At 39.0% G+C, this 72,089-nt stretch overlaps 4 protein-coding genes, 1 long non-coding RNA gene and 1 other non-coding gene across 7 annotated transcripts; 3 read left to right on the top strand and 3 right to left on the bottom strand.

The window, feature by feature from the left end:
* Positions 1–8,987: 8,987 nt before the first annotated feature.
* LOC110717863 (short-chain dehydrogenase/reductase 2b-like) lies at positions 8,988–27,202 on the bottom strand. The gene is made up of 4 exons (XM_021896646.1): positions 26,942–27,202; positions 26,098–26,362; positions 22,877–23,062; positions 8,988–10,273 (listed from the first exon to the last, which is right to left on the bottom strand). Exons 1-4 carry the CDS (start codon positions 26,974–26,976, stop codon positions 9,878–9,880), a joined length of 882 nt encoding a protein of 293 aa, XP_021752338.1. The 5' UTR covers positions 26,977–27,202; the 3' UTR covers positions 8,988–9,877.
* A 4,996-nt stretch (positions 27,203–32,198) lies between these two features.
* LOC110717600 lies at positions 32,199–33,147 on the top strand. The gene is made up of 3 exons (XM_021896342.1): positions 32,199–32,419; positions 32,499–32,915; positions 33,000–33,147. The coding sequence occupies exons 1-3, from the start codon at positions 32,405–32,407 to the stop codon at positions 33,138–33,140; spliced, it is 573 nt and encodes a 190-aa protein (XP_021752034.1). The 5' UTR covers positions 32,199–32,404; the 3' UTR covers positions 33,141–33,147.
* A 6,132-nt stretch (positions 33,148–39,279) lies between these two features.
* Positions 39,280–48,403, bottom strand: LOC110718240 (cysteine synthase, chloroplastic/chromoplastic). The gene is made up of 10 exons (XM_021897067.1): positions 47,619–48,403; positions 46,230–46,339; positions 45,822–45,879; positions 44,234–44,497; positions 43,444–43,581; positions 43,232–43,283; positions 43,069–43,148; positions 41,967–42,026; positions 40,973–41,053; positions 39,280–39,658 (listed from the first exon to the last, which is right to left on the bottom strand). Exons 1-10 carry the CDS (start codon positions 47,835–47,837, stop codon positions 39,569–39,571), a joined length of 1,152 nt encoding a protein of 383 aa, XP_021752759.1. The 5' UTR covers positions 47,838–48,403; the 3' UTR covers positions 39,280–39,568.
* Positions 48,404–51,546: 3,143 nt separating this feature from the next.
* LOC110718241 lies at positions 51,547–54,584 on the bottom strand. 2 transcript variants are annotated; one of them, XR_002510876.1, is made up of 3 exons: positions 54,345–54,584; positions 53,451–53,512; positions 51,547–52,025 (listed from the first exon to the last, which is right to left on the bottom strand). It is a non-coding gene; the product is annotated as an uncharacterized LOC110718241 (long non-coding RNA). The 2 variants fall into 2 exon arrangements; XR_002510877.1 differs by having other exon boundaries at positions 51,547–52,015.
* Positions 54,585–70,059: 15,475 nt separating this feature from the next.
* LOC110717909 lies at positions 70,060–71,288 on the top strand. Its single transcript, XM_021896695.1, has one exon. The coding sequence runs from the start codon at positions 70,564–70,566 to the stop codon at positions 71,098–71,100; it is 537 nt and encodes a 178-aa protein (XP_021752387.1). The 5' UTR covers positions 70,060–70,563; the 3' UTR covers positions 71,101–71,288.
* A 490-nt stretch (positions 71,289–71,778) lies between these two features.
* TRNAQ-CUG lies at positions 71,779–71,850 on the top strand. Its single transcript has one exon. It is a non-coding gene; the product is annotated as a tRNA-Gln (tRNA).
* Positions 71,851–72,089: the final 239 nt, after the last annotated feature.

Here is a 72,089-nt window from a genome sequence, read left to right as displayed (position 1 = left end):
GCTTTATATGAGGATGATTGGTATAAATGTGAAAGATATATGCAATTTTTACAATTATTATATAACATGACATTTTATTTTTCTTCTGTTCATCATCCTTGTGCTCAAAACTTTCTTTCAAATGCATGTTTACTCACCTAGCTTTTCGCTGATCATCGCAACCAAAGTGATTATGATCAATATCTTCCAGCAATGGAAACGAAGTGGCGTAAATATTATACTGAAATTCCTTTAATTTATATTTTTGCTTCCACATTAGATCCTAGGCAAAAGTATGAAAATACATTTATGTTAGTTGACATTGCATGCTTATTGACGATAATGTAGAAACCTATAAGAGTAATGTGAATGATCAATTTTTTGCTTTATATAGAGTTTATGAAACCAAATATGGCACCGTTCCTCGCTCTGGCCCTTCCCAACCATCCAAAAACGCAAGTAAAAAGGCCAAGCATTTATTTTCACAGCTACTAACTTGATTTCAAGGTTTTTAGGTGATTCATCAATAAGGAGAACGCAAAACGATGTCTCGGAGTTGCAAATGTACCTGAGTTACGACACCAAGGGCATGGACGACGAAGAGATAAACAGCCTCGACCTCCTTGCATGGTGGAAACAACAAAGCTCGAAGCATCCAACTTTGACGGTAATGGCACGAGACATTCTTGTTGATAATTTAGAGTTTCGGAGTGGAGCGCCCGCTCTAATGATTTATCGCGCTCGCGCTAGCTAGGCGCGACCCGCGATGTAACCGCGCCAAAACCGCGTTGAGTTTCTGGAAATCTGGTAAATCTTTGGAGGAGCGCCCGCGCCACTATTTGGCGCGGCCCGCGTCTAAGTCGCGACAAAATCACGCCAGGTTTCTGGAAAATCAGAAGTTTGGGAAGATCAGAGGTGGCGCGCCCGCGCTTCTTTCCGTTTTAGCGGTTTTTGTGTCGATTGAGTCTATGATTATAAGACTTGTTTTTTGAACAGAAAATATAAAGAATATTATTCTCTCTAACTCACCCCAAGAATTCTCCATAATTTCTCTCAAACTTCTTGCAAAATTTTGTGAGAAATACTCTTGATTTTTAGCCTTCTTTGTGAATTTATTCATCTTTATTTTGATTCTTTGTGCTAAGATCGAAAGGGCTGTCAATTGTATCTCAAAGAGAATTTCCGGAATAACCCAAGCACCGTGTGGGGGAAATTAATCTCTTTAGGAGAGTATTCATACGCCTTCGACAGTGTATCAAGGTCGTAGTCTCAAGGGACATCGCAATTCTCATGTTCATGCATGGTTGTTTCGGCTTGGAGTTAAGGCAAGTTAGATTATCTTCACATTAGTGTTATCTTTAGAAATTTTCTGTAATTTCTTAGATACATTAATACTTGATTGTAATACTTTTGAAGTATTTGTTGAATTACATAACTTTATTGTTTTGTAGTCATATTTCTTAGGTTTTGTTCCCACACAATTTTTAAGTGTTTTCTAGTTTGAAATCACTGTAAAACCTAACAATCTAAAGAGATTAAATCTTAGAATTTGTCAAGTATGTCTAGTGTGAAAGAATTAACAACAAACTTTGTCAAACTCAAGAAGTTTGACGGTGTTGAATTTAGGAGGTGGAAGTAGAAAATGTATTTTCTTCTTACATCTCTTAATGTTGCCTATGTTATAAGTACTCCAAGGCCGGGTGAACATGAGAATGAGACCTTGGAGAACGTTCAGGAAAGACTGAAATGGGACAACGACGATTTCATTTGTCGTGGTCATATTTTAAATGGGATGGAGGATGATCTCTTTGATGTGTACCAAAATGTGAAGTCGGCTAAGGAGATTTGGGAGTCGTTAGAAGGCAAGTACATGGCGGAAGACGCATCAAGTAAGAAATTCTTAGTTAGTAATTTTAATAATTTTAAGTTTGTTGATGGTCGGTCCATAATGGACCAATTTCATGAATTACAACGAATCTATGGGAACTTGAAACAACATGGAATATCTATGGATGAATTGTTTGTTGTTTCAAGTATAATTGACAAGTTACCTTCTAGTTGGAAAAGTGTTAAGCATGAGCCATCTTCAAGTTCCGATTTGGCCGATTTGGCCACCCATCTTCAAGTTGAAGAAGGGATAAGAGCCATGGAAAATGCTACGGATGGGAACCCTAGCTCATCTACCATTAATTTGGTAGAGGAAGGAAAATATGGTGCTTCCCCTAGTGGAAAAAGGAAGAATAATAATTCTTCCAAGGGAAAGTCCAAAAGGCAAGCAAACAATAACAAGTTTGCTTGTTGGGAATGCGGTAAGGTTGGACACCGCAAGAAGGACTGTTTTTCTTTTAAGAAAAGAATGGAGAAAGCCAAGGAGGGTCGTGCTAATGAAAACAAGGACCCACCCACCAAAGGTAATCCAATTCATGAGGTTGAATTTAATTCCAGTTTGGATTTAAATGCAACGGATCCTAACATTTTTATGGTGCAGGATGATGACTCATGGTGGATTGATTCGGGGGCTTCTAGGCATGTATGCAAGATGAGGCATTAGTTCAAAACCTTTCACAAGGTTGGTGATGGAGAAGATATCTTTATGGGGAACAATTCAACCATCAAGGTCCTTGGTAGAGGACAAGTAGAACTAATGTTTAATTCGGGGAATGCAATCATTCTTAGGGATGTTTTGTATGCTCCGGATATTAGTAGAAATCTTGTATCGGAGCCTTCCCTGAATAGTCTTGGCTATATACTAGTGTTTGAAGCTAATAGGTGTATTATTACTAGAGGAACAAATTTCATAGGTCGTTGTTATTTAAGTAATGGTTTGTTTAAACTCTCTTTGAGAGATAAGTATGTATTTGATGATGTTTGTTTGAATGTTGATGCAAGTGATAATTATGTTGATTTGAATTTATTTCACTTGTGGCATTCTAGATTAGGACATGTTAATTATAATAAAATGCTTTTTATGTCCAAACAAGAATTAATTCCTTCTTATGATATTTCTCCTAATAAGTGTTCTACTTGCATGTTGAACAAGATCACTAGAACTCCTTTTAAGAGAGTTAAGAGAAGTTCTAATATTTTAGAACTAATCCATAGTGACTTGTGTGATTTTCATTATACTCCTTCTTTGGGGAACAAAAGATACGTGGTTACTTTTATAGATGATTATTCTAGGTTTTGTTACGTGTATCTTTTGCATTCCAAAGATGAAGCTTTAACCAAGTTTGATGTTTATAAAAGAGAGGTAGAACTGCAAGTAGAATAATTTATTAAGAGAATTAGAACTGATAAGGGAGGGGAATATTATGATCCTGCTTATTTCCAATTTTTGGGTATAACTCATGAGACAACAGCGGGTTATGCACCACAATCAAATGGTGTAGCTGAAAGGAAAAACAGAACTCTTGAAGAAATGGTTAATTCCATGTTATCTTACTCTGGTTTGAGTGAAGGATTATGGGGTGAAGCAATGTTGACAGCATGTCACATTCTTAACCGGGTTCCCACTAAGGGAAAAGAATCTACTCCTTATGAACTTTGGTACAAAAGAAAACCAAACTTGAAGTATCTCAAGGTTTGGGGTTGTAGGACAATCGTAAGAGTGCCCGACAACAAGAAAAGAAAGCTCGGTGAAAGGGGCTTGGATTGCATTTTTATAGGTTATGCTGAGCATAGCAAAACCTATAGGCTTTATTTAATAGAACAAAATGACTATATATCGATTCATTCGGTTATTGAGTCAAGAGATGCAATTTTTGATGAAAATCGATTTTCATCAATGAGTAGACCAAAAGATCTACAGATCAGTGCCAATGATAGGGAGATAGTAGAGTTGAATGATCAACTTGAAACTCATGAAAGTACATTCAATAATGAGAATGTTGAAACTCCTCAAGTGAGGAGAAGTACTAGGGAAAGGAAAATTAGGAATCTTCTAGATGACTTCATAATTTATTTGGTTGAAGGATCTAGGGATGTCCTTAGTTCTACTACTCCATATTGTTTCAATGTGGATAATGACCCAAAGACATATAGTGAGGCAATATCTAGGCAAGATAGTGCATGTTGGAAAAAAGCTATAAATGATGAGATGGATTCCATCATGGGAAATAATACTTAGGTCATAGAGGATTTACCTCCCGGTTGCAAACCTCTTAGTTGCAAGTGGATTTTCACTAGGAAAAGGAGACCGGATGGCTCCATAGTGAAATTTAAAGCCAGATTGGTTATCCAAGGCTTTAGGCAAAAGCATGGTGTTGATTATTTCGATACCTATGCAGCGCTTGCAAGAATTACCTCCATAAGGTTATTGATTGCAATGGCTTCGGTATATAATCTAGTGATTCATCAAATGGATGTCAAAACGACATTCCTTTATGGAGATCTAGAGGAAGAAGTGTACATGAAACAACCTGAAGGGTTTGTTTTGGAAGGACAGGAAGATAAGGTGTGTAAATTGGTTAAGTCATTGTATGGACTTAAGCAAGCACCAAAGCAGTGACATCGAAAATTTGATGACACGATTTTGTCCTTTGGATTCAAAGTGAATCAAGCTATGATAAGTGTATTTATAGCAAATTTGATGACAAAGGTCATGGTGTCATCATTTGTCTATATGTTGATGATATGCTTATCTTTGGTACAAGTTTACAACAAGTAAAATTGACCAAGGAATTCTTATCCTCATCTTTTCAGATGAAGGATTTAGGGGAGGCGGATGTCATTTTGGGCATCAAGATTGTTAGGGACAATGGAAGACTTATCTTAAGTCAATCTCATTATATTGAGAAGATTATCAAACGGTTTAATATGTTTGATAAGTGTCCCGTGAACACCCCCATGGAACCTAATGTTAAATTGGTTAAGAATTCGGGGAAAACGGTTTCCCAATTGGAATATTCAAGGATAATTGGATCCTTGATGTATGCCATGACTAGTACAAGACCAGATATTGCATTGGCTGTGGGAAAACTAAGTAGATTTACTAGTAACCCGGGTGCACAACATTGGTTTGTAGTTCGGAGGGTCTTGAGATACCTTAAGGGTACGTTAGACTATGGTCTAACTTATAGTGGATTTCCTTCAGTTTTAGAAGGATATTCTGATGCAAGTTGGATCACTTACAAAGAGCATGACTCTTCTGTAAGTGGTTGGGTATTCATGTTTGGGGGAGGTGCCATTTCATGGTCTTCCAAGAAACAAACTTGCATTGCGGAGTCCACTATGGCAGCAGAGTGTATAGCTCTTGCTTCAGCTAGTAAGGAAGCTGAGTGGTTGAGGAATCTCATGATAGAGTTGCCTTTATTGCCAAAGCCAATGCCGCCGGTGGCAATTCATTGTGATTCCAATTCAGCGTTGATAAAGGCTTATAGTCAAGTGTACAATGGTAAGTCTCGACATATTTCACTTAGGCATAGCCTAGTGAAAGAGCTTATCAATGATGGGGTCATAAGTCTTGACTATATTCCAACAAAGTTAAATTTGGTGGATTGCTTTACAAAGGCTATGCCAAAGCATTCCATCATATTTGCCATGAATGGAATGGATTTATGTCCAAAAACACGAATTTGTGAAACCCAATCTAACGCTTGAAGAAACATCAAGTCTTAGATTCAATGTGGTTGAATTGCATTTTTGTTGTTTGATAGCAATGTATGATGACCCATATTGCTATGTTACTTGTGATGTGTTAGGTAGCGTCTATTTAAAGTTCTCAAAGATTTAGAGTTGAGAAGCTCTAAATGAAAGTGTCTTGTCACAAGGGCACGTTTACGTATATGAGAACCTACCTATATGAGTTCGGAGTTTAGCCGCTTCAAGAAGTCTAGATGGACATATAGACTTTGATGAACTTATGATAGATACGGACACATGGCTGTATAAAGGTGTCAAGTGATGATTTATTCGATTTGTCTTGTGTGTACTTCACCTTCGAATAGTTGGATATATCCGTGTGATTCAATCCATATGGAAATCATGGGATATGATCATCGTTAAGTGTGTTGTACTAGGTGTTAATTCAATCCGAAGGGATATTAACATTGATGCATGAGATGTGGCTAAATTGATAGAATTGGAGAATGTTTAAAGACACTCTAAATGGGGGAGGATTGTTGATAATTTAGAGTGTCGGAGTGGAGCGCCCGCTCTACTGATTTATCGCGCTCGCGCTAGCTAGGCGCGACACTCGATGTAACTGCGCCAAAACCACGTTGAGTTTCTGGAAATCTGGCAAATCTTTGAAGGAGCACCCGCTCCTCTTGGTGGCGCGCCCGCGCCACTATTTGGCGCGGCCTGCGTCTAAGTCGCGACAAAATCGCGCCAGGTTTTTGGAAAATCAGAAGTTTGGGAAGATCAGAGGTGGCGCGCCCGCGCCGCTTGGTGGAGCACCCGCGCCTCATGGTGGCGCGCCTGCGCTGCTGTGATGGCGCGCCCGCGCTTCTTTCTGTTTTAGCGGTTTTTGCGTCGATTGAGTCTATGATTATAAGACTTGTTTTTCGAACAAAAGATATACAGAATATTATTCTCTCTAACTCACCCCAAGAATTCTCCATAATTTCTCTCAAACTTCTTGCAAACTTTTGTGAGAAATACTCTTGATTTTTAGCCTTCTTTGTGAATTTATTCATCTTTATTTCGATTCTTTGTGCTAAGAACGAAAGGGCTGTCAATTGTATCTCAAAGAGAATTTCCGGAATAACCCAAGCACCGTGTGGGGGAAATTAATCTCTTTAGGAGAGTATTCATACGCCTTCGACAGTGTATCAAGGTCGTAGTCTCAAGGGACATCGCAATTCTCATGTTCATGCATGGTTGTTTCGGCTTGGAGTTAAGGCAAGTTAGATTATCTTCACATTAGTGTTATCTTTAGAAATTTTCTGTAAATTCTTAGATATATTAATACTTGATTGTAATACTTTTGAAGTATTTGTTGAATTACATAACTTTATTGTTTTGTAGTCATATTTCTTAGGTTTTGTTCCCACACAATTTTTAAGTGTTTTCTAGTTTGAAATCACTGTAAAACCTAACAATTCTTGGTATCCAAGTCTCCTTCGTTGCCTTCGAACGAGCTTTCAGCGCATCAGGAGGGGTTTAGACGATAGATGAACAAGTCTGAAACCCGAAACACTTGAAATGTGCGTGTGTTTCAAAGATTGGTTGGATGCTGGAAATCGCTCACAAGACTGTACTTACGACGACAACGACAACGATGAAGGAAGCTCCGCTTCCGACCGTTCGGGTTTAGCTAGTTCCCAATCTATGCAACTAGCCGATGACCTTGAACGGGAAGACGAAGAAGAAGAAGATGAAGAAGAATAGATGAAGAATGGACAATTTTTGTATATTGTACGATTTTTATCATTATCAATATTATCATTGTACGATTTTTATCATTGTCCAATTATTGTTTAATATCTTTGTACGATTTTTATCATTATTATTATAATTGTACAATTTATTCAAGTAATAATAATATGAAGTATGCATTATTCACATCCAAAGTCTAATTTGCCTTTTTTCCCGTGAAGTTATTATTTGTAAATTAATATAACAAAAAACAAATTATAATAATTAATAATACAAAAATAAATATAATAAATTATAAACATTAAACTATAAAGTAATAGTATAAACTAAATATAAATATTAAACTTAATTTATTTTAGAAAAATAATAGTATAAACTATAAACTATAAAGTATAAAGTATAAACATTAAAAAAAAAAAAGCATTCTTCTCAGCAGCACGGTGGCAACATGGCAGGCAGCCCGGCACGAGCCCGCTCGGCACGTGGGCCATGCCGTGGGCTAGCCTGCGATTTTGGGTGGCACGGCACGGCACGCCGGAGACCGTGGCCCGCCAGGCATGACCCTCGGCGGCCCCGGCACGGCACGTTTCCCACCTTTAACCAAATTAAAGGGAAATTGGGGCCGCTATCTCTTTCTCCCTCCTTGAGGCAAATCGTGACATTGAACAAGAACATACGCCGCAAATCATCGCATCCCAGCCGAACCCACCAACAACCGCATCCCAGCCGCAAATCACCAACCACCGCATCACCAGCCGAACCCACCAACCACCGCATCACCAGTCGCAAATCGCACCGTATCACCAACCACTGCACCGCAAAGACATCGTCATCGTCATCTTTGTTTAGAGAGGTTTTCGATTCAATCAGAAAAGGCATCAATTTCTTCAATTTGATTGGCTGATTTAAGTATAATGATGTTGTTCTATGAATTGTGAGCCCTAAAATCCCAATTTTCTTTAAGAATTAAAATGAATGGGTAGCTGTGTTTGAAGGGGAAAAGGCTGTCGCACAAACTATCGGGTGCGAACTGCCGCACCCAATAGTTTGTGATTAATTTTTGGGTGTGAATGAACCACAAGAACAATACTAATTACAAATAGGAAAAATTGCTATGAATAATCCCGACTTTGTCCGTTCGCTCAAAATAATCCCAACTTTCGATTATTTTTTAATAATCTCAACTTCATACTTCATCCGCCCAAAACAGTCTCAGGTGACCGGTCGCCTGTTAAACAGGTAATTTTTTTTTTAATAAATCAATTAATATTAATGCCTTAATGGTAGTATTATTATTGACTAATTAATTAAAAATAAAAAAACCACCACATCCCCCCTAGCACCGCCCCAGGCCCTCCCCTCCGGCCGGTGCCACCCCCTTCCCCTCCCCTTTCCGGAGCCGGACCCAGCTACCCACGGTCGGCGCCGCCCCTACCCCCCACCCACGAAACTAACGTCTAGAATTTAAACTTTATTGAATTTGTGCTATGAACTTTGCTGCTTGCTTTGCTTTTATGCTAAATTTTTTGAGTTGGGTTGCTTTCTTTTTGGTTTAATTTTTGTGGGTATTGTGCTGAATTCTGCTGATTTTACTCCAGTAGTCAATTTCAGTTAAAGGGTGTTCTTTGTTTTTGATTAATTAATTTGGGTTTGAAATTTAAATTTACCTAGAGTTTAGTAATTTTTAAGGTTGTTTCGTGGGGTTTTAGGGTGGAGGGATGGTGGTTTAAGGGGAAGGGGGAGGTGGTCGGGGCGGCGCCGGCGCCGTCGCTGAGGGAGGTTATCTAGGCGGCAAATATGAAAGAGAGGGAATAGACAACAAATTGCTCGCAAGCTTAGCATCTTCAATCTTTTTGCTTCTCCATAAAGAAAAATATAGCACAATATTGATTTTGAAACTATCTCTTCACTTGTTACACAATACCGTCTTTGGACTAGTACTACCAAATACCAATATACAAATAACGGAGCAAAGTTGGGCCGGAATTATTATTGGCAATTTGAAAATTTAAATATTTTACTTATATAAGCCCTCAACCTGTCAACCATAAGTCTATAACCACTAGGCCAATATCTCATTTGTATCAAAATCATTTGTAGTTCATAATAAAACAAATAAAATGTTTACTTGTCTCCCCAAATATGATGGGAAGATTACTATTTCATGAGATACTTCATTTGTTTTTATTTAGAAGAAACACTTCTAAATTTAGTCAAATATAGGTAGTGCATTTTTTTAAAAAAAATAAAGTAATGCAAAAGTCAAAACTATTGTGATTTAATCAAAGTTAATATATAGATGGTATAAAATTTATATTGTTGCGATTATTGTCAATTCAAATTATGTTTTCAACTGAGAGCAAGCTGCAAGTGAATAATGCTCATTCTAAATAATAGTCAATCAAAACAAAAAAGAACATACATTAAAAGAATATACAACATTACACATAACACATTATTTATAAAAAAAATCTACATCTAGCTCGAAATAAATATAACAAGGAATAAGGTTGCGCACACTTGCTAATTAACAATCGTAACATTAAACAATTGGACATTGTCATAACAAATTAAATCTGTTTCAAAACCTTGAATGTAAGAAGAAACTTTGGCCCATACTAAATTTGCCAGTTTGAAGAGATTGAGGAGGAAGAAGAGCAAGTTGAGCTCCAATATTAGCAGCAATATCAGCAGTACGACTGCCTTTACCACCAGTCATACCAGTTCGAGTAAAACCAGGGCAAAAACAATTTACACTAATATTTGAATCTCTTAATCTTCTTGCTAAAATCTTTGAGTACGCGTTTAATGCTAGCTTCGACACTGCATAATCAGTCCATTCTTTCGGCCATCCTTCGTTTTCCCATCTCCCTTCTTTTACTTGCTCTAAAAACAATTTTATTACTCCTTCGATTTTCTCCTCGCTTAGATTTTCCTCGTCTTCGAGTATTGCTCTTATGTTCTTGTTTTTAACATTCTGCATTTCAAGAAAACATAAATTGATTAAGGGAGATGAAATGATGTGTGATCATGGTATGTGTTTCGGGGTTTTCTGATGTCCTGCGGGAGAGTTACAATTCCGAGACTGGAACCGGACGCCTGTACCTGCAAAATAACGGAGACTCCTGAGAGCTCCGCCTCCAACGGTCAAGTTAGTACCCGATTAAGGAGTAATCAATACAGAAATTAAAGTAATGGGATCTCTCTAGGTGAGAGTGCTTAGTGTTGGTAATCTGCGTTGTTAGCGAGATTAGCCGGTTGTTAATAACTCTGTTCTTCTCTGCTTGATCTCTTAATTATTCGGTCCCCTGATTAATGAGGATTAATCGAGTATTTATAGCCTTGGGAAGCGTGCAACTCTCTAGGTTTAAGGTAAACCTAGGGCTGACCGGGCCTCTAGACTGGACTGGGCCTTGATGGCCGGTTTTCCCATTTGGCATGGGCGGACACGTGGCGTGTCTTAAGTGGTCCGTGGAGGACGTATATGTGATTGACACGTGGCAGGTTCCTGTTGGCCTTCGTGAAGAACACGTGGCGGAACCTGGTTGGTCCACTTGTCAGTCGGTGATTGGTGGATAAAAATCCCCTAATCATTTGCCCCTCACAGGTGGCACGCGACTGGTCACGTGTCGCCTGTGACAGGTGTCGCACGGTGATAGGCGACGGCCTGTTACAGGTGTCACCTTGCAGACGGCCGAGAGATTTCCCCGCCCAAATTTTGAATTTGGAAGCGACCCTTCGCCTTCTCACTTTGCCTATAAAAGGAAGTGCTGACTTCGGTCATTTTCACATTTGAGAACTTTTGCGAGAACATTCGGACCCCTGAACTTGCTCTGACATTTCGGACTTTTTCTGCCTACCGCCTGTTCTGACAAGCCGACTGACCCGAACTTTCAGGACTTCATCAACCGTCACTCGTTCAGGTAACTCAGTTCTCTTACTCTTAATTTTCTTTTTATTTTTTGAAATGGCACCATGGAAGCACACGACACGCCCTAAGTTAGTGATCAGCCGGTCACCGGGGACGGCTGAATCTAGGACTAGGAGTGCCGCCTGCCCTTTTCTGGACCCATCTTTGCCCTTTATACAAAGTCCGACTGTATCTGTGTCTATGCAGAACGTGATGGCCAGAACAAAAAAGACTGCTATGATATCAAACTCAGACGGCTCCTCCCAAAGGGTGCTCCTTAGTGAAACATCTGACCAGGCGCCAGATGTAGAACGAGGCGACTGTCAAGCTGACAGTTCTGAGAGAGGGACCAAGGTGTTTCCTTCCCATCTTACCGTGGACATGTCTAATTTCCCTTCTGCTCCTTCTAAGGGAGAGGAGGCGGGCCCCTCTAGGAAAGGGGAGGAGTCGTCCTCTTCGGACTCGTCAGGGGACGAGTCCGAATCCAGCTCTTCTGGCCACAGTTCTCCTGGCTCAGAAGAAAAACATAGCCGCCTACAAGAGGCGAGACGTTCTCATGCAGTTGAGAAGGGGGATAATTGGGCAGAGTCGTCCGCCTCTTACAGAGAGGAAAACGCCCCTTACTACTGCAGGGTACCCCGGGGCCGGATCGCAACTATGCAAGACAACGTGGCGAGCTTTATTGCTAACCACAAAATGGGCCCGGAATTTTTACTGTTTGTGCCGGATCCAGAAGATACTGTCGTCTGGCCGGCTGGTACCAGCTATGGTGACGGCTGCTTTGGCTGTTATGTGGCAGCCATCAAAGCTGGACTGCGCTTCCCATTACATCCGGCTGTTCAGCGGATTTTAGATGGGTATGATCTGGGGTTATGGCAGCTAGCCCCCAACTCTTGGGTAAACGTACTCGGCTATGTGGCCGGGTGCGAAATGTACGGGGTGGAGCCAAGCTTTGAGGCTTTCGCCCATATGAACTATCTCAGCCGGACCCCTAAGTCGGGAGGTACCGGCTGGTACCAACTAACAAGCCATAGGGGTTACCTTATGACAAAAGGTAAGGCGAACAAATGGAAAGATTGGCGGAACACCTTCCTTATTATCGAGGGTTCAGACACGGAGCTGAACAAACGCTTTAACAAGTGGAATAGGGATCCGCCTCTTCTCGCAGGCGGCCGCAGCATGCCGCCTGTTCCCCCAAAGGCTAAAAAAGAGATCCTAGACAAAGGACTCTTCAAAGTAGAGACTAGGGTGAACTCTACTTCAGGGGTACGAGAGCAAGTACCCCTAAACTGCGTCCCGAGCTTCAAGTGGCTCTATGACGAGTACTTCTTGGCCGCCTGTGGCCTCAGCAGTCGGTGCTCTAGAGGTAGCCGGCCTGACGAATACTCTGTTTTTTCACGCCTTGTTTACTTGGGATTTTTACTAACTTTGCTGTTTATTTCTTGCAGCTGACGCCATGAGTAAAATAACAGCATCCAAGACTGCAGCAGCCATATTGCGGGCCTCGCTCATGAAACAGACGTATGCCGACTCCCCTAACAAGGAGGCACCCTTGGTAAGCTTTGAAAACTCTTCCTCTTTTAGTTGTCTTATGCATATACTAACTCTTTTTGTTTTCAGTCTGGCACTCCAAGGGCTTCTTCCTCGCAACAGCCGGATCCCAAGGCCCGGAGGACGACTGTTGCAAGCTCTCCTGGGTCTTCCAGGAAAACAGTGGCGGCTGAGAAGCAGCCGGCCACTTCTTCAAAAACCCAGGCGGGGCCGCCTAGATGTATGGGCACTCACTTGTAAAAACTCACCCTTGCTTCCTTCTTGATTAGGTCTAACTTGTTTTTTTTTTTTTTTTTTTTTTTTTTTTTTGCTTAATGCAGCCGGCCCCCAGGGACTAGACTTGGTTGAGGTAGCCAAGTCTATGGTTAAAGTAGTTCCTCCATCTGACAGGGAGGCGGTCAAGGGTGCCGGCACCCTTGACCTCGATGGAATTTCAGGGGTCCTAGCTGAGGTATACTTAGCACCTTTTTGAGCTTTTGAGTTCCAGGACGCCTGTTAACTCTTTTGATTGGAAACTGACGCCTGTTTTTCTTTGTACTTAGGCCCTGCTCCGAGTCAACAGCCTTCGCAAGCCGATTGATCGGAAAAACAAAGAGGTAAAGGCCGCAAAGGCTATGGCCGCCTCCAGCTGTGATAAGGCAATGTTTCAAATTGCCCAAAATGAAGTACTGACCATTGATCTTCTTTATTATCAGGCGCAGGCGACCGCCGCTGTTCGGGCTCAGCTAGAGGCGGCCCAAAAGAAGGTTGACGAGCTGGAGGGGACCGTCACCAACCTTAAAGCCGAGCTGAAACCCCTTCGCCAAAAAATGCACTCTTACGAAGCCATGGAGAAATCTTTGGCTAACGTAAAAGAACGCCTGGTGAACCAGGAGAAGAGTCTTACCCAAGAGCTCTCGGATAAGGCCGAGCAAGAGAAACAAGAGCTCGTCCGGGAGATGGTGGAAGACTCCGCTCAAATCCAACGCATGACCTGGGAACGACTGTTCCCCAGTGCCGACTTTGCCTCATGGGAAAGAACGTACCGCCAGTGTTCGGAAATATATAATCAACAGATCCTGGCGGCTGCTGAAGAAGAGGCGTTGGACGGTGCGTTGGAGGAGGAAGAGCCGGTTGTGGCGCTTGTGCCACTTGGGGGTAAGGCATCAAAAGATGGTGCAGCTAAGGCCGAGTCCAGCAAGAAGAGTGCTGACCAGGCGGCTGCTGCTGATACTGAACTGCCCCCTTCTTAAGCTTTAAGTATTTTTTCTTTTCACGGCCTGCGTGCCGTTTGCTTTGTAATTACCCGGCCAGGGGGCCGGGGTTTTGAGTATTCTGCTGGTCTTTTATGGCCGGCTCATTTTTAATCAAATTTTTTGTTTTGGTTCAAATTTGTCTAAGTATTTGAAATTTGCTCACTAGACCGACTGTTGTGTATGGCCGAACGTTAAGACAGGTACAAATAGTAAGTATGCCGCCTATGCCCCTGGACGACTGGTTGTCTGTGTCCAGGATAGATGATCAGTCGGCCATTTAATCAATTGGTGTTCGAACTCTTTATTCAATTTGACCAAGTAAATAGAATTACCTAGTAGCCAGGGAATTAAGTAGGAAAACAAGCGGCGGGTACCGGTTGTTTCCCTTTATCGCCAATGTTGGCTTTTAACTCGTTATTTGTTAACCTAGCAAGAGTATTGGTTGAGAGCCTTTGTTTATTAAAAACAAGTGGACGACTCATACCTATTAGGCTCCATACTAAGTTTGAGTGACTATTAAGTTAACATAGGAGTTACTTAGTCTTTGTCACAATCTTGATTGAGTAGTAGAGATATCAGGCGGCGTAGGCCGGCTAGACCCCTTGATTCACCAATGTTTGTTGGCTATTAACTCAATAGGTTATCCAGTAGGAATAGGGGTTCGAGTGCCCTTGTTTGTTTAAAACAGGCGGACGACTCAAACTTTTTAGATTCCATACCAAATTTGAAGGAGTGACTATGAGTTAACTTTGGAGTTACTCAGTCGCCATCACTTTTGTTTGAGAAGTAGAGGTACCAGGCGGCGTAGGCCGGCTAGACCCCTTGATTCGCCAATGTTTGTTGGCTATTAACTCAATAGGTACCCCCTGCATTTATCCCAAGTAATACAGGCGGTCATCTGACTCAGATGTCAACTGCTACCACTGGTTTGGTTAGTGATAGAGTTATCCTTGTCTCAAAAACGGCTACGTGGTTGCCCTTGGGGACAGTCGTATAGGTGCCGTGTAATTAGTTTATAGAACAATGTTCCACCCAAAAGGGAGCTGCTCTCTGCGACGAATTTCATCCGGAGGGATGCCGTCGGACGCCTGCTATGATGTTGGGACAGGTCGAATTAGTTTTGTAGATTTGATCAGGTGGCTTGGCGCCTGGTCTGATCATTCGGCCGGTGGCCTTGATAAGTTCTTGGTGAACGTAGGTGCTAAGTAAAAGAAGGGTAGCCGCCTGTTAGTCACAGGATCGGCCAGGCCCTAATCTTTTTAGCTAAGTATTGTGAGTAAAATACTCGATGGAGAGTAGCCGACTGTAAAGGAACAGACGGCATGCCCCTCTGCAGATAAAGAGTGAAACTCAATGGAGAGTAGCCGACTGTAAAGGTACAGACGGCATGCCCCTCGTAATACAAAATTGAATAGTAAGTGCAAACTTTATTAAGTAGCTCTTTACTTTACATCATTCAGAAGAAATATTTTTTAAGGTTATCTACATTCCAGGTTCGAGGCAACGGTTGTCCGTCTGGTGTTTCCAGACGGTAGGTACCGTCCCTGACTTCCTCATAGATTCGGTAGGGTCCTTCCCAGTTGGGAGTTAGTTTGCCAGACTCATTAGCCCTACCGACTGCTTCCATCTTTCTAAGTACAAAGTCCCCTATTTTGAGTGGACGCCTGTGTACTTTTTTGTTGTATGATCTAGTCATTCTCAGGCGATAGATCTCATGGCGCAAAACAGCATTGCCCCTCTTTTCAGGAAGTGAGTCTAATGCCAGGCGCATGGCTTCCCAGTTTGCCTCTTCGTTATACAGCATTACTCGAAGAGTCGGCTCGTAGTGTTCTATTGGAAGAACAGCTTCTGCACCATAAGTTAGGAGGAATGGAGTTTCTCCAGTCGCCCCTTTTTCAGTCGTCCTAATGGCCCAAAGAACATGTGGTAGTTCATCTGCCCATAGGCCGCCTGCTCGTTCAATCTTTTTCTTGAGACCGTCTGAGATGATTTTATTAAAGGCTTCTACCTGGCCGTTTGCTTGTGGACGGCCGACAGATGCAAAGTAATGTGCAATTCCTTGGTCTCCCAACCAGCTTTTGAGAACAGGCGTCTCAAATTGGGGACCATTATCAAAAACCATAGACATGGGAACCCCGAACCGAGTGATGACGTTTTTCCAAATGAATGAAATTACATCTTTCGTCTTGATTCCCTTTACAGCCTCCGCCTCTACCCATTTAGTGAAGTAGTCAACGGCAACAAGTATATACCTTCTGCCGCCTGTAGCAGGCGTATATGGACCCAGAATGTCCATGCCCCACTTAGCAAACGGTAGTGGGCTGTGAATGGTAGTGAGGTCAGTAGCCGGACGGTGAATTAATTTGCCAAACCTTTGGCACTTGTCACATTTTTTCACCATCTCCATTGCATCTGCTTCCAAAGTAGGCCAAAAGTAGCCCTGCCGCCTTACCCTTTGAGCAAGCATCCTACCACCTATATGGGAAGCACAGAAACCAGAGTGAAGATCATCTAGTATCTCTCGTCCCTTTTCAGGAGTAACACACTTTAAGAAGGGTTGAAGGTGCCCCCTCTTGTGAAGTTCTCCCTGTATCATTTCAAAACAGGAGGCTCGTTTTTTCAGTGCTGCCGCCTGTTGAGGATCATCCGGCAGTGTACCGTTTGTCAGATATGCCCTGATTGAATCCATCCAGGTTGAGCTTCTGTCTAGGATTCCAATAGGATTTTCCTCGATGCTTCTCTTCTCCATTACTTCCCAAAACACAGTTCGAGGAGTATCGGAGGAGGCGGATGATGCTAATTTCGAAAGTGCATCTGCCTGGTTGTTTTCTGATCTCGGCACTTGGATCAGATGGAAATCCTCAAGGGAGCCGACTGCTTGTCGGACCGCCTGTAAATACTTGATCATGGCCGGATGTGTTGCTTCGTATTCGCCATTGTACTGACTCACTATCAGTTGTGAATCAGAACAGGCGTCTATTTTCCTTGCCCCTGCCGCCTTACACATGCGGATCCCGGCTAGTAAAGCTTCATATTCTGCCTCATTGTTTGAAGCCTGAAAACTGAAGCGTAGAGCATACTCGAACCTGTCGCCCTCTGGAGATTGACATACGACGCCTGCTCCACAACCGTTTGAAGTAGAGCTTCCGTCCACATATACCTTCCAGACTTGGTCTGGAACTTGAGAGTCAGGAGGACGAGTCATCTCTACAATAAAGTCAGCAAAGGCTTGCCCCTTCACTGCTTTTCTAGGCTCGAAAGTAACTTCGAGACTCTGCATTTCTATGGCCCATTTGATCATTCGTCCGGACGACTCCATGGTGGTAAGGGGCCGCTTGATCGGTTGGTCGGTATACACGACGACTGCATGTGCCAGAAAGTAGGGCTTCAATTTTTTAACAGCCATGAAGAGTGCAAGACCAAATTTCTCCACTAGGGGATACCTCAACTCGGCATTTTTCAGTACGTGACTGACAAAGTAGACCGGAAGTTGACAGCCGTCCCTTTCAGCAAGGAGCACCGCGCTTAACGCATGATCAGAAACGGCCAGGTACATGTAGAGATTTTCTTTGGGCAAAGGGCTGACCAGCCTCGGCAAGGAATGCAAGTGAACCTTTAATTTCTGGAAGGCGGCCTCAGCATCCGGCCCCCATTCAAACCTTGCCTTTTTCTTAATTGCCTGGAAAAAGTATAGGCATTTGTCGCCTGATCGGCTTAGAAATCTTCCCAAGGCCGCCAGACAACCTGTTAACTTCTGAACCTCTCGGACGGTACGAGGCGACTTCATGTCAATGACCGCCTGTACCTTCTCAGGGTTCGCCTCTATTCCTCTCTGGTTGATAAGGAATCCGAGAAATTTCCCAGACTCAACTCCAAATACACATTTCTTGGGATTGAGCATGACATGGTGCCGCCTGAGTGTGGCGAAAGTTTCTCGGAGGTCCGTCAGATGATCTTCCTGAAGTTTAGTCTTGACAATCATATCATCAATGTATGCCTCGACGTTTCTCCCAATCTGATCAAAGAACACTGTGTTTATCATTCGTTGGAAGGTAGCCGGGGCATTCTTAAGACCAAACGGCATGACCGTGTAACAGTATAATCCCTGATCAGTGACGAAGGCCGTCTTCTCCTGATCTTTCTTCCATAAAGGAATTTGATGAAAACCAGAATAGGCGTCCATAAAACTCAGCAAGGCATGGCCGCCTGTTGAGTCGACCAGGTTATCAATTTTAGGCAGAGGGTAACTGTCTTTGGGGCACGCCTTGTTCAAGTCTGTGTAATCTACACACATTCGCCAGGTGCCATTCGGCTTTTTAACAAGCACCACATTTGCAACCCAATCTGGGAAGTAACATTGCCGAATGAACCCTGCATCAAGTAATTTTTTGACTTCGGCGGCTGCCGCCTGACCTCTTTCTTCACCATGGTTCCGTTTCTTTTGTCGTACCGGCTTCTTTTTCGGATCCACAGCGAGTTTGTGTACTGCCAGATCAGGACTAATGCCTGGCATTTCATGGACTTCAAATGCAAAGATGTCCTTGTATTCTTTCAACAGATTGTGAAAGTCGTCACCAAGGTTTCTCAGAGCAGTCGTCCCTACTTTGACTGTTCGATCAGGATGGGAGTCGTCTAATATCAGGTCCGCATGCTCACCAGCCGGCTGAGGGCGGAACTTATCCGGCCGGTCCTCTGCCAATGATTGCTATTTTCTTGCTTTTCTTGCGGACTCTGTCTGGGACGCCTTTCTTTTTCTGTCGCCTGTTTCTTGAACAGGCGCACTCTCCTTGACATTGTCAAGGTCTGTTTTTTCTCCACTTGACCCAGTGGCCATAACAGTGGGCTTGACATCCGAGAGATAGCACTCTCGGGCCATCCTCTGATCTCCCCTTAGGGAGCCGACTGTTCCATTATCCCTTTCAAACTTAAGCAGCATAAGTGACGGGATTATAACAGCCTTGGAATTATTCAGGGTTGGTCGACCCAGAATCATGTTGTAGGCCGAGAGTTCCTCTACCACTAGGAACCGGACTACCATGTGTCGTCCTTCCCCTTTTTCGCCCAGGCGAATGGGTAGATCCACTCGTCCCAGTGGGTGGACGACTCCTCCTCCAAAACCTATTAAAGGGTGGGAGGCCGGATGTATGCAGTCCGTCTGATATTTCAGTTTTGACAGACATTTGCTGCTGATGAGATCTGAAGAGCTCCCGGTATCTATGAGGATTCGGCCAACTCTCTGGTTGGCCACTTTACATTCAATAACGAGAGGGTCGTCATGCGGTCCCCTTATTCCTCCTAGATCCTCTTCAGTGATGACAATCTCAGGAAATGTATATTTGGACGGCCGTTCTTGGTGAACGGAATTTACATCTAACCGCCTTATATTATCTTTGTTGCCCCTAATAGTGGGGCCGCCTCCTGAGAAGCCGCCTGCAATGGTGTAGACGACTGCATCATCTGTATCGGAACTGTCGGCCTGTTGATTCTTTTTGGCCGACTGCTGTTTTGAAGAAGTATTCCCCGTAGATTTCTTGACATAAGTGTCAAGATCACCTTGATCAGCCAAGCGGTCTAGGTACCGCATGAGACTGATGCAGTCATTGGTGTGATGACCAATGTCATCATGATAAGCACAGATTTTGTCTTGGTTCCGGTTGCTCGCAGAACCCTTCATGGGGAGCGGCTTCTCAATTGAGAGCCGTCCCTTTATTTCTTTTAGGATAAACTGGTTATCCTTGTTAAACACATACTTTGGGGAGTATGGTTTGAATTCTTTTTTCTTTTTCTAGGCCGGCTGTTTAGAGGAATCAGCCGCCCAGACCTCTTTTCTTTTTTCATCTTTGTTGGACGACTGTTTCTGTCGTCCCTCTCTGTTGTCGAACCTCTTCCCGTCCGACTGTTTCATCGTACACAGATCAGTCGCCTGTATATAGGCTTCTGCTTCAATCAAGGCCTCTTGAAGAGTCGCCACCCTTTTTCGAACTAAATCAAATTTGAAGGTAGACCCGTCTTTGAGACCTCTAAAAAAGTCAGTATAAGCTACCTCATCCGGTAACCCCTGAATCTGTATTCTCATCAGGTTGAACCGCCTGATGTAGGAACGAAGCCCCTCTTTCTCGCCCTGCTGAATTGTTCCCAAATCAAGGGTCGTTTTCTTCGCAGGGATGTTCATTGCGAAGTTGGAGGCAAATAAGTAAGCAAGCGTCCTGAAGCTGTTTACACAACCAGTCGGCAGGTTGCCGAACCATTGCTGTGCAATTCCCTTGAGAGTCGCTGGGAAACATTTGCACCAAGTGGGATCATCCAACCCTTGAAGGTACATCAGGTTGGTGAATGCCATCAGATGGTCTTCTAGGTTAGTAGTGCCGTCATAGGCGCCTACTAGAACATTTTTTACTTTGGCCGGCTGAGTGGCTTCAGTAATTTCCTTGGAGAAGGCCGACGGCTGTTCACCAAGTCTAAGCAGCCGTAGCTGCCAGTCCATAGGTTGGACGTTATTTGCTGCAGGTCCACCAAATGGAGGTGGCTGCATAAAATACTGTTGCGGCACAAATGGTAAGTTTGGTACCGCCTGGGCACTATGAAAGCCGGACTGACGGGAGGTGCCGCCTGACTGACTCTCATGGTACGACTGAGTATGCCTCATCGAGGCATTTCGCAAACTGTCCTGAAAATTTGAAGTAGAAGCCGACTCTGATAATCGGTCACTCTTCTTCTGCTCTAGCAGGAGCCGAGCATCTGTGAACGTTTGCTTTGACCCGTCCGCCTGAATATGACGAACCGGTTTCCTATTTCCCGTAGGATAACGGAGTTTTGTAAAATCAAGAGCAGGTGGCTCCCGCTTCTTGGATTTAGGATGGGGAGTCGCCTCTCGCCCTTGAACTGGCTTCCTCTTCAGTGAAGTGGAAGGTTTCTTGGCCGACTGCTCTTTGACTGAAGCAGGCGGTTTTTTGTTGATCAACTCTTGGATCTCTCCCTTGAAGTCCCTCATGAAGGTCATGAGTTCGTTCCTTGTGATGGGAGCAGACCCATCAGTCGGCTGTTGCCGAGCAAGCGATGCGCCTGCTGGCTCGCTTCCTGTTTTAAGATGCTCCCGTTCCCTCCTTTCGGTATGGCGGGTACGTCGGGCCCTTAGGGTCCCGTCTGGAGCTGTATGAGTTTCAACCTCAAATTCACTTTCCGTATCATGGTCCGACTGGACTTGAGGGTCGTCTAGGGGACGCCTCTCTTCTGGAGTCGGTACAGACTTGGATGCCATCTCTGAAGTACTCTCCCCACAGACGGCGCCAAATGTTTCGGGGTTTTCTGATGTCCTGCGGGAGAGTTACAATTCCGAGACTGGAACCGGACGCCTGTACCTGCAAAATAACGGAGACTCCTGAGAGCTCCGCCTCCAACGGTCAAGTTAGTACCCGATTAAGGAGTAATCAATACAGAAATTAAAGTAATGGGATCTCTCTAGGTGAGAGTGCTTAGTGTTGGTAATCTGCGTTGTTAGCGAGATTAGCCGGTTGTTAATAACTCTGTTCTTCTCTGCTTGATCTCTTAATTATTCGGTCCCCTGATTAATGAGGATTAATCGAGTATTTATAGCCTTGGGAAGCGTGCAACTCTCTAGGTTTAAGGTAAACCTAGGGCTGACCGGGCCTCTAGACTGGACTGGGCCTTGATGGCCGGTTTTCCCATTTGGCATGGGCGGACACGTGGCGTGTCTTAAGTGGTCCGTGGAGGACGTATCTGTGATTGACACGTGGCAGGTTCCTGTTGGCCTTCGTGAAGAACACGTGGCGGAACCTGGTTGGTCCACTTGTCAGTCGGTGATTGGTGGATAAAAATCCCCTAATCAGTATGAATTATGAATTCTAGTTCCTGAAAGTTCTTTACACTTACAATTTGCATTGACTTCAATATAAGAAAGAGCATTTGATTTTTGATATATTTTGTTTCCTAATTTGCTTGCCCTAAGCTATAATCAACTTTAGGACGTACTTATATCATTCTTTCTCCGTTAATTTTTTTTAGTTGCAATATTTCAACTTTTATATAACATATATATATATACACACATTAAGTTTTAGTTATCTGTATTGATTTATACTTAGTAAAAACATAATTATATAGGACCTTTTAAAATTCATTACAATTACAATGTATACTTTTAAAATATTAACTTTTACAATGTCATTTTATAATTAGCTTCAACCAGTAACTTTAACTAATTTGAAAATTCTAATACAGTCTTATGACTTTTGACTACCACAATTTTTTAAAATGGACGGTTGAGATTGTTTGTTTTTTTATTTACTTTTAATTAGTAATTTTAATTAAAAATATTTTTTTTAATTATTTTAAATACATTTTTATCTTCTAGAAATTATTTTTAATATTTTCGAAATCCTGAAAATAAAAAATATATATAAATAATTAATAAAATAATTTTAAATTAAAATTACAAATTAAAGATAAATTAAAAAACAAACAATCTCAGCCATCCATTTTAAAAAAATTGTGGTAGTCAAAAGTCATAAGACTACATTAGAATTTTCAAATTAGTTAAAGTTACTAGTTGAAGCTAATTATAAAATAGACAAGCTTAACATAGAAACGTTCCAATTAAAGATAAATGTTTCATTTTAAGCTTGAAGTTATACAATGACAACTATGAAAATAGAAATGTTCTAGTTATACAATGACAACTATAAGAATAGAAACGTTCCAATTAAAGATAAACGTCTCATTTAGACATGAAGATATTGAAAAAATGACAATTACGAAAATAGAAACGTTCCGATTTGATAAAAGGAGGTGGTTGGTCGTGCTTTGCAAAAAGTTAACACAATCTGGTAAATATCCAAAAACAGTAGATAAGTTAATGTTAACTTACATGAATTAGGCCAAGCCTTGAACTGAAGTTGAGAATGCGGCTTTTATGAGTTGATGAGCGTCGAAAGAAAGGCAATAAAGCCTCTATCAACAACTTTGGACCATAAAAGTTTGTCTTGATCACTATTTCCGCATGCTTTACTGAGTTTTCATATAGCCCATTAAATGATACCGCAGCATTGTTCACCTGAAATTAACAATTTTGTTTTTACTTTACTATTTGAGAAAGCTTTCGACTATATTAATTGATTGTTGGTGTAGTGGTGATTGGGGGTGCACTTGGTAGGGGAGATCGTGTGTTTGATCTCCCACAACAATAATTGGGAGGGGATTGAAACCTAACCACTCAAAATTGAGCCTAAAATTCGAATTAGTCTAAAAGGTGAATTGGGTGGAAACACCCAACAAAAAAAAAAAGCTTTCAACTATTTAAGCTTATACAAATTCGACTCTCATTCTCATATCATATCACACCAAGAGATTAACAACAAATATTATTATCCAATCGCTTAGATTAAGTGCCTTTTATTTTGTAAATAGCAACGAATTAGATTAAGTAATTTATGGTCGCAAATCCTTTCTCTTATAATTTGTGAACCATTATGTGTCACTTTGTTTTATTGGTTTTTTGATGCAAACTTTGTTTTATTGGAGGGGCATTCACTCAATCAGTTGATTTACAATTTTTTGTAAATCAATCTCCTTTTTTCGATTTTTCAAATTAATAAAATAGAAAAAAAAAAAAGATAAAATGACAAAGTAACCCTAATTTATCAGATGCAATGACTATACTACTCCTTGATTTACAAATTTATGTAAATTAGGCTTATTAACCTGATTTCTCTCGTTTTATTGGTTGATAGTTTGTAGCTTCAAAATAACACCAATTACACGAGTAATAAGATATATCTCGTACAATAGCATGAGTACGCAGCACTAACCTAACAAAAATGGAGCCCCCCAACTTTTCCAAAAGTTGTACGTACGAATGCACAATGCGCACTTGCGCTGCATAATGGGGGCGCACTAAGGCATTTAGGAAGCAAGTCATGTTAGGTTGTTGTCAGCAGGCAGCACCAACTTTCATTACTTAGGCATAAATGAATCACATTGCATTGTGTTGTATGGCAGGGAGCCGGGGCTTAACATTCTTTTTTTGCCATCAATATTTATTTAACTACTTAACCCGTATTGGCTTCATTATTCGAGTTGAATTTTAAAGAATCAACTAGGGTTAAAATTTTGTATGAGCGGGCTCATAATATACAACACACAATTATTGCCAGACTCGAAAGTAATCATTGGATTCAATCAGGGATGTCATTTCATTAATTCCGGGCCATGCGAAGGTGTTCAAGAATTAAAAGTAAAAACAAAATATTCCATATGGTTTAATTTTTGTTTGATCATATATATGGAGTATCCAATGCTGAAATACATATTATAAAAGTTTTCACCGCTTTCATAAAAACTATAACAATGTAATTTCTACAGCATTTGATTATATGCTAGGTTTAACATATAAAAAGTAAACATTGTTAAGCATACCATCCAAATATCAATTTTTTTAAAATGAAAATTAGTAATAAAAATTTAATAATGTATAAGCAAAATGACTCGCCTAAACTACTCCCATTTTCCAATTCTTTTTTTTTTTTTTTTTAATTTGTTTTTTTGAAAGATTCTTTCATGAAATATTTAGATAATCACATAGAGATAACATTAGTGGAGTCGTCATCAAAATATTCACCCACTGACCCACCAACTTTATGTGAGTAGCCGGCACACCAAAGTTATTAAAATTGGGATTTTATTTTGAATTAGAAGGGGCTCCTAAAATCGAATCGTAGAATTTTAAGATTCTACCGATATGCATAATCAATACGTCATATCTAAATTTAATTAAATATATTTAAGTTATGAGTTTGAAACCTAATTATTAATAAAAAGATAGTTGTTTATCCATTATGTAACCTATAATTGACCATATATATTTATAAATAACTATATAGGTATGTTTTAAACTTTTAAGGATTTCGCTATTTACAATAAATATGTAAAATCGGGTAGAATCGTAAATTAAATTGTGTGACATACATATATCGTAAAATCGTAAGATTCTAAGATTTAAACCGGGATTTTAATAACAATGGACGACACAATATTTGTTTTTTTCAGTTGACACTTTTTTTATATCAATCAATTTTATTTTATTTTCTTTTACATTTGGCAATGCGTAACACCCACCATTAACTTTAGTTATCAATATGTAAGAAATATAAATGTTACATTAAAGAATATAGTAAGAATTTGCATGAGCATATTTTTTTCTTCTTATGTGTACATGACAAAAGACGAGCAAATGAGAATGTGTTGATGGTGGCATAGTGTCAATAATCAAAACATGTTAGTAAATAAAACGAAATCGTGTATGATTTTGTTGAAAAGCTAGTCTAGCATTTTCTAAACATAATCAATATTTAGTCGTATCAACTAACTTATGGCCATAAAAAATCCAAAACTGGCTTTCAAGAATACAACTCTATGCAAGCAATTCATATTAACTACTACGTAAAAAAAATATAAATAAAAAAAAATAAATAAAAAACCTCCAGTGTAAAAGCAATTGTTATTGCATTAATTCGTGAATCATAAAATAGATTATACTAACTAGTGTTATATAGTACATTGTTAGTCAACCATAACATGAAACAAGTTTGTATGCATTTTTAGCGGACCATAACCTACATGAAATAAAGATTATTGTTCGTATGCATTTTTAGTGGACATAACATGAAACAAAGATTGTTGAATGATGATGTGGCGTTATGTTAGTGCGAGAATAGATACACTTAACACATTGACATTTTTAGAAACACTTTTTTAATATGTAGTAATATAAATTTTACAATAAAAATAAACTAAAATATAACATTATTTGATAAGAATGTTTGGTTACATATTTTTGTTGATCTGAATTAAAAATGGCATGCACCATTCATATACATTCACACAATCACACAAATTATCCTCTTCACACTCATTTTATTCACGCTCTATTATTATTATTATTATTATTATTATTATTATTATTATTATTATTATTATGGAGTATTATTAAAATTATCAATTATTATAGTTCAACAAAAATTGAATATAACCTCCTTAACAATCTTCTTAATTCAATAAGGTAAGATAAGATAAGATAATGCGCGAACTTACAAGAATGTCAAGAACGCCGAAGTTAAGCTTGAACCAAGTAGCAAAAGCAGAAACAGAATGAGGATCAGAGACATCAAGGACAGAGAAATGAATATAATCACCAAGTCCTTCATTCCTTAGCAATTCCAAAGCTTCTTTGCCTTTTTTTGCATCTCTTGCTGTTAATATTACTGTCACTCCTAATTCTGCTAATCTCTTTCCAATTGCTAATCCAATCCCTCTGTTTCCTCCTGTTACTATTGCTCTTGTCTCTTTTCCCCACCATCTGCATCGTCGTCGAATCAATCGGAGCAATTAGAGGTTTTTTTTTTTGTTTTTTTTTTTTTAATTTTAATTTTATTATTATCACGAACACATATCTGTTCTTTTTTTTTTTTTGGCGTACCATATTAACTTTCGATGTTATTTACAAACTTCGTATTTATTAACTGTATATGTAGTGTGTATCTTGCTAGATTCGTCTCAAGTACATACAGTTTCAAAATGCCAAGTTTGTATACTTTTACCTAGAGACAATCATCGACAACATAATAAAAAAATATAAAAAATAAAAAACCTTTGTACAATTAGTTAGCCAAAAGGTATTAATGATTAATATTTAAAGTAAAAAAGACTTACATTTTGCCTCAAATACTAGCCAATTAATGTCATATCATAAAACATACTAACATACATAAGATTGATAAATATGTTTATTATAATGCAAGGAATATATAAATGTTAACTAATTACCATTTGGGAAAAAAAAAACAATTGTGAATCTGGTCCACACAAGATGGTTATGGTTATGGTTTTATGATGGTCATTTTTCGCAAACTAATAAGCAATTTAGTTTAGAAGTTACCTGGTGGAAGAAGAGGGATCTTGTCTAAGCTCCATAGTTGTAATTAAGGAAGATAATTAGATATGATGATGGGGTTAGTTAAGAAAGTATTGGTCTAAGAAACTATGAAGAAATGTGGAAAAGCAATGAACAATAAGAAGCTAGATTAGCATTTATAGAACAATATATAAGCAGAGAAAGAAAGTATATAATAAGATAGGGTGCATACTGCATACACTAGCAATTTAAGATTATTGTTGATTGTACCAGACCAGGGCCAGCTTTTTTGGAGTGTATAAACATAAAGTATTGTGTTGTACAGTATATATGTGAGATTATGCACATGACTTTGAAAAATTCATCACCTTAATTACATTTTTAATTAAAATAATTCTCGCATTACATTCCTTTGTCGATCTAATTGTTTGTAGTAATCCATTATTATCACAATGATAGTGTAATTTGAATTGCACTAGAAAGCTAATTTTTCAACTCTTACACAGTCAATACTCCCCCTCACATGTAAGGCCCCTTTAATTCAAAAATCACTTAATTCAATTTAATTTGGACAATATACTCAAGCCATTAGAGGTCCTATACCGTGGGTCTGGCTTTCATAAGATCTGAGCCACACCCATAAACCAAGAGAGATAATCCACTTCACAAGATCAAAGGAGGTTCCATCCCAAAACCATATGACAATAAGAGAAGTAACCCCTTAGCCTTATAAAGTGTTTAACTCTCTCTTTTTTTTCTCAATGTGGGACACTTACATGTGTTATTTGGTAAAATATATTTCAACATAATGTTTATTGTTTAATGTAAACTAATATCAAGTCTAGGCAAGTAGACAATTTTTTTATCAAAATAATATGATCTCTATAATGTCTGATATTATAGAAATTACTTATAATCAACATTATCACTGCTGGATCAGTGGATCTTCTGTCGTTTGGTATATAGTTTTAGTCAACAAATTTTTCATATCATTTTAAAATTGCTTTCATACTAGCTAGCAAAGTAAGTAGGGATCTGTCTTAATTAGTACTGTGTATGTATAATTGCCAATTGGGCACCTCCCTTACAATAAAAATAATAGAGTAATTAAAAAAATTGCCAATTGATCACTCCAGGTACATAGTCTTATTTAATACGTAGGTGTCAGTGTGTCATATTAGAGTTGTTAAAATTTGACCCACCTTAAATCCGATATGAAACTGGCCTAAAAATCATGGAAATTAGACCAATTATGGACCGATTTTATCATCATTACACTTCTTTTACGTGCGTTTTTTCTAATTTAATCATTACACTTCTTTTACGTGCGTTTTTTCTAATTTAATCATTACACTTCTTTTTATTGTACGAATTAATGAATATTGTAAAATCTCATTTCATACTACCAGGTCTCACAATTTCCTTCATTCGATGAGAATATTCATTAACTATTGTCTACGACATCTACTTTTCTATTTAAATACTCATCCCCTTTTCGGATAAAATTGTAACACTTTGACATTTTCATAGTCCAAACTCCATATCACAAACTCCATATTACTACTCCTCTACTTAAGCCCCATTGTTTTGAAAAGAATACAAATCATTTTCAGACTAAGAAACGAAAAATATGGACCATTTTTTTAAGCTACTTTTATGTACGTTAGGTTAGAAATTAGGGGTCAAATACATAGTATCCCGGTAATTATGTTATAAAAATCAACTTGACGTTGACATTAACCAATTAATGATTCCTCGCTTTGACTTGGTAATTAAGATAAGACATGTACTAAATGATTTTATACTCAACTCTTAAAAAATTAATACGAAGTTCATATTCGTACGTCATTTATTTTGCTTGTCAAATTTATTTCAATTAAATTAGCTTATATGGTCACGTGTGATTGAATTAAAATGTTGGTCAAATGGATTAAATTAGATTGTTTTTAATTAGCTTGATGGCTTATTTCTTAGTCTACACTATGTGATCTATTAGCCAATGGTTGCATCTATTCTCGCTTCATTTTAATTGAATAAAGAATCACAAGCACGTCCCGTTAAAAAAAAAAAAAAAAAAAAAAAAGAATCACGTGTACATTTTCACTATAATGAAACAAACTTTATAGTGAAATATTAGATGAGGTAAGAACTAATGCTTTAGAATTTTTTCTTTTAATTAAATTGTTTTAATTTTTTTTATCGAGTTTTTATAATAACTAGTTAGCGTATGAGTCTACTTGAAGATAAATATGTTGATAGTTTTCATACTTACTTGCATGATACATGCGGGCTATGCAATACTTCGTGCATGTATCTAAAAAATTCATTCTACACATCTTTTAAAGAGAAATCATCAACGTTAACTCTTAGGGAAAAGTTCAACAACGTAACTCTTTCATTTGGATGATAAAGAAGTACGAATTGTTTAAAATTTAAACCTATAAAGAACGAAGGGGTATTAATCGAATGTATTTAGCCATAAAATCTATTCTAGATTTTAAAATCAAATAAACAAAAGATCAAAAGAGTTTATCTACAGTTAAAAAATCTTAATTCTGGGACAAAAAGAAAAATGAAGCTTGCCGTCCTATAACCCTACCTTTTATATATAAATACCATGCTTATATTAGCTAGTAGGAACTATTTAATTGGATAGCCTAATCAAATATGGCTTCCATGTGCATCTAACACACGAGTGGTTGTCGACTAGTTGTGCTTTTATATATATATATATATATATATATATATATATATATATATATATATATATATATATATATATATATATATATATATATATATATATATATATATATATATATACATTAAAATTAATTAAAACATGTATAGTTCTATACTTAAAAAATAAAGATATTGATTATATGTTACGAAGTAGTTGTTACTTGTTAGGAAATAATCAACTCTTTGTGTTGCTTTTTGGTGGGTTAGAGGTAGTGAACTGTTAAACATCGCCCGCAAATTCCTACATAAAGCCCACAAAATAAGAGTGAAATGACACTTTTGCCCTCATACTAAAAAACACAATTTCTCTCTCTACTCTCTACTTCCACTTTCTCTCTCTAAATTATTTCCAGAGCTATGTCGAGGCGGCCCGGCAAGGAAGTGGCGGCACCGGCGGTGGGCGGAAGGCGGTTTGCCGGCCAGAAGGTAATTTTTTAAATTTTTGTAATTTTTTTTTTAAAAAAAAAACCTCCGGCGACGGTGGGGCGCCAAGGCGAGACGCCACCACCACGGAGGACGCGCCTAGGCAAGACGCCCATACGGTGGTGGCGGCGCCTAGCCCAGACGCCACTACCACGGCGGCGGCGCAGAGGCTAGGCGCCACGGCCGTGGTAGTGGCGTCTGGGCTAGGCGCCGCCACCACCGTACGGGCGTCTTGCCTAGGCGCCTCCTTCTTTTTTTTTTTTTTAAATTTTTTTTTTGTTTTTTTTTTAATTTTAAATTTTATTTTCGAATTTTTTTTTTTTTTTTTAAAAAAAATTTGTTTTTCTTTTTTTTAAATTGTATGTTCCCTTTTTTTTTTATCTTTTTTTTTTAAATTTTGTTTTTTTATTTGTTTTAATTTTATGTTCTATTTTTTTTTTTAAAAAAAAATTGTATCTGGTTTTAATTTTTAATTTTATGTTCCTATGTATTTTTTTTTTTTTTTGAATTATATTTTTGTATGTAAAAAAATTATAAGTTCCCTTTTTTTTTTATAAATTTTCTTTAAAATTTTAATGTTCTTCTTTTTTTAAGTTTTTGCAATTTTAAATTTTTTAAGTTTTGTTAGTTTTTTGTTTTTGGTTTTTTCTTTGCATTGTTGATTTTTTGTTTTTGTTTATGTTTTTCATTTTTTAGTTTGTTGTTTATATTTTTTGTTTTTGGTTATATTTTTTGTTTTTGTTTTTGTTTATGTTTGTTTTTTTTTTGTTTGTAGTTTATATTTTTTGTTTTTGGTATATGTTTATGTTTATATTTCTTATGTTTATATGTATATTGTCTTGTATATATTTATATTTTTTATGTTTATAATTTTATTTCCGTGACTTGTTTATTTGCTTTTGTGTTTATTTTCGACTTTTTTTAATTTGTTTTCGTTATTATGTTTCGTTATTTACTTGGAGTTAGGCATCGCAATTTAGACCTGGTGCGGGGAAGAGTATTGACGTCGTGAGGAGTACGATCTACTCAATGGAGAGCTCGGGGCCCAGACACGTTAGATCCCGTGGTATTTCGGCCTCGGCCCGCAGAGAACGGGTGCACTGTTCTGCGGACGATCAAAATGATGATGATGATGAGGAGGAGGAGGAGGAGGAGGTCGAGGAGGAGGAGGTCGAGGACGAGGATGATGCAGATGAGGATGTCGACGATCAGAGTGGACCATATGATGATTACGGTCCATTCAGTCAGAGGCTTGATGATACGTATGAGACGCATAGGGTAGATGTGCGTAAGGGTCGAGATGGTAGGTTTGTTAGTAGATCTGGCACATCATCTGCGTCCACTGTGTCTGCGGGTAGCAGAAAACGGTCGAGGGCCGTTAATGATTCTTGGATGGTGAGGGGTGAGGTGGCCGGGGGACCTATAGACGGGAGTGTGATTCCTAGCTTTTTAGGACACATCGCTACCCGTATTTGGGAGGACCAGGAGAGGGCTTTGGATACAGGCATTTTGAAATGCCAAACCCGGGAAAAGACTTGTAGGTTTTTGTGTAGCTGGGCTGATGCTTGGCCGGAGGAGAGCGAGATGGTCAGGCGATTGAGGGGCACTAGAGTGAGTCACCTTCCTGCCACCATGCACGACAGGATTGACTGGACGCTGATCACGGCTTTCGTTGAGCGATGGCAGCCGGATACGAACTCGTTCCACCTTCCATTCGGTGAGATGACGATCATGTTGCATGACGTCGAGGCCATCCTTGGGATTCCCGTGGAGGGAAACCGAGCATCTGTCGTCACTGATGCGGATCAGGCAGATTTACTAGCGGAGCTGTTGGCGGTGGATAGGGCTGCGCTGTACACATCGGCACTTGGTGTGTGGGATCACGGCGGCGTTAAGATCGCAGCCGTCTTGCAGCGATGTTTGCACCCTACGGCACGTAGGACGCAGGACACACAGCTGGCTGCATATGTTTTTCTTCTTCTCGGGTGTACCTTGTTTTCGGATAAGAGCGGGAACAAGCTCAGGCCACGCGACATAGTTGACGCGTGTGAGCCCGACAGAGTAGGCCAGTTTTCTTGGGGGTCGGCTACGCTGGCGTATCTGTATCGCCAGTTAGGATTCTCGAGCCGGGCTGATGCAGCAGGTATCACTGGATGTCTGACGTTGTTACAGACCTGGATATACGAGTATTTTCCTGCGTTTCGACCACACCGCGACCCGGTTCCCATTGGTGATGGCCAGCCACGTGCCTGTGCGTGGAGTCCGCGTGTCGAGAAGAAGTCCGTTGACCGCCTGCGCTCCATACGGTTATCGCTTGACAGGATGTCCCCCTTAGAGGTACAATGATTAAATTATTTCTACTTTTACAATCTGATGCTTTATTTTATGACTGTTACTGATTTTAAATAATGTGCAGGTGAACTGGATGCCTTTCGGCCAGAACCCTAGTAATAGGGTACCCAGGACCCTCTACACCGGACTGATTCAGTATCGCGAGATCGTAGAGGCGTACATGCCGCAGCGCTGTCTTCGCCAGCTTGGATTTGTCCAAGTTGTCCCACCTCCACCGGCATGGCCCAGTAAGGCGGTACGATCTGCGTCGTCAAAGGAGTACGTCGTCCAATGGCCGTCAAACATGATATCCATGTGGGAGCAGTTTCCGATGGTTGCCCGCCTATGGACGGCGGAGCTGCAGCGGCCGCCAAGTGGGGTGACTGCCATGTGTGACCAGCACTACATGGAATGGTACATCCGGCACTCGCACCCGAGGTTGATCAAAGACATCGACGACGCAGATGATGACGATGTGCCACCTGCCACTGCCTCTTATGCGGTACGTCTCATCTTTTATTTGTTGTTCTCTTATTTTAATATATATATGTATAATACGTCGTTTCATGTTTTTTGTTTTGTGTAGTGGATGGGCAAGATTATGCAGTTGGGACACCGACTTTTTGAGGAAAGGGACTGCATGACGAGTGCATCAGGCAGAGCTGTTATTGACGATCTGGAACGGACCCTTGAGCAGTGGCAGTGGGCGTCACAGAGGGATTACTGATATTTGAAATTAGCCATTATCTTTTTAGTTTGTAATATTTGAAATTATTGTTCTTAGTTTTTAAAATTCAATATTATCTTTTTAGTTTGTAATATTTGAAATTATTGTTGTTAGTTTTTAAAATGAAACATTATCTTTTAAAAATGAACACATAGAAATGACATAGTATTGACAATACAAGGCCTCATAGTAAAAAGTAGGTGTACATCAACAAAAACTACATGGCAATTAAATTGTTCCACTGTTGCACGCGAGCATGGTACAAAGCATCCCAACCCTCCACGCTTGCTCTACGAATTTCATACCACTTCGGTATGATATGTGGGACCGGAAAATCGGGTGACATGTCTAATCGGATAAAATGTCTGTATGACGGCCCAAGAAATCCAATAGCAACGTCCCTTACCGGTCTGGTGACGGTCTCGCGCGAACACCAGGGCAGAACCGTTGTACATGGATAATAGGCTCGACTATGTAAACCAAGGCCGAAATGCATGACTGCACACTTGTAGATGTTTGCAACGGCAAAGAGATCAAGTGGCGCATCGAACCAATGATTTTGACCGCAAGGTCCCCCTCCCCACCGGATACGCTGCAGAGACCTATCCAAGTCCTCGCCGTACACATGGCCATACACATCTCGGTTTGATGCGATTTCACTGTACATCAACTGCCGCACTAAACCGTAGTTGTCTTCACCCATTTGAAACACATCCTCCACAACCCGAAATCCGCAGTTACCATCTGCAATGACATCATTCCACCCGTCCAAGAATGGCATCATGTTATTAGGGATCCTGTCCTTATATGGAAAATGTTCAATGTCCATTCTCCCTGTTACACACATCAATAAACACAATAAACAAGTCAACAGTAAACTAATCAAACAGTCAACAAAAGAAATTGAAGTCGAATGTCTTACCGGTGCCGGGCATATTCACCGACGACGATGATTGGCTGCCACTTGATGAGGATGTACGACCACGGCCACGGCCACGACCGCGAATGTACTCAAACGCACTCTTGTTCCGCCGTGGTTGTCGACCCCTAGGTCGCTCGACCCCTTCCGGTTCCTCGGTATCCAAACACGATGTATTGAACATGTCATGAAGTATGTGTGTAGCACTACGAATGATCGAAGGGTGACTGGAGGACACTTGGTCAAACATCAACTGAAACTGCTCCAACTCCTCCTGTTCACGGTGAACCGTATGCGGAACAGCATGCTCTCCGATAACGAGCGTCCGCCAGAATGGATGAACCTGATCGACATGTAACGACGCCCTGTCTTGCGTAATTACGCGGTGAATGGTGCATGCACAAGGTAATCCATGAGTCATTGATATAGCACATCCGCACCGAATAGCCACTTCATCGCCCAACTCCCTCATCCTGGTATACTCGCTCAGAATCAACCCCAAACAGTGGTGTGACACACGACCGTGGAGAATCTTAAATATGAAATGGCCATACAACATGCCATGTCGTCGTCTGGAGTCCTCGAGATAGTTCTTGATGCCGTTCCTCTGAGTATCAATAGCCTTGTTTATTCTCTCGAACAGTGTATCCAGAGCAGCCGTGGAAGAATCAATCCAGTCCTTCAAAGCTCTATGAGCGCTCTCGGCTCTGCATGTCGTAGTGTTCCCAAAATGAAGAACTTGGTTCGTCCAATATTTGACAAACTTTTCCCTCTGAGGTACCCACTGGTGCATCACATAGTCTACGATTGGCGGGCACCACTTGTACGCATCCTTGAAGTTTTCCAAGGCTCGATCGTACTCTGCCTCTGTGGTAGCTTGCATGATCTTCCGCCACTTACCATTTACCAATGTCTCTGCTGTTACTAAATTCTTGTTGAAAAGATTGTAGGCTTTGACTTTCACGCAGTTGTTGATGTGCCATGTGCACAGTAAATGGCTCGACTCCGGAAACAGCTCCGCTATAGGGGCAAAAAGACCTCCCTCACAATCACTTACGATGGCCGATGGCTGTACATTTGGGCCGATGTAGTTTCTCAACTTTTCCAACACCCAACGGTAACTCGCAGCCGTCTCATCCTTCATGACTGCATAACCAATCAGAAAGTTCTGGTTCGTTGGAGCCATCCCAACCATCTCAACCAGTGGGAACTTGTACTTGTTTGTCTTGTACGTTGAATCGATCAAAATCACAGATGGCCAAGACGAAATCATATCAGCACAATCAGGATGGACAAGGAACAAATGAGTTACCTCCGATGTGTCTTCGTCAGATTCAAACCAGTAAAGGTAACCACGTGCTTGTGCCTGGTGCAGAAGCTGCTGTATAGGGTTCCTTCCCTCTGACCGTTCAAACCTCAATTTCTGTCTGACGTTGTAGATGTGTCTTCGGTTTGGCTGGTCTTCGGGGAATTTCTCTAACACAGACGCTAATATTTTAGCGGGCTTCACTTGAGCATCACTCATTTCTTTTACAACTAGTTTCGCAGCTGGACTTAGGCCGCTTAACTGCCGATGCCCCACTTTGTATGCTATCAGCTCATGGTTGTGATATCCCCATTTGCCGTAACCCTTCACTTCCCAACCGTCACGCCTTTGATGTTGTCGAACCTTAACTCGGAACTGACACCCACAACCTTTCCGCTTTGAGTCAAACCGAATCGCTTTACTGAAATCTCGTTCTTCTCTTTTGCGATAACGGTCGCATCTCAAAATGCGATCCATTCTACCATCCCGTTGAGATTTATGAGTTGCTACTACTAAACAAAAGCCTGATCTAATTGCAACCTGTTTTGCCCAATCAATCGCTTGTTGAGCATCTTCGAACAGGCCATCATGTACAAAAATCCCACTGTAATCATTTCCGTCTCCACCATAATCCTGTAACAATAACATATAACGTATAAATATAATTACATTAAGATTAAATTAACAAAAACAAAAAAAAAGGGGATTAAATTAAAAAAAAAAAATATATATATATATATATATATATATATATATATATATATATTCCCCTAGTGGCCCCTGGCCAGGACGCCAGAGCCACGGCCTGAGCGCCTGGTCAGGACGCCGGAGCCACGGCCGGGGCGCCTGGTCAGGACGCCGCCGCCATGGTGTCGGCGTCCTGGCCAGGCGCCTTGGCCGTGGCTCCGGCGTCCTGGCCACGCGCCACTACTATGGTCGAGGCTTCTCCACCAGGCGCCGTTACCACGGTGGCGGCGTCCTGGCTAGGCGCCACAACCACGGCATGGCCTTTTGGCTAGGCGCCAGCCACCATTTCGTCCTTACGATGCGTTACGAACCTCGTTTTCCGATGACGACGGCGATTCTCCGGTGATCCTCGGCGATCCGGTGCTGCTCCACATTTTTTTAGTGCGAAAAATTTATCTTCGGTTAAAATTATAAAAAGGGCAAATTTGTCAAAAAATTATAAAATGTGGGCTTTATGTAGAGAATTGCGGGCGATGAATAACAAGTCCCTAGAGGTAGAGGTGTCAATTCGGGTAAACGGGTCGGGTTTGAGTCAGGTTAGTCTGGGTCGGGTTGATTCAGGTTAATACTGTAACTTATGCAGGTCGGGTTCAGATTAGGTCATGCTTGAGTCGGGTCACGTCGGGTCATTTATCTTATCGGGTTTGGGTCGGGTTTAAGTTGAGTCAATAACAGGTCGGGTTACATTCGGGTCGGGTGAATAATAGATTGGGTTTAATTCGGGTTTTAACGGGTTAAAACGAGTTAGGGCCATTCTCAAGTTCGAGTCGGGTTCGGTTCAAGTCAATAATTTGCGGGTTACAATCAGGTTGGGTTATTTCCAAGTCGGGTCATGTTCGGGTTCAGGTTTTCAAATATTGGGTTAATTTGGGTCTCGGGTTGATTTCAGGTCGGGTCATATCGGGTTCGGGTATATTTTTCGGGTTGGTTTGTTAATAGTTTTTACATTTAATCATTATCAATTTCTTCATTTATTACAATTTTTTCACTTATTTTAGGATAAACAATTTCATATAAGTTCAAATTCGAACTAATGAGATCATGTAAATTTAAGATAAGATATAAAAAGTTCATATTAATTTCGGTAATATAGGTTTAGTTAAGATTTTTGGAAGATATGTTCAGACCCTATTCTGATCTATTTTTCATTTGTTCCACTCATTTTAGGAAACAATTTCAGATTAGTTTATATTCGGAATGGGTCAGGAACAATTCCGGTTGAATTTGGGTCGGGTCAATAACAAGTCGTGTTGATTTCGGGTCGGGTTAGTAAAAGATCGAGTTGAATTTTGGGTCGGGTTAATAATAGGTCGGGTTACATTCGGGTCGGTTAGTAGCGGTCGGGTTAAATTCGGGTTTTGACGGATTAAAACAGATTTGGGTCAATCTCGGTTCAGGTCGGGTTCGGTTCAGGTCAATAATTTACGGGTTATATTCAGGTCGGTCATCTCTAGGTCGGTTCATGTTCAGGTTTGAATCTCGAATACTCGGGTTTACTCGGGTCTAGTATTGAATTTGGGTCACCATTTTTTCGGGTTCAAACATATCGGTTAATAATCGAATTCGGGTAAATTTTTCGCGTCGGGTCAGCTTTTGACCGCTCTAGTTAGAGGTCAAAGGTTAAAGACTTTCTAACAATATTTAAATTTTTGGATACAAAATATCAGAAGGGTGAGTAAAACGTGATGGATATAAAAAAGATGATTGAATATATAAATATAACAATTTTGGAGGGGGAGTGGGAATAGAGTAGATAATCCCGCATATAGTTATCCTGATTAATTAAAGGCTACGGAGTAGTATTTCGGTGTTTTATCAAGAAGAAAATCACAAAGTTAACAATCATAACTTCATTAACTTGTAAATTTGTAATCGAAATCTCTAAGCTTTTGGTTGATTAAAACTCTTAAGATTTAGCGCACACTTGGTACTCTTAACATTTGGCGCACACTTGGTACTAACACTCTAAGTTTCATTTTATATTATTGCGTGATTATTAAAATATATAGAAGGAGAACACGTGTTAGGTAGAGTTAGAGAGATTGGATAAAAAGATGAATATTTTTTATGTTATTGATTCACATGGGGGAGACTCTTGACCTCACGTACATTAATTGGAACCACACTTTTTAGATGATTGCTACTGGTTCATTTTCCTCCCATATATGCATGATAAAGTATTTTTAGTGATGATTGCTTACACACGGTGCATGGACCACTAAACCAGTTGTGTTTCCTCCCTCTTTTTTTTTTTAGAATTATACTTGGTAGTAGTTAGTAATTATTGACTAATTGTATTAATTATGTGACAAAGTAACTATTAGAACATGATGGCCATACACCAACAAAGTATGTTTACTTGTTACTTTGTTAGTGTTGCTACTATGTACTCATTGGTTATTGGCAACTTTTCCAGCAATTAGTGGAAGACTTAAGTCTTGTTTGGTTCACCTTATTTTTACTGATTTGGTCTGGTCTGGTCTGATCTGATCTGATTGTCTGATTTGACCAAACTTTAACCTTAAGTGTACGATAATCTATAAGGAAAAAATATATTAAGTGAGATCTTGTTAGATTCGTAATAATGTGTAGTTTATTAATATGTAATTTTCACAATTTTTTTCATTACGAAATTAAGAATATTTAGCGATAAAAAACCGCACATAAAACGATGTTTTAATCTGAACTTATCTGATCTGATCTGAACTTATTTTTTTTGAAATAATTAAAAATAAGTTGAACTAAACAAGGCCTTAATGCGGAGTACCAAACAGGTTAAAAGACGGCGTTGGGCCACCCAAGCACGACATGATACGACTCATACTGCGAGACCTCTGTTGATTAGCCATGAGTCGTGCTTGGCCTTGTTTTGTATAAACCTTATGGCTGAATCTCAAACAGGATGGGGAACTCGCTAGCCAACATGACCAATCCATGTATATGATAGGAAGATGCATAAGGTGGCAAGGAGGGTTGATAGGCTGCTCAAAGGTAGCAGTCTGCTGGGCCGTGCTGGCGTGGCATCACTTCCACCGTTAACCAAATTCGGTGTAAAAAGCTATCGAATGCAAGAACAATTGAACAAGCAAGACCGAGAATTATAGCAACTTTCTTCAAAAGAATCAATAAGTTAAGCAAAAACAATGAAGCCAGGAAAAAGGTCGGTATTAAGGGCAACCAGTACGAGGCAAAATAAGAGGGGTAAAAAGAGCATACATAGGGTATTAGAAAAAAATTGTTGGCTTTTGAAATTAAACCATCATCTGCTGTTCTGATTTACATACTTTTATTACTCATTGTATGTCAACTAATAAAAAGAGAAAACACAGACCATTCTGGGTTCCAAATATCCAATTGGATCAAAAGAATGCAACAAGCAAGCACGAGGCTAGAACCTGGAAATTAAGCGAACATTCTAACAATAGGCTGCAATTTCAATTAAGAAATGACTCCTCATTACTCTGGCTTCATGTTTTCACACTCTTCACGAATAGACTGGAACAAAATGGATGACAGGTATCGCTCACCAAAACTTGGAAACACAACCTGGAACAGCAGAAATATTGACCGAGTTATGGATGATGTGTCAAGAACAGGTGAGACAGGTTTTTAGAACCCGTCTATTACAGTAATAAATTGGAAGTAATAAATACTGTGGTTATGTATATGATCTTTGATTAATGATGCCGCATTGCTATCATGAGGGAAACAATTGCCCAAAATTAATGAGAAAGAAATACTGATGGGCAGGCATCAGATACAGAACCAAATGCAAACATCTAGACTGCCTTTATACCCCAAATTATGATAAAGATTGTTTTTTCAGACAGGATGTGGGCATTAAGGCTATGTACTCTTCAACTAATTTCACGAATTATTTTAATTCGTGTTTAAAAATTAAACCAAATAAGTTTTATTTAACAAGATCCCAATTGATAGTGTTTTTTTCAAATTTTATATACATACAAATAAATTCACAGCAGAAAAATTGGGATCGCACCAGACCTCAAGAAATTCAGACCTAACACTTAATTTTAGGTGATGAGAACACAGCCTAAGATGGCTGGCCAATTAAGAACACTAACATAGTAACATGTGCAACTATCATTATAAACAACCTAGTCTATGGGTAGAGTCAGAAAATCATGCAGGAAGTGTTTGTTTCATCTAAGATAAGTTATCCCAATTTTTGACTACAAGGTAATCTTTTGAAACCTATAGCATGCAAAATATTGCTCATCATCATTCTTAGTTGACCTAGGAGAAGTTATTTCAATTCCCGACTACAAGGTGATCTTACAATTCTGTGCACTAAAATTCTTCATTGAAGTTGGTGTGAAAATTCGACCAATGTTCTGATTAAGGCCCTGCTCATCAACCTTTTTTTTTAAGGTTTTGATGGTTACTACGACTAGCTCTACTTTTATAAGTTGAGAAATGTACAAACAAGTTCAGATATGTCGGAAAGAATTCAGGAGATTATTACAGAACAGACCCTAAAAGACTAGCAAATAGTTGAAGTTATGGGTCACTAAGATGCTAAAATGGAAGCTAAGCTTCAAACAATGAACAAAATAAAAATAGAAAGAAGGAAGAAGTAGATTTATAAGAAGTGAACCTAACAATCATAATGCAAGCCTAATTAGAAATAAATATAGTCCAGTAAACAGCTAAAATAACTCTTGAGAAGGTTCTAATGCAGCTTTCTCAGTTAAAAGGAAATTAAAAATACTCTACCACACAAGATGCAAAGGGAAGCAAGCATGTGAAAGAGAGAGTGACAAAATTTTAAATCTAAGATATCAATCAAAGATTAAATTTAAGTTTGTGATTTAAGAGAGTGATAAGTGAAGGACTTACAGCTATAAGTTTTCCTGCATTTTCAGGTCTTTTACCAACCTTGACTGCAGCAGCTGCTGCCGCTCCAGAGGAAATGCCAACCTGGAGCAAGAAAAAGATTAATCAGAAATTTGAATGGTAAATAACATTCAGCATAATACCCTCCAAAGTATAATTAGATCTACAGAACAAATATGTAGTGCTGCTCCAAAAGTTGCCAAATCATATGCTTCAAACGTAATTCTACAGTAGATGGTGCTTAATTGCAAACCTCTACAATAAATTAATTAATCATTAACTTCATTTTTTAAGAGAAAATATGATATATTATCAGCTGCAAAACGTATTAAGAAAATAAACTACAAGTAGCCATTTACTCATATATTAAGTACTTCCCCACAAAAATAGGTTGCTTTAAATTAAGGCTACACTTCATGATCTGATCTGATATCGTAATTCGACACAACTTTGACCTTATTTGTCCACTAAATCTTAAGAAAGAAAAAATTATCAAATGAGAAGTAGTACGATTTGTATTAATAAGTATGTCACAAATATTAAAATATCATATACATAATTAAAGATATTTAGCAATAAAAAAGATATGGTCTCATGTCTCATCTAATCTAATGTGATCCAAAAATTTATAAAAAAAAAAAAAAGAAAGCAAAGATTTGCTTAAAGAAGTTGAATTGAACTGTTGAACATAGCCTACATATGGTATTATTGTCAACTGAATACTTTGGATTGGTCTGACATGATATCATTTTTTAATTATCTATATAATTTGATTTGATTTAATCTGGGTTGAACTATTTTGATATAAGTAACCATGTTCTAAGAAGTTGAATCCAACTTCTTTGTAACTCAACAGAAGAGATTGTCAAATAGTAGAAATCAACATATATCACATGAAGTGGCAGCAACTATTCTAGGGTCCAACCATGGTCTACTTGTTCTAATTTCTAATTAGAGCAACTTTAAGGACCAATGAAACCATGTTATGACTACTAACCAGCAAGCCTTCTTTCATTGCTAATTGCTTTGCAGTTTCAATAGCTTCTTCACTGGATACCTGAGAAAGATAAATTTTCAGAATAAGAAAGGCTCAAGCACTGAACTTCTTCAAAAGGCAAAGAGACCCTTGCAGAAGAAATATTATCTTATACATGCAATCATGCATAACATACCACCAATGACATTTTCTGGTTGTAGTTTTGTTCTTAAAGGAATATAAACCATGCCTTGTTGATGGATGTCGTGACCAAGAATAGTTTATTTAAATATTTGCACCCCATGCTTGAAAGAAATGAAAGACAAAAATAACAAATGAAAATTACACCTGTAGCTCAATAACCCCAATCCCAACTAGCCAACTCAAAACCAATGATATCAGCTCTTGCTAATAAATAACTGACATTAGGGTAGTATATTTCTATGTTGATCAGACTCGAGTACTCATGTCTGACATAGCTATGTGTCCAAGTGTCGGATCATCTATTTTGTGAAATTTTCCAATAACCTTGGCCCAAAATGAAGGGTCAAAGTCACTTGTCCATGTCCAAGTGTCGTGGGTTGACACATATACGTGAGGTAAAATGAAAAGTCAAAGAAACATTGGTTTCACTGATGAAAAACTCAGGTAAAAGTCAAAAACTTTTGATCTCCATCAACAAAAAAATTAAATTTGTATGAGCCTACATACTTCATACGGTTTGCAGATGAACTTATAGCTATAATTTGAATGGTTTCTGGTAGTTCATCAAAGTGCATGGAACCATTTTAGTACAACCTACATAACCCTATACCTTCTGATAATTTAACTATCATGGAATGGCATTTTCTCACCAAGGATTGCGATCTATACCCAAATATTTGACAATGGTTCATGTCTTATGGAGCATATGTGATGTGATGTGATATCCCTAAGCAACCCTCGTTAAAGGTGGAAAGGCATTGCTTATAAGATACTGTATATCATATTATTAACATACAATCAGACAAGCTTTAAATCTGAAATACTAATACCGGTCCATATTAAACCAATCTATGCAGCAGCACTCTGCGAGCAAATTATGAGATGTCATAAGAAAGTATAGAAGCAGAAGAATATTCACCTCTATAACTTCATCCATCACACCCAAATCTAAATTGCTGGGAACAAAACCAGCTCCAAGTCCTTGAATCTTGTGCGGACCTTCATGCCAACAAGATGAAGTTCAATTATACACATGAAGCCTGGAAAGTTTAACTATGAAGATTCAGGAAACTTCATCTTACCTGGCTTGCCACCCGAAAGTATGTTGCTTTCTGTAGGTTCTATACCAATGACCTTCAAAAATAAATAAGAACTAGGTCAGCAACATAGAACAAGATACTTCTGGGATATGCTGTTATGTGTTGAGCTACTTGTCCATATAATATATCACAGGATCAAAAGGAATTTCCAACAGGAGAATATCTGTTAATAGTGTGCTGCAGGATGCCTATACCTGGACACCAGGCTTGCGTTCTTTGAGGTACCGCCCAACTCCAGAAATTGTACCTCCAGTTCCAATGCCCGCAACAAAAATGTCCACTTTACCTTTAGTGTCTTCCCAGATCTCCGGACCTGTTGTCTCATAATGTATCTGCAGAAAACATCGGAAATGAAACATTCACACTATATACTTTCTCTGTTCTTTTTACTTACAACACTTTGACTTACGTACTATTCACATACTTATTCTGACTACCTTTTGATGATTTATAATTAATTAATGAAATTTATATACATGTGAGATCTTGTTAGATTTGCCTCATTTATACTCATAACATTGAATTCACATAATTATTAATCATGGATAATCAGAAATATTAGTGATTGAAATAATGCAGTGTTAAGTTGTAATCATGAAATGAGAAGTATTGCAAGTAAAAAAGAAACAGAACAAGTATGTTATTTCCATGTCACGTGACAGACAAAGTGACAAACTGTTCATTTTGAAAATACATTATATTCATATTATGTGATATACTCAGGGAAAATTTTAGCAAGCAGATTCCTCCATTTGCATGTGTCAAATCTAGTGTCAAATAGTATGACTTGAGTAACAGATATTTGGAAGTAGGAATCCAAATTAGGCGTCAAACAAAGCAGATAAACCAAAAAGAAGAGAATAAAAGGAAATTCAATGTACTGGTTGAAGGTTAACTTAGAAGAAAAGGGCTTTCAAATTATATGCAATGACACCCTTACAGTCGTTACAGATGATAAGCAAACAAAATCATAATGAGTCATACCTTGGGATTTGCAGGATTGTCAAACTGCTGAAGCATGTAGGAATCAGGAGTATTCTTCAAAATCTCTTCAGCCTTCTCAACTGCACCCTTCATACCCTTAGCTGGATCAGTCAAGACCAACTCAGCTCCGAAGGCTTTCAAGATAACTCTCCTTTCCATACTCATGGATGATGGCATTGTCAAGATAATCTTGTATCCTCTTGCAGCAGCTATAAATGCAAGTCCTATTCCTGTATTCCCACTCGTAGGCTCCACCAGAGTAGTCTAGATGATAAGAAAACAATATACCATCAGTCAAATACATAAAACACCCAACAAAATAGACGAGCATTTGTTAGTGCATGATTATTGTAGATAGCTAATTGCTATTTGAAACTAAATTTTTATTTGAGCATCATACAACTTAGCTATTTATTCCGTTAACCATGTTAAATTATGACAATATTAGTTGCTATAAGCACCAGCATAGCTAAAAGAGGTAAAAAATGAGAACCACATAATATTAAAAAAAATAAAAAATAAAATAAAATTAATAATGTTATACCACATGATATTATTGATTGAGTAGTTCAAGCTCTAATTGCTCCCATAATGTTTCTACCCTCGTGATATAAACAAAAACAATTGACTGTGAAAGAAATCAAATTTTCAAAAAAATAATGGTTCACAAATGATAAATAAGCAATGCAAGGTGCAGTTTCAGAATACAGACATATGCACAGGCAACGGCTACTAAGAATATACTCATTCTATAAGCTTAAGGATGACATGCCTATCTGCCATGGAATTGAAAACTAGGCCATAACACTTTAATCCCCCAAGAGTGAAGAGACAATTTACACAAAGAAATACTAAAGCCTCATGCACACCTTTCAAACACTTAAAATTTTATGTTACAACTTTAGAGAAGATACAGCCTCTAAATTCAGGAAGATGAACTAAAGACGCTCAAGATAAAATGGTAGCCAGTCCAACACCAATAGATACCAGGTCATTCAATTGATGAATTGAAAGAAGCATGGTAGTTGTCAATTTAAGACAATACATGCAATTAACTAGCTATCATCTAAGAAAGTTTAATATGGAGAGACATAAGACAATTTACTTAAGTGCTAAGGGAAAATTGCAGATTTTTACAATCCTCCCATTTGGCCCATTAAATATACAAACAAGATACAAAGATTCTAACATTTCAGGCACTTCAAATTATAATAGAATGACTGAGTCTGTCTGAGACTAAAGATAGAGGTGTAGCACATACATATCATCCAAATGGAAACTTTCATGGACTAAAAAGCAGAAATTTCATGCCCTAGATAATAAATATTGAATTAATAACTGGAAAAGCCAAGTTACTAATGTACTTCTTACATAAATCAGCAAGTGTGACAGGAAGGCAACAAAAGAAGATAGATAAAATTCATAATGGGTCTCTTCAAATTTAACTTGAAGTGTATAAACAAAGCAAGAACCTAATGTTCAACAAGAATACATCATTCTTCAACCTAATGTTCAACAAGAATACATCATTCTTCAAGCATATTGATGTCCAGGAATTCCAAGTAATGTCTAGCCTTAAAAGCAATACCTTTCCAGCTGTGATAACTCCTTTCTGCTCAGCATCATCAATCATACTGTAACCAATCCTGATGTGGGCAGAAAAAGAAAGAATAAGAACATTGCAAAAAAAAGAAAGAATCCATGAACAATCATTTAGTCATTATGTTCCCAATGTACAAACTCATAAAATCAGCCTTCTCTTGACATAAAACTGTTCAATTACACTATAAAGAACTGACGATATGTTCCATGCTGAAAAGGATTTATGGAAAACCAAAAGACTATATTCTTTTAGAAATTTTACCCACCTTTAGCAAAGTAATGTACAAATTTTATTTGGGGGAAAAAACCTGCAAAGATTATGTCTCTTATTAAACCACATAAACCCTCCTGAGCTCATTTCACAAACACAAGATGTGCCAGGGATCTTCTTTACCTGTCCTTCACACTGCAGCAGGGTTCCATGCTCTCAAGCTTAGCAGCAATGTTTGCAACTGATCCATTTGATACATTGTTGAGATACACCATTGGAGTTTTTCCAATTAGCTACCACATAATTAAGAAAAATAATATTACTTTAAGCTTCAACAGATGAGTTCTAACGAAAAAAATAAAAGGAAAATAACAAAATCTTTCTTTGATGCCGCAGAGATAAAGGGAATGCTTATCAGTTCACCAAGAAAAAACACATAACTTACCAGTGTAGCGTACCTAATATGAGTATTTGATACATCAAATAAAACATTTTGAGGGAAATTTTTGGTGACATTTGCTACTAAACGCTAGACCTCAAATAAAAAATGTCTTAAACATGAATGTATTGGTTGAAAGTCCATCTGAAAGCCCCACCAAATAGAAAAGTACTAAAGCTCATGACAAGAGTAAGAAAAGAATCCAAATATTTGCAAGATGTTTGAGGTAACATAGATTTGCCAACAATTAGTATTATGTCATAACATAATAGTTATAGGTAGAATTGGTGAAAAGGTTATGATGGGAGCTGATAGACATGTGTAAGCTCAGGCTATACTTTACGAAGTTGTTTAAAGAATAATTGAATAATAGTATTATGTCATAACATAATAGTTATAGGTAGGACATGCTGTTGACTTTTTCTGAGTAGCAATTCTCAGGCTGTCACTAGCCTATCCGATGAGCTAATGCAAAGATGATTGACGGGAGGAATGATGAAATGGATATCCCAAAAAAGGATTCTGACTATAGTGCCAAATGCTATAGATGTGCATTACCATGAAGCTATATGAAGAGTTTTTCTTGTCACAATAGCCATTGTTAATTTTACCTCCGTCAAGGAAGGAACGAATAATACTCTTATCTTAAACAAACAGATTCAACTCGAGTTTTTACTGATTCAGAATCTGTGTAAATACCACCAAAACTTCAGAGAAACAAATTCCCAGCATGTCTTTAGTTTATACACGTCTATGAGTAGAATAAAAAACATCATAACAACATTCCTAAAACTACAAATCCTAAAATCCATGCATTGATTCAAATTAACCCTCATAAATTTGGTAAGTTGATAAGACAATGATCTGATGACAGAAATTTCTTACAGAATTCTTCAATTTATCACAACACAATCATTATCTGCCATTATAACAGTCTACAAATCCTAAAACTATTTAAGATTTCAAGAAATCCCAAAACCCCACCACAAATTCGCAAATAAAATATAAAAACCAACTCAAAACAGCAATCAGAAATCAAAAAATAAGAAACCCACTACAAAATTTCAATCAAAAACCACAATAAATATAAAGAAAAACAAAAAGCCAATTGAAAATGAAAATTAGAGATTCACCTGAGAAACATCTTCAGCAATGTTAAGGCCTTCAATGGTGGATTGAGGCGCAACAGAAACAGCTTTACAGGTGATTGGAGAAGAAGAAACCTTCCTGAAATTCTTGCAACTGAGCGATGATGGAAGGCCAACTCGGAAATTGGTGAGGCTGTTAACTTCACGAAGCTCCAATTTGGAAGTGCTAAGCGCAGCGTAAGCGTTGTTGACCAAAGAAGCCATGGCTAATTTCTCTCACTTGTTTCTAATCTCGATTGTGTTCCACTCTTTGGAAATGGTGGTTGTCCTTTGAATATATGCCTCGCTTTCAGTCTATATTCACTGTCGTCACAAATTACATACTCCGTACTGTAGTCACGATGTGGTCCTAATCTCCTAGACTTGTCGTGCGAGTTGGGCATGAATTGGGTCGGATTAGCACACAGACTATTTACTTATTTAGGCAATAGGCCTAGTAATAAATTGAGCTGAGAGTGATGGATTGCTCAAGAGGTTATAGCTTCCCTCCCGATTTTAAGAGATTCGGATCGATTCACACTTCCGCCCTTGTGGCTCCCTAAACACCAAAAAAAAAAAATATTGAGGTGACCTGACACGAGCATGTTGTAACTCATAAGCATGGTGGTATCGATGAAATTTGGCATGAGTATGAAGGGTCGGGTAATGTGTTATTCACTTAGTTTTTGGATGTTTTATATTCACCTTATTTTTATGTAAACTCGTTATGGTTTATTTTGATTGTAAATTGAACTTGGGTAGCCTTGAGGTAAAAGAATCTCCACCTCTAAGTTCCCTCACTAATTAGGGTAAGAATCTAACCAATTGAGTCAAGCTTTTCTTGCTGTCTCGTCTTAATATAATTTGCTAAATTTTACTTTATTAATTACATCAACAACTATAGCAATGGGACTATGGGTGGAGTAGTCATGTATAACTTTACTAGCATTCACATTTTAGTCGTAGAGTACTTTGTACTTTACATTAATTTTATAATAATGATGTTAATGAGACTCAAATTCTAATATTCAATATTACTATGAAGGACTCAATTGAATCGGCACCTCTCTCATGTTAAGCCAGCCTAATTCCACAGGTCAACGATTGAAAGCAAAGAAAGAGGTAAGGGAATCCCCTACTTCCAAGCAAATGTAGTTAGTGGGTCTCGAACTCGTGACCTCAAAGTCACAAAGTCAATATTACTCCCTTAAACTTTACTAAAAGATCGCAAACCGTAATTTATACTACTATTTTCCTTTGGACATTATTAGGAATAAAAAAATCATCGATCTCCTTGAATAATACAAGTACTTGCTAAAACTTTACTAAAGCTTCAAACTTTCAATGTTCTTCATTGGTTTAGTACTTTAGTAGCATTAAAGTAACAATTACTCCATTCATTTCACTATAATGGTTGGCTTTTATTTTGAGGTCAAATTTTGAAATTTATCACTGAATATTACTTCCTCCATACTATTTTACTTGACCCGCTTTGACTTTTACACTATTCACCACCCTTTCTTTGACCATATTTTATGAATAATATGTAAGGAAAAACATATTCATGTGGAGTCTTGTTAGAATCGTCTCAATAAGTACTATCACAATATATAACTTTTATAATTTTTACTTATAGAGAAATAAAGTTATTGATGATTAAAGTTGTAAATCGACAAGCGTGATAAAATAAATAGATCAAGTGAAAAAGAACAGAGGAAGTATCAGTCATACTCATACATCATAATCGTATCATATAGGGTATTTTCAATCTATGTCAGTAAATATTTTAAGAATATCAAATTTTATTTATATGTAGTGAACATAACAAATTTTAATGAAAGTGTGCAATGAAAAACCATAAAAATGTAATGAACATAACCATTTGTGAAACCGTTAGGGTAGAAATTAGGGCATTTGAATAAAGAATCTGAAAATTTACATGGATGAAATTGGGTAAATACAAATTGATCTCTGAGATTAATAACTTTTGTTTATTACATGACATTTTTGTAAATAAATCAAGAATTTTTATCTTAAAAATAGACCCTAAAGTGATATGACTGAATAAAGTTGTTGATTTATCATGTGATAAACAATTTTTGTTTATTACAAAGATTAACCTGAATTTTGAGTTATTTTTGTACAAAAACTCAATATATCTGTCGCCCTCAAGAAGACGGCATCACGGCACAAACTATTAATTTTTTCATTTTAGAAAAATTGAAGCACTATTTTAATGGTCATATCATACAAGAAAATCTGGAGGATTTTATTTATTTGTACGAAATGAAAGATAGTTGGGATGGATTATAAATTTATGAGAGTAAAGTCAAGATCCTAGGTGGCTAGGTAGTAACAAATCAGATTTTTTTTTCTTTTGTTTTCTACTAAACTTGCCAACTCATACTTAATTATTCATATTTAAAATACTACGTATATAACTTCGTATACATATGGATTAGGTTAGTCTGTGCGATACACGGTTTTTACCAATAAAATTTTTGCTTATCTATTTGTAATTTACTCCGTAAATAGTTTAAGCAAAACATAATAAATTAAAATTTGACATGATGTTTAATATTTGGGTAATGCTATATATGTAGTCCTTAGGGCTACAAATAAGCATTAAATATATTTCCTTATTTGGTACTTCCTCCGTTTTTATATAGCTGCAACAATTTAACTTTTAGACTATTTATGTATTTCACTTTGACTAGCTTTGATGATTTATAGCTATGCAATGATATAGTAATGTGAGATCTTGTTAGATTCGTCTCAATTTATACTATTTTAGTATCAATTTTTGATAATTATTACATATTTGTAATTTAAGATATTAACGATTGAAATCATGCATTGGCAAGCGTGAAAAGAGAAGTGTTGTAACTATTAAAAAAAAAGGGAAGTATTAGTTTAGGAATGCATGAAAAAACCACGCGTAAATCAGTGTAATTAATGAATTTATTTCACCAATACTTTTCTTTTTTTAGCTTCTTATACATAGCTCTTTGGGCTACATATAAGAAGCTAAAAGTGGAAAAATAAAATGAAAATATGACATTAATTACACTAATTTAATTTGCGCGTGATTTTATCATGCATTATTAAATTAATACCAAATAAGAAAAGTTATTAAGTGCTTATTCATTGCCTTAAAGGCTACATATAACATTATCCATATTTTAATTACGTGTTAAATAAAATCTAAAACAAAAATGTCAGCATTAGTTATTTAGTTTAATTGTTTTGTTAAAAAATTTTGAAGAATTAATAAAGACTGGAAACCGAAAACTCATACTTTTTACTCTAATCTATGACAATCTTGCTTATTTTTCATGCTTCAATTGTATGCCAAATTAATACTAATAATATGCTGGAGGAAATGTAAAGTCGCTAGGAAAATGAAAGATAGAGAGATGAACTCAGTAATAACCATTTTTTTTGTTCTAACTCCATAGGAAATTATGTCATTAACTCGTTAGTCAATTTAGCCATAAATTTTTTTAGGAAAACGTATAATTTTCGTATCTTTTATCTTAAAAAAATGATGTCATTAATAGTTTCGGCGGAAATTTTTTTTATGAGGAGCTAGCACATAGACAATAGTGATGTCAGCGGTTGTTACTGTAGTTATAGTTATAGTTATAGATTTGTTAAAACTAGTCTTGCCGGAAAGAATTTCAACAATAAAAGATAGTAGATGTTTGGGTCCAATTCACTCTAATTGGGCCAATCCACAAATCATTTAATTAAAAGCCCAAAGAAGGTTCAATCCTCTCAAAACATGCCAAGTCAGTTAATGGTTCAGTCAACGTGGCAAGCCCACTTGATCTCAAGGCCCATTAATCTATTGAGAAAGGTATAAAAGCCTTTACTCTTCTCTCTCTACATTCATTCACTTCAAGCCTCAAACAATTAATACTCTTGCATAGATTTCTCTCTCTAAAAACACTATACTGACTTCGACATCGGAGGGGCCTTCCTCGGCACAACCCCCGAGGCCAGTTTACATATGTTTGTTGTGCAGAAAACCCTCGTCCCAGTCATCACTTGGGCCGAGTCCAGTCTTCATCGCACCAGAAAGGTCCAGATGAAGGACCTATTGTTTTCACCCGAAACAATTTGGCACTGTCTGTGGGGAAGACATTCAAAAAACAAGCTAAAAATCAACCATCTGAGTAACATGACTAAGAGCGGGAAAAGCGCGAAGAAAGCTAACCCTTCTTCCTCGAAGAAGGCTCCTTCTTCATCATCTTCTTCGGAGGCGGGCTCATCTGAGAAAGCCGCGTTGAAGAGGTTACCATCTCATCAAACTGCGCAGCCGTTAGGCTCTCGACGGCCGAGCCAGTCAAATGCTAAGAGTGTAACACCCCAATAATCCTCTCTTTAAAACCTGTAATAATCTGTAATAACCTGTAAATACTTTTAATAACCTGTAAGAGAATTACTGACGTGCTACCGCCACGTGTTCAAACGTTAAGGCTAGTTTCAGAAATTAGCAACGGAAAACTAACTTAGTTTTTTTTAAAAAATATAAGTTTCAAAACTAATAATCAAAACCAAATTTAGTCTTATAAGTTGGAACCACAACGGCCCTTATTCAAAACCCAGTAAAATAGGAAGTAAAAAGAATTAGAGTCAAAATAAAATCAACTTATGAAATAAAATAAGCTAAGAGATTAACCAACGCTCCACTCAAAATCCCATCACCTTGATGCAAGTTCAGTTTATGTAAAAACCTGTGATTAATCTACTCCCCAATATTACAAGTGTAAAAAAAATTGGATCATTACAGGGTCATTGAAAGGCGAAGGCCATGACTAAGAATAGACACACAAAAGCACGCAATCAGAAACGCTGAGTACATACAAGCTACGAAATATAGTAAAGAGCCTAGCATGTTACTAGAAATCATTCTGCACACACACAATACAATCATTTACTCAAACACATGACTCAATTGTTAACATTACTAAGGTTTCTCTAAATAGCATTAATTATTTCATTAATTGATTGGATTAAGCAATAGACCGGGTTGTCCCCCTATGCCCCATTTTGGAACATTAATAAAGAAAACCCTATGCCCCATTTCGGAACATTAATAAACATCCAATGGCAGACGGGCGCGACTCCGTGGCCATAGCTAGTATGAGATCTCATCTAACTCATTATAATTTTAAAAGTATTTGAAAACAAGAGACTCGTAGATCAGATGGCCTCTGAAAAGTACACGGCTAATACCCCGTGAACCCCAACCCCTGTTTGTCATTACTCTAGATGTGCACAAATCCAGAGTTTTATTGCTCATCCTTCTTACACTTTACGTGATTTACCGGTTTAAACTTGATGATGACTCTCATGTAAAATAATACAATCGATCAAACATCAACTATTCAAGCAATTCAAATTTCCAATTCAATTCTTGATTTATTAGTGACAAACAATACTTATTATTGATTCCTTTAACTACCTCGGTGTATAAACACCTTAAGTGCATAAGGCACCTCAAATCCTCAACCTTGTCTTATAAGACTTTAATTCTCCCTTTACTCATTCCAATCCAATATTAGTGAACAAGTAATAGATTAGTTCATTCCATACATCCTTGTATCTTTGCCTCTAGGCTCATTTTGCAAATTATTGCATAAATAATTTTTTTATTAGGAAACCAATACGAATTTCTCATACATAAATCAAACCAATAATCACATTTATCATCAATTAAGCTCATTACCAAACAATTTCAACCAATCCACAAGTTCCCTAGCATGATTCTAAGTTTTTCCAAGTCCTTAAACATGTTCCTAAAGTCAAGGTTTTTTGTATGCTTGTACGTACCTTGAGTACACGAATTGGTTGGCCACTTTAAGACTAGAAGTCACCTTGTACGAAACCCTCTCCTAAACAAAACAACAATAGTTCAATTAATACCCAAGCAATATAATTTACAGCAATACCAAACTACTTTAAAACCCCTTAAACCATTGAAATAATGCCTTTAAATTGCTCACAATAGTCAAAGTTAATAATTCAAAGTTCAACTACAAGTTTGCATGTTAAAATCATGAAAATATAGCCTATAGCATAAAATTCCAGCAACCTTAAAGTAGGATTATCATCTGAAAATTTAGTTTGATATTATAAAACAACCTCATAAACATTTCCACTTGAAATAATCGTTATATAGTACATTAGTATGTTAAAAACCTAAAAATTCATCATAAAACCATGATTTAAAACCTTTAAAGTCAAGATAAAAAATCTGGAATTTTAGTTTAATAGTAGAATGTAGGAATACAACAATTTAAACTCGGAATATACAATTAAAATTCAATTAGATTCATAAACACTCAATTAAACCTTCAAATTTCACAACTTAAACCCTAAAATATATATAATTCAAACCTCAAATTTGATTTATAATCAAGATGATTTAATTTAAACATAATTTACACATACTATAATTAGGTAACTTAATCATCACGTTTTAAACCCAAAAATCATGAAAAATCAACATTTAAACCCTCAATTTTCGAATAAACCAAATCTGAAATTTTATTCCATAAATCAAATAAAGTATAATTCATAAATTTGCAATCTTTTATAACTCATATACATAATCAAACCATAAAAATTATTAATCATTGGAAAATTCATGTAAAGATTGAAGCTTTAAAGAAATTTAAACAAGAAAAGAGAGAAAGATAGAAGAGAAGGGGTAGTGGAGGAAACCGGCAGGGTGGTGGCAGTAGGTGGCGAGGGCAGCGGCGGCGGCGGGCTGAGCAGTGGCGGTAGCAGCAGTGACAGCAGCAACGCAGGAGGGATTTTTTTTTTTTCGTGAATCGTGAATGGAGAAGGGAAAAAGGCAGTAAGGGAAGCAATAGATGGGAAGCAGTAAGGGGAAGGCAATAGGAATAGTCACACGAGGGTTTTGAGAGGAGAAATAAGAAGTTTACTTAATTAAAATGGGAATATGGGCTGAAGGGTTTCTTGTTTTTTTTTTGGCTTTAGTAGGATTAAGATGATAGTCATGGGCCCAAAGTGGGTATAAAATAAGTTATTGTTCTTATTTTGTCAAATCATTCCCAAAAAACAGTTATACAAGTATAAAATTATTAATAAATATTCATATACATGAAAAAAAATATATATAATTATTTACTAAGAAAAATATGGAGGATTACAAAGAGTCCCACTCTTAGCTTACACTCACAATCTCACCCTAGAGAACACACACCTTAGACAGGTCCCACTTCAGAGGAGGTGGCGAAAGCCTTCGCTGTCTTCATGGACCTCATGAAGGCCCAAGTAGGCAATTTTCCACCACCTCCCAGCCACTCAGTCCACGCCAACACCCCTCAGCAGCCAAGAAACCTGAGAAGGAAGACTGGCCAAGAGGACGGCAGGTGAGCTCTGTCTTTCAAGGAGCTCGGAGAGAAATGGGAAGAGGATACTTGGAGAACTGAACGAGAAAGAAAGAGAAACCCCCAGTTTTTCGAGGAATCCGAAACCCGAAGCTTCAAAAGCAGTAACACCACCTATGCATGGCAGGAATCTACTTGCAGAAACGTTCACGAACGTATCAGCTCAAGAGAGGTGAGTGTGCACAGTCGCCTCACCTACACCGAAAGGACTGCACCATACCCCGCACCGTCTGAGCCGAAGATAAAAACCACTTCTACCTCTTCGAGAGGGTGAAGCGAGGTCTCGTCGGCTGGGTACAAGGGGAAAACTGTGATGGTACCCACTAGTTCACCCTTCCAAAGCTGGATTCTGGAAGAGCATGTGCCGACGGTGAAAATACCGGTGCACATAACATATGATGGAACTTCGGACCTGAAGGACCAAATCTCCTCCTATGAGGGGCACATGTATCTGAACCCCAGGTCCGAAGCGACCTGGTGCAAGTATGTCCCGACCACTCTCAAGGGTGTTGCGTAAGCATAGATCACCAAGGGAGTAAAGGAAAACTCTATAACCGGTTGGAAAGACCATTCCAACAAGTTTAAGAGCAAGTTTTCTACGGCAAATCGCCAAAAGAAGACAAGTGCAGAGCTGATGAGCCTGCAGCAAGGGGAGGACAAAAGCCTCCGAGACTATCTAACTCGCTTCGGCAACGAGTCGTCAAGAATTACAAGTCTGGACCAAGGGCTAGTCGTTTTCGCATTGCGGAATGGGCTACAGGGCGGAAAGTTCCTTGACTTCATGGTCATGCACACCCCGCAGACCCTGGAGGAAGCTCTAGAAGCTTCGGATAAGTACATCCGAGCCGAAGAGTGGAACACAACTAAGTCCCAAGCTCAAACAAGGACTGGTAAGACAAAAGGACAACCGTTTGAAGGCCAGAGCCAAAAGAAAGAGAAGGCAAAAGCCTCAGAACCATCCTCGGCTACTAAGCCGAAAAAAGAAAAAACCCCATTCATAGGGAAATACGAATCTTACACTCCTCTCGCTCTCCTGCGTGCTAAAATTTATAGCATAACGAAGGACGAGCAGAAGTGGAAGAAGCCGAGGCCACTGCCATCGTGGCATCAGCAGAAAAATAAGGACCGATGGTGTGAGTTCCATGAGTCTCCGGGACACCATACCGAGGACTGTATCTAACTGAGAGATCATATCGAGGATATGGTCCAAAAGGGCTATATGAAAAAATACCACGCGAATCGACGCGAGGAGAAAAAGGCCAATCATGACTCTCGGTAGCAACTGGATTTCCCTAGGAAATAGGACAAGCCGTAGGATAAAGATAATCTTGACATCCTTGTCATTTATGGGGGGACGAGTTCCCAAAATGCTCGAAAGCGCCACTTGAGGGGTTTAACCCATCAAGTCAACCATGCTGCCATCCAAAGTCCAAAGTCTCCGGTGCCAAACTTTACGTTCACATTCGAAGATTGTCGGGGGGTAGCATACCCCCATGATGACCCTCTGGTAATCATCACGGGAATTACAAACCACAATGTCTGGCAAACCCTCGTCGACGACGGTAGTGAAGCATACATCCTCTTTTGGGAGGCGTATGACCAGCTGAAGTTGCAGACCAAGGACCTGACTCTAGTACCCTACCTTGTATCTAGATTCAATGGGTCTGTAACATATCTAGATGGGAAGATCACCCTTTCCGTCACCATCGACAGAGACCGAGCAGCTCGGAACGTCATGGCCGAATTTCTGGTCGTGGATGTTCCTTCTGTGTACAACATGATCATAGGGAGACCCATAATTCTTGAAATTCAAGGAGTAGTCTCCACTTATCATCAAATGATGATATATGTTTCAGATGAGGGCCACTCCGAACGAATCCAGGGCAACCAGAAAGAAGCCTGCATATGCAATTACCACAAGCCATCCAAAAGTCGTCGCGACGACCAGGATGAGGAGGAAAAAGAAAAAGAAATGGACCGAAGCACAAAGAAGCAGAAAGGCTTAAGTGCTTCAGCTCAGAGTGCCTCTGCCCAAGAAAAGAAAAGGGGTAAGGAAAGGCTGGTTCCTCATCCGAACCAAAAGATTCGGAAGCCCAGCCAAGTTTGGGACGCCTGCTGATATCGACATCAAGCCAGATTGTGAAGAGTCCAGTTCCAAAGCAATGGATCTGGACTAGCAAACTGAGTCAATTGAGTTGACCAAAGGAGACCCTGAAAAGTGTGTCAGCATCGGGCTCGGACTTCACCCGAATATCCGTGTTGAACTTATCTAACTCCTTCAGGACAACAGAGATCTGTTCTCTTTCTCGCCAGCAAACATGCCTGGGATCGATCCGAACCTCATCTCCCACAAGTTGAACGTCAACCCCGCCTGTCGACCTGTTAAGCAAAAGAAGTGGAATTACTCCGCTAATAAGAACTGAGACAACGTAGCCGAAGTAAAAAAACTTCTAGATGCAGGCTTCATCGAACCCTGTCAATATCCGGAATGGATGGCCAATGTGGTGATGGTTCAGAAGACATATGACACCTGGAGAATGTGCGTTGACTTCACGGACCTAAAAAGGGCTTGTCCGAAGGACTTCTATCCCTTGCCGAGGATCGATCAACTAGTCGACTCGACAAGTGATCACGCCCTACTTAGTTTCATGGACGCATTCTCGGGGTACACTACAAGAAAACAGCTTGATTTTGACGGAAAAAATCCGTCAGAAACATCCGAAATTCCGTCGGAAACTAGCCTTCCGACGGCCCGTTTGTCGCAAAACCCTTTGCAGGAAATTCGACCTTTTTCGACGGAATTTCCATCGGAAGGCTAGTTTTCGAAGGAATTTCCGATGGATTTATTTCTGTCGGCCCTGTTTTGACTTTAATTGAAATTCCATCGCAATTTTCCGAAGGAAATTTCCGTCAAAGTTCGTAAGGTGGCCGTTATTATTCCTTTATAACCTTTGTGTTATTGCGACGGTGGCCGTTGTTTCGCGGTGGTGGTGTTGTTGTGGAAACCTTGAGATGCTCGCGCGGTTGTTGTTGCGACGGTGGTTGTTGGTTGTCGGTGCTGCTGGTGTCGTTGGTTGTTGGTGTCGGTGTGGTGGTCGAAGAGGACGAAGAAGGAGAAGGAAGGAGAAGGGGAAAGAGGACGAAGAAGGAGAACGAAGGAGAAGAGGAAAGAGGATGAAGATGGAGAAGAGACAGAAAGGGTGGGCGGAGGAGAGGAGGTCAGAGAGGAAGAGAAGAGGAAAGAGGAGAGGAGAGGAGAGAGAAAGAGAAGAGAGGCGGAGGAGAGGAGAGAGAAAAGAGAAGAGAAACAAGAGGAAGAGAAGGAGAGAGAAAGAGAAATGAGAAGGAGAGAAAACCGATTTCTTAGGGTTTGTTTTTTTATATTATTAAATTCCGACAGAATCTTCCGACGGATTTTAATTCCGTCGGAAATGTAATTTTCCGACGGAATATTCCGTCAAAATCTTCCGACGGATTTTAATTCTGTCGGAAATGTAATTTTCCGACGAAATGTTCTGAATATTCCGACGGATTATATTTACGTCGGAAATTTTAATTTCTGACGGAATTTTCCGTCTGAATCTTCTTACGGATTTTAATTTTGTCGGAAATTTTAATTTTCGACGGAATATCCGACGAAATGAAAATCTGTCAGAATTTCTGACTTTTCTGACGGAATTACGTGTCCGTCGGAAACAGTCCTTCGGAAATCGGCCTATTTCTAGTAGTGGTATCATCAGAACTTCATGCACCCAGACGACCGAGCAAAAAGGGCATTCGTTACGAACGCTGGGGTGTATAATTACAAAATGATGTCCTTCGGATTGAAAAATGCGGGGGCAACATATCAAAGGCTGGTTGACCAGGTCTACGCCAAGCAAAAAGGCCGCAACATGGAAGTCTAGGTTGACGATTCAATCGTCAAGAGCAAAGAGGACAAAGACCATGTCGCGGACCTGGCCGAAACCTTTGCCACCTTAAGGAAACATCAAATGAAGCTGAATCTGAAGAAGTGTGTCTTCGGCGTGAAGTCAGGGAAGTTCCTAGGCTTCATGGTCAGCAAAAGGAGGATTGATGTCAATCCTTCCAAAGTTCAAGAAGCGCTCAATCTTCCCGAGCCAAAAACAAAGAAGGATGTTCAGCGTCTCACTAGAAGAATGGCCGCCCTGTCCAGGTTTATCTCCAGAGCTTCGGACAAGGGGGTACCCTTCTTCAAAGCACTGAAACTCCCAAAAACAAAGGAGATCATCTGGGAAGATAAGCAAAAAGAAGTCTTCAAGCAACTCCGCGAGCACCTGCCTCAAATCCGAACGCTGGCACGTCTAGCCGAAGGAGAGACCTTATACTTATACGTGACAGTTAGCCCAGCCACTATAAGCGCGATTCTGCTGAAGGAAGAAGATAAGGTCCAAAAGCCGATCTACTTCGTCAGCCACACACTGACGGATACCGAGACATGCTACTCCCTACTAGAAAAAGTTGCATATGCAGTAATAGTAGCTGCTCGGAAGTTGAGGCCCTATTTCGATTGTCATCAAATAGTGGTCTTAACTGATCAGCCGTTGGAAAAAGTCCTCGGCAAGGTTGAAAAATCAGGCTGACTAGCAAAGTGGGCCTTCGAGCTCACCCAGTTCAACATCAGCTATCAACCGAGGACAGCCATCAAAGCTCAAGCTCTAGCGGATTTCCTGGCTGAGTGCTCCTACTAGGAAACGCTAGATGAAGAAAAGAAAATCTGGACCGCTTTTACGGGTGGATCCTCCACCGTAAATGGTTCGAGGCCAGTGGTAGTACTTATCTCGCCCGAAGGCAAGTCCTTTAAGTATGCACTATAATTTCATTTCGAGCTTCGAACAACGAAGCAGAATATGAGGCAGCAATTGCTGGCCTAGAGCTGTGCATATCATTGGAGGTTGAACATGTCTGTTTGAAGACAGACTCTCAACTCATCGCAAATCAGGCCCGAGATGAATATGAAGCTAAAGAACCCTCAATGATTGCTTACCTCGCAAAGATCAAGACAACAATTGCAAAACTGAGAACTTTTGAAGTCGAATGGATCCCAAGGGGTCAGAACACACAGGCCGATGCACTTTCCAAACTTGCAAGTTCATCTCTAACCGGGCTGAACCGATTTGTCTATGTGAAAGTGCGGCGAGAAAGAAGTGTGGACGAAGCACCTGAAGTTTGCTGCGTCGCACATGAACCAAGCTGGATGGACCCCATCCTAACTTATAAGCTTCGGGGAGAAATTCCCGAAGACAGAAACTTAGCCTCCAAGCTGAAGAGAATCAACTCAAGATTCATCATCTTCAGGGGAGAGCTATTGAAGAAATCCTTCTCAACCCCATTACTGAAATGCGTGGGACCAATAGATGTTAAATATATCCTTCGAGAAATTCACCTCGGCATCTGCGAAAACCACATCGGGGGGAGAACTTTGGCCCACAAGGCATTAAGGGCAGGGTATTACTAGCCCACCATGATCTTAGATGCTAAGGAGCTGGTCAGAAAATGCGAAAAATGTCAAAAATTCGCACCAATCATCCATCAGCCAGCCCGAGATCTCTAGTCGTTCCTGAACCTACTTTCATTTGCTCAATGGGGTTTGGATATCTTGGGGCTATTCTTGATGCTCCGTACCAAAAAAAGATGGCTGATAGTCGGCATTGACTATTTCAGCCAATGGATCGAGGCTGAAGCAGCCTCGAACATCACAGAGCAAACTGTAGGAAATTCATCTGGCGGTATCATCGCTCGCTTCGGAATTCCGAAGGTATTTGTCTTCGATCATGGGAGGCAATATGATAATCTGCCACTAAAGCGATACACCGATAAGTTCGGCATCAAGTTGGCTTATTCTACAGTATGCCATCCGAAAAGTAATGGTCAAGCCGAAGCTGCAAACAAGCAAATTCTCAACGCACTCAAGAAGAGAGTTGAGGATCAAAAGTCCAAGTGGACAGAGGAACTCCCAGAAACCCTCTGGTCACTTCGGATAACCGAAAAAGAGGCTACGGGACATACGCCATTTGAGCTGGTGTATGGATCCGAAATCGTTCTTCCAATGGAAATCGGCATAGAAAGTCTGCGGGTGAACCTGTTCTCGGCCGAAGAAAATGAACAACTCCTTGATTTTCTGGATGAGGTCAGAGACTCGGCTCGAGATAGAATGGCTGCATACAAGCAAAGAATCAGCAAATTCTACAACTAAAGGGTCAACGCAAGACCACTTAAAATTGGGGATTTGGTTCTCCGAAATGCTGCAGCTGTACAAAAAGGCCGCATTCATTGGAAACTCTCAGCCACTTGGGAGGGACCTTACGAAATTTATGATGAACTTCAGCCTGGAACGTACCGACTTCGGCAGTTGGACGGAACCAAGGTGAAAAACCACTGGAATGCTGATGTACTGAAAAATATCATGTGTAAGCCCGTCGGGGAAGAACAATCTATGTAAGAGCATCTTTTTAAATTAATGAAAGGCCTTTGAGCCACCCTTTTTATCAATTCTGCAAATTTCTATTTTCCTTCTTCTATATTTTTTGAAAAAAAGAAAAGGTTTCCCTTCGGCACTATCCGAAGTATAGCCCAACAGAGGCATTATACTTTAGATTGCCGTCAAACCTGGCCAACAGGGAGATCTCACCACCGAAGTATAGCCATATTAAGGCATTGTACTTTAGATAGATCAGTTCCTTGGGGCAAAGAGGCCGTGGACGAATCTGAAGCATAGCCTAACACTGGCATTGTGCTTCAAATGAGTTATATCTGAGGCATTGCCAGAATGATGGCCTTGTGTTTCGGAAAGTCATTCCTTCGGATAAATTTCAAGGTCGATAGAATATTGCTCTTGGAGTCTAAGATTTCTGAGCAATGAACTCATAGATTCTTCAAAAAAAAAAACAAAAAGTGAAGAGAAAGGAAAAGAACAGAAACTTCGGAAGTTTTGGTAAAGACCTTAGAAGTTTTTCTAAGGCAAAGCTTTGTCTGCACTGGAAATTTTAAGCAAGTATCTCAGAAATCCGAATATTACAACTTTAGATTTTTGGGGGGCAAAAAGCATCCAACCCAGCCTCATTTCCTCAGCAAAGTAAGGCAAAACAACTTCAAGCCAAAGCTCAGCACTTAGAAAAAATTTGCAAAATTTGAGAAAAAGCAAGAAAGCTAAGTAAAAAGAGCAAGGCAATGAGAAAGAAAAGAAACAATGCATTCAAAGCAAATAAATCATACTCGAATCTTCGAGCTACATCAAAGTTTCAGAACGAACACATAAACATTCTAAATCGGCAGCCGCCTACAAGCGGAAAATTACAGCTGCCGAACTAAGTACATCTACTCAAAAGCAAAAATAATTAAAGAGTTTGTACATCAAGGCAAGCTGAAACAAAAAGGTTTAAAGGCAAAAACAGATGCGGCAAAGTTTAAAATCAAGAATAGGTTAATCCGCAAGAGACTGTAGACGACTGCTCGAGTTCATATGCTTCAGCATTGGCAGAATTAGGCTGAGCAGCTGCACTTGGACTCTTGGAAGCTTCAGCACCAGCAAAAGGAGAGGCAGGCTGAGCAAGACTCTTCTCATACTCTTTCTTCTTAACCTCCTCCTTCTTAATCCTCTTAGCTGCTTCCCTTTCTTGAGCCTTAGCTTCGGCTTGACGAGTCAGGAAGGCAGTCTCAGCTAGATTAGCCTCGTTCATATGAACATCTTGCGGGTCCATGAACCAAGCTTCTGCCAAGTCCCAGTTGATGCTGGGATCAGCATGGAAAGCTAGTCACCAAGCAACCTTAAAGCCATTTTCGAAGCCCTCTTCGTACTACTCTTGGGTGTAATCTGGACTTCCAGCAGTTTATGGGAAGCTTCAAGGTCTGCCTAAGTCTTAGCAGCTTCCTCCCTTTGAATCTTCAGCAGACATCGAGCATCCTACAGCTCATATTAGGCCTTGGAGGATTCCACTTGTTTAGCGTCCAGCTCATTCTGGAGCCGCTGAATTTCATTTTGAAGCTCAATTTGTGTCTTCAGCGACTCCCTCTCAGCAGCATCGAGCTTCTGTTGGAAATCCTCTGCTACCTTCTTTTTCTCATCTTGAATCTCCTAGATTCGGGACTCGAGACCAGGGATATCCTCGACCTCATATTTCCTCAGTAGCCCGGCTCCCTTACTCATCAATGGGAACACGTGCTGCTACAAGTCTTGAAGGACGATGTCAGCATTTCTCTGCGACCTGTCCGCCTCGGCCCTAGCTGCAGCAGCCTTCTCCTTAGCTGCTTTGGCCTTAAGCTCTGCCAGATTAGCCCTAACCTCGGCTTCGTCGCCTTAAATCGAAGTTCTTCATTCATTTCGACGGCCAAATAGTGGTTATGAACGGCCTGCGGAGTTTAAAAATCCGTCAATAAAAAATTAAAAAAAAAAATCTTAAGTAAAAATGCTTAAGTATGAGAAGTTTTACCTGCATCAGCAGCTTTTGGTTCTCAGCAAGTGGGTCTGAAACCCTTACCAGGGGATCAGATATCCCAGTTGTGGCTCGAAGGGACCAGATCTACGCCTTCTCCAGATCGGATAGGCTAAATAAGTCATCGAAGAAGTCGACAGCCGAACTTCGGTGAGACCAAAGGGCGTTCCTGGCCGCATCGAGAACAACCAGCAGAGGGGCTGACTCAAACCCCATCGCAGCAGACTGAAATGTCTTGAAGGAGTTGTCTGCTGAGGTGGAAGGCATGTCAAAACCCTTCGCATCTTCAACTTTCTTCTCAACTTCGGCATCCTTTGAGCCTTCAGCACCGGAGTCTTTGGGCTCCCCGTTCAAGATCTGCACCTCATCGTCCTCAGGCTGGACTATCAAGCTGTCCAGAGCATCAGCTTCTTGCTGAGTCTCATCAGCAAATGGTTTGGCCACGTGCCGAGGAGATGGAGGAGGAGTCTTCTGTTGAACTTCTTCCTCCTCGGCATGAATCTTGGGAGGAAGAGTCTTTTCTTGAGTTTCTCCCTCAGTAGGAACCTCGGAGGGGGGAGGAGTCTTCTCCTTACTCTCCTCCGGCTCCGGCTTTTCCTCTTCAAGTCGAGGCTTCTTCACAAGAACTGGGGCAGCTTGAAACTGCCCTGGCCCTATAACGACTCTTTTCTTCCTTGTCCTAGACATCTTTACGTCTGAAGATATCTCTCGAGAAGGCTCTAAGGATCTCTCTTCGTTCTCTTCTCCTTCATCAGATTGCAGAAGAAGGAACAGGGGGGCAAAGAGTCATATAAGTTCGAGTAAAAAAAAAAGGAGAAAAGAAGGAAGAAGCAAATTAAGACAAGTCCAAGGACTCATCAAAGTCTTCAGCAGACGAGCGTCAATCTTCTTCTTCGACTTCTTCTCCTTCTACTCTCGGCTCAGTAGCAGGAGTAGAAGACCCAGCTCCACTTTTGGAGGCCTCAGTAGCGATAGTCATAGCGGCTTGCTCTTCAGACGAATGGAGGAAACAGGGGTCAACCTTCTCGAACCAAGGTTTCTGCGCTTGATACTCAACTGCGCTGACTATCTGAAGCCTTTTTCATACAGAGAGAGGGCCCGATCCTTGGAGTCTGTGATCTTAGGAGCATTATTGATCGGATTCCTCTCCTGGTCAATCCCGAGCACTTGATAGTCAATGCCCGAGTTTTCTTCGTACAACTCTGAGAAGGCCAAAAACATTGGTTAGCTAAGCCTAAGGAAATATCAGAAAACAAAAAGAGCAAAAAAATAAATAAAGTCCTCGGCCCCAGTCGAGCTCCTTACCGCCTTGGTACTTTTGGCTGAGGCCGACGACAGCGAGCATCTTCTCCTGGAAGATATGATGGCAGCAAGGCAGCTAAGTAGCAGACACATTTTCCATTCGGCCCGCGGCTTTAGGCCCGCGCATCTTCTTCCTGCCGAAGAGTTTCATTTGCTTCAAATCGGCCTCAGAGAGCTCATTAGGCCTGATGCTGAACATCTTAGGATCAGGCTTCCTCAAGTATCGGGGGCCACCGAAAAAATTTAGATGATCCTCGTCTGAAGGCGCCCAAACCCAGATCCATTGGCCCTTCCAGTCCTTATCCGAGGTATCATTCGGATAAGTAGAAAGGAAGCCCCTATCATTTTCAATTTGCCACTAACCGGGGCCATGCCATTTGTTGGACTGTTTATTCGGCATTAACTTGTGCATGCAGTGGAAGCAATGCACACTCGACGTGAGCTCGTAAAATAGGCACACCCAAAGATAAGTCATTATTCTTCAGATGCTGAAAGGGGTCAGCTGAGACAACGAGATGTTGTACCCGTCCAGCACCTTGATTAAAAAGGAATGAGCATGAAACCGAAGCCCGTATTGCAGCTACCGAGTATAGACCCCAATGTAGCCTGGTGGAGGACGGTGAATTTTTTCATCGGTAGTGGGCATGCGGCACCAATACCCATCTTCCTCCATTATGCCGTAGAAGATCTCAACTTGCTCGGCAAAGCGCTACGTGGCGCTGTTTTCGACCCACAACGAATAAGGTCAAGCTGTCACAATGCTGTTGTTCTCGTCCACTCCCGTTCCTCGGGAGTTAGAGGCCTAGATGACGAAGCCACGCTTCTGCCAGAGGTGCTGGCTCCTTCTGAGGCCCTGGGGGGCAAGGTGGTAATCGGCACACTAATTGCAGTCCCACTCGGGGTAGCAACAGCTCCAGCCTTGGCGTTAGGATTCAGATCGCTGAGGAGCAACATCATCACTAGAGGACGATTTCGCCGCGGAACCAACTGCGGCGCCTCCTCCTCCTCTTCCTCAGCTTCCATAGGCCTTTTGCCATGGCCGTTGGCCATTTTCAAACAGTGGCGGTGCGAGAAAACGGAAAAAAGAGGGGTACTCAAAAAAGCAAAGAAAACCGAATTGAAGAAAATTCAAAGAAAATTACCTTTATCAGATGCGAAATTTGCCGATCTATGGATTCAGGGCAACGAATTCCAGTTTTACGCTTCGGATTTCTGAGAATAAGCGGAAAAAGGAAAAGCGGTTTAGTGGCGGAAATTAGCGAAAAGCAAATTGAAATTAGCGAAAAGCAAATTGAAATTAGCGAAAGGAAATAAGGAGAAAAAGTGGGACGAGTGGCTTAAATACCTTCCAGAAATGAGAATTTTGGGAGTCCGCGCCACTAAAATCCCTACTAATTCTACTTCAATACCTCATTGTTCATGTGCTTCTCTAATTAACTACCCACTAAACCATCCAACTTCCCAATTAATTCAAAATAACCTTCACTCCGATCCCTCAAATAACTCCAAAAGTTCAAAATTTAATTAAATCCTTTGTTTCCTTCCATTATTTTGCAAGTCAAACCTGTTTCGGCAAGATCCCAAATCGGGTCTGGGGGGCAAGTTGTTTGGGTCCAATTCACTCTAATTGGGCCAGTCCACGAATCATTTAATTAAAAGCTCATAGAAGGTTCAATCCTCTTAAAGCATGCCAAGTCAGTCAATGGTCCAGCCAACGTGGCAAGCCCACTTGATATCAAGGCCCATTTATCTATTGAGCAAGGTATAAAAGCCTTCACTCTTCTCTCTCTACATTCATTCACTTCAAATCTCAAGCAATTAATACTCTTGCATAGCTTTTTCTCTCTAAAAACACTGTACTGACTTCGGCATCGGAGGGGTCTTCCTCAGCACAACCCCCGAGGCCAGTTTACGTGTGTTTGCTGTGCAGGAAACCCTCGTCCCATTCATCTCTAGGGCCGACTCCAGTGTTCAGCCCACCAGAAAGGTCCAGACGATAGACCTATTGTTTTCACCCGAAACAATAGAGATAGAAGTGAGATGGCTTCTTTGCCTCGTGTTCACAAATCACAATACGTGAAGTCGTGAGCGTTACTTCTTTTATAGACAAAATTTTACATTATAATATTCTATATTATTGTATTCTATACATGTACTTAAGCAAATATTGATCATGTAAACAAAATAAAAAAAAAAAACTTCATTTTGGTTTTATCTTAGCAGGATGATCATAATTAGTATACCTTTGCTACGTTTTTTTTTATTTAATTTTTTTTAGTTTTTTTATCTCTGATTGATAATTTTATTTGAAATTATGAAAACTTCAATGAAATAAAAATATGATAAAAATGTACTTTGTATAAGATAAACATACTCGTGTAGATTCATGTTGAACTAATAAACCATTTAGATTTTCCTCAAAAAAAAAAAAAAAAAAAAAAAAAATATAACCATTTTGATATGTAGTTTCACAATATCAATTTAATTGGACAGAAGGAAGTACTATAACGCATCAAATAAACTTCTTTGGCAAATCCATTAACCCAGTATTGTTCCAAACATTCTAGTATTTGCATGCCCTATTCAAATGGGAACAACTACGTACTGTAAAGTAGATTTTTGAAAGCTACTTAATGTAGTATATAACAAGTTAACAACAGGCAAACAGCTGAGCAATATATGTCAACATTCAAGTTGAAAAATCCAAATATAAGAAGCACGTGTTCTAAAATTTAGGGTTCACTTCACATAATAATGTTGTAAAGATATCCTCCCAGTAACTTGTATAACAAAATGACAATAATTGTCAATAGTTACGGAGTATCTCAATAGGTTTAGGATATATTTGTATAAAAATATTTCTATGATATCTTTACATATCTTGTTTATATTAATTGACATAGTATCACAGCTTAGGGGAAATCTTTGAATCATATACAAAAGTACTTACCCTGTCGGTGGGTTAGATAATTAAACCCACCTCTCTTTTTTGCTTTATAAATAGAGGTCATTTTCCCCGTTTTTAGATTAGCTAGAACCATATAAGCTATAACCACCTAGCTCCAATCATCATCGAATATCTATGTTATTAGCCTAAACACATCCTTGATACATCTAAATCATCCACAATACCTCCTTCGCGAGATTCGAATAAATATAGATTTTTTTTACTTTTCACAAATTTGTTTTCTTTACATATCTTGTTAATTATCTAATATGATTAGGATTTACATTTTAAACCTATAAATATTGGTTAATGGGAATCACTCTGATTAAGGAGTTTTATATTATCTGACAGATACTCCATAATTTTTTTCTCAAACGGTTTTGTTTCTTTACAATTAAAATTAAGTAAAGATTTCTGAAAAGAATTACTTCCTCCATGTTTAAATAAGTGAAATATTTTGACTTTTTACACTATTTATCTAATTCACTTTGACTAATGTTTGTGATTTATACATAAGAATAAATATAGTCTTATGCATATTTAATTTGTTGGAATCACCTCAATGAATAGTTTATTACTATTCAATTGTTATAGTAATTATTGATAGTTAAAGATATTATAAGTCAAAGTTTTGCATTGTCATACGTGCAGAGAAACGTGTCACTTATATAAATATGGAGGAAGTAATATAAAATACATAAGTAATGATCATTAATCAATCCCAAATTAAATAATTATTAGCAGCTAAGGATGATGAAGAGAGACTAAGAATGGTCCAATTACTTCAAGTATTAAAATTATTTAGCATCGATTAAAATTGTGTCATACTAATAAATTATTAAATGCGAGTTTTAACTTTTGACAAATCAACCAACTTCTAATGAGTTTGATACACTTGCAAAATAGTTATATTATATTCGTACAATTTTGTTTTCCTTAATTTTAATTTAAAGACTACATCGTGTGCATATAAATCTAGATCTACCACAATAACTTAGTTGACCTCTGCGAATAGAGGGTCCATAGCCAAATAGCCATCCGAGTTACCGAAAGGTCATAATTGTGAGGATTATTATTTGAAGGCCCACTAATCCACTATGATTCGTGAACACATGATTCGTGAGCAGCCATGGAGCCGCATGTTGTTATCAGATTATCACCAATTGACTTTTCTTAATGACTACCAATTGTGTTGAGATTGTGCAAGTGTGCAACTGTCAAAATAGTGTTGTCCAAAAAAAAAAAAAAAAAAACATAGTTCCATTAATCACTTAATTAATTTCCACTTGTACTCTTTGCCTATAAGTATAAAATAGATTTTTTTTTTTAAATAAAAAATTTATAACATAGAATAATCAATAGCTATTGTCCAAAAATTCTTTTTTAATGTACATCAATGAAAACAAGTACGAAAGCTATTAAGCATTGAATAAGATTCCTTCTAGTTTCTTTAATCTATACATAAACTCCTTTATGTAGTCGCCAGGGCGCCCGGCGCCATAGCTAGCTTTGTCCAGATAGTTTTTTTGGTTTGACATTATATCTTAACTTTCGTTGTTGACAATGTTAATAAGGAAAAATATGTAAGCATATTATTTTTAAGGGTATAAATGTCCGCATACTATAGTTAAGAGTTAAAAAAAAAGCAATTAACATAAACGAGGGCGAACAAGTAATTTAACATTATAGAGGGTATAATTATCCAAACACTATTTATAAGATATATCTCAGACTTTTTTAAAGATAGAGATTCAATATGTTTTATCAATTAATGTATACTTGATACCTCTTCGTTCCAAATTAGGTTTTACACTTATCTTGACACATAATTTTAGATGCTAAATTGGTGTTTGGTTATCAATTGTTACTTTATTAAGTAGATGTGAACGTAGATAGTGGAATATTATTTTATTGAAAAAATAGATATGATAAAAGTAGAGGTAATCAACAATAATTCAGGTTGCTACCTCGATTTGGCCCAACCCGAAAAAGGTGCGGGTTCGGGCAACCCAAAAAACGCATTTTCAAAGCCAAAGCCTAACCCGAAAAGTCTGGTTTGGCTCTAGAAGCCCAACACTATTTGTGGGTTTGGGCTCACGATTGAATGTGCAAAAAAGAAAAGTATAGAATAATCAACTTGAAAAAAAAGAGGGAAAATCATTATTGATTTTGTAGCTTTCTCTTCACTTGAATTCAACTTAGTAATTGAACTTTTGAGGATGGATGGAGTATATTGGGATACAAAATTCCGAGTAGAGTCAACTTTGATTTGGGTTGATTTCGGATAAGATTGATTAGGAGCAGGTCAAATCCAGTTTTAACTTTCGAGTTAGATGCAGTTTGAGTTATAGGTTGATTTCAAGTTGCTATTTAACAATCAAAATCAGATCCCAGGTTATACCATTTGAAATTTTAAATTGAGTCTGTTTTATCACATTTTGTTGGAATAGGTTCTTCCCATAAACCCAACTCGATAATACCCAAATCAGCCAAATGGCCCAAATGAATTATAATCAGTTTAAATTAATCACGCAAAACATAAACTTTGCCAGCCAAAAACCCAACTCCCACCCCAAAAAAAAAGAAAAAACCCAATATAATAGCCGTTACCTTTAAACGTACCCCTGTTAACAACGGTCACATTTCAATTTCACCCACTACAATTTTCATATGACCGTTGCCACTCTCTTCCTATATATCACTCCCTTCTCTCAATTCCACCCAAATCATCTCTATTCTCCCTCTTTTCTCTCTAAACCCACTCAAAAATTCTCAAATTACACTCAAAATCACCAAAATTCATCAACAACCCAGAAAAATTCCCCCAAATGGGTCTCCAAATCACTCAATCACAAACTCACACACACAAAATCTTCCTAATATGCAATTACATCCTGTTAGGAGCAGCTTCTAGTTGCATATTCCTAACATTATCACTCCGTTTATTCCCTTCAATAATCGGATTCCTCTTCATTCTCCTTCACATCCTTACAATTGGCGGTGCCGTTTCGGGTTGTGCTGCATCTTCAGCAGGTTCCCACAAATGGTACGCCTTCCATATGGTCTCCACCGTCTTGACAGCCATCTTTCAGGGGTCTGTCGCGGTGTTGATCTTCACCACGACAGACAACTTTCTATCCGCTATGAAATCGTATGTTCGATTCGAAGATGCGGCTGTAATACTGAAATTGGCGGGTGGGTTGTGTGTTGTTATGTTTTTCCTAGAGTGGGTTGTTATGAGTTTGGCGTTTATGTTGAGGTACCATGCTTTTGTTGATGGAACCGGCCGAGGCGGGAATGGGAATGGGAATGGGAATGGAAAAGAGGAGGATTTGAAGAATTGGCCTTGGCCATTCCAAGTTTAAGGGAAGATTTCAGTGTTTTATTTTTTTTCTTCATCAATGGGAATTAAGTGTTTAATTTATTTTGGTTTCTTATGTTATATATAGTATTTAGTAAGTAGTGTGAAACTCAAGTATCATTTGTTCATTCTTTTGTTTAATCCTGATTTGGATTATTATTAATGAAATTGGTTTGTTCGTTGTTCGATTAATCGATGGTGGTAACATTTTAATTTGTTTGTTGATTTTAGTTTACATAATCCGAGTTAATGAATTTGTTAATGACGGAATTTTTTCCCTTGTTATATTCCTCGAATTATCTAATTTAGCAAACTCCTATATTATATGGATAGCTATATGTTTTTTGTTCCTTGGTTAGTTATAATTTTCAATCCAAGTAAATGAGAGAGGTAAATATTCCAATTTTCTGATAATATGAATTTTTGATGTTTCATCTAAAAAGCCGAGAAATAATCTGCCTCTTTGCTACCAATTTTGTCATAAACAAATACGAAAGTTTACATTCACTTTGTTCCAATTAAAAAAAAAAACCAAAGAATGTCGATTTACAGGATAAAAATTGATGCATTTTTGTTTTGAGGGGGGTGATTAAGCGAAACGAAGAACAAACCAAGTTACTAGGATTATTTTAATATTAATAAGGTTATAAAATTGTTGCAAATGAATTTGTAGCAACAGTATGGTCCTATGGTCTAGTGGTCAGGACATTGGACTCTGAATCCAGTAACCCGAGTTCAAATCTCGGTAGGACCTTTTTCCACGTTTTTTTTTGGGTTTATAGGATTTGTAATTTTCGATGTCAAAACTATACTCGTATGACTGAGTTTAAGTGCTTAATAACATCTGCTGTGAATTCTTCCAATAAAAATTCGTACTTAAGTTATATGTAGTTATATTTTGGGTACCAAGTTTAACCAATTTTACAAAAGTGATAAGTTTTTTGGCTACCAAGTTAAGGGAGTAAAGTCAGTAAACCAATTTTACAAGTCACA

Source organism: Chenopodium quinoa, unplaced genomic scaffold, assembly GCF_001683475.1.
Source record: "Chenopodium quinoa cultivar QQ74 unplaced genomic scaffold, ASM168347v1, whole genome shotgun sequence".
Lineage (NCBI taxonomy): Eukaryota > Viridiplantae > Streptophyta > Magnoliopsida > Caryophyllales > Amaranthaceae > Chenopodium > Chenopodium quinoa.
The sequence above is the reverse complement of the archived record's forward strand: the minus strand, read 5'-3'. Positions and strand labels throughout refer to the sequence as shown.

Coding starts and splice junctions, on each gene's coding strand:
- LOC110717863 (XM_021896646.1), bottom strand. CDS start 26,976: ATGGAGCTTAGACAAGATCCCTCTTCTTCCACCAG. Junction 23,063..26,097: donor TCGGCGTTCTTGACATTCTT/GTAAGTTCGCGC, acceptor TGTTAATTTCAG/GTGAACAATGCTGCGGTATC. Junction 10,274..22,876: donor CAAGGCTTGGCCTAATTCAT/GTAAGTTAACAT, acceptor CTTGAAATGCAG/AATGTTAAAAACAAGAACAT.
- LOC110717600 (XM_021896342.1), top strand. Junction 32,916..32,999: donor CTGCCACTGCCTCTTATGCG/GTACGTCTCATC, acceptor TGTTTTGTGTAG/TGGATGGGCAAGATTATGCA.
- LOC110718240 (XM_021897067.1), bottom strand. CDS start 47,837: ATGGCTTCTTTGGTCAACAACGCTTACGCTGCGCTTAGCACTTCCAAA. Junction 43,284..43,443: donor AACGCAAGCCTGGTGTCCAG/GTATAGGCATCC, acceptor TTATTTTTGAAG/GTCATTGGTATAGAACCTAC. Junction 43,149..43,231: donor ACTTTCGGGTGGCAAGCCAG/GTAAGATGAAGT, acceptor GTTGGCATGAAG/GTCCGCACAAGATTCAAGGA.
- LOC110717909 (XM_021896695.1), top strand. CDS start 70,564: ATGGGTCTCCAAATCACTCAATCACAAACTCACACACACAAAATCTTC.